This window comes from Borostomias antarcticus (genome assembly GCF_949987555.1).
Source record: "Borostomias antarcticus genome assembly, chromosome: 5".
Classification (NCBI taxonomy): Eukaryota; Metazoa; Chordata; class Actinopteri; order Stomiiformes; family Stomiidae; genus Borostomias; species Borostomias antarcticus.
In genome coordinates this window covers 24,818,370-24,890,014 of record NC_140238.1, presented here as the reverse complement: position 1 = coordinate 24,890,014, position 71,645 = coordinate 24,818,370, and the positions used below count along the sequence as shown (strand labels likewise).

At 48.3% G+C, this 71,645-nt stretch overlaps 5 protein-coding genes across 5 annotated transcripts; 1 reads left to right on the top strand and 4 right to left on the bottom strand.

The window, feature by feature from the left end:
- Positions 1-14,503: 14,503 nt before the first annotated feature.
- On the bottom strand, positions 14,504-21,936 carry tspan34b (tetraspanin 34b; the record flags this gene model as incomplete). The annotated part of the gene is made up of 7 exons (XM_084439024.1): positions 14,504-14,563; positions 14,861-14,953; positions 15,195-15,314; positions 19,283-19,390; positions 19,505-19,579; positions 19,864-20,079; positions 21,880-21,936. 7 exons carry the CDS (start codon positions 21,934-21,936, stop codon positions 14,504-14,506), a joined length of 729 nt encoding a protein of 242 aa, XP_084295150.1.
- A 6,964-nt stretch (positions 21,937-28,900) lies between these two features.
- Positions 28,901-37,795, bottom strand: znf653 (zinc finger protein 653; the record flags this gene model as incomplete). Its single annotated transcript, XM_084439023.1, has 11 exons — positions 28,901-29,943; positions 30,449-30,548; positions 32,293-32,407; positions 32,524-32,641; positions 34,339-34,462; positions 35,072-35,246; positions 35,427-35,614; positions 35,753-35,959; positions 36,495-36,803; positions 37,106-37,146; positions 37,500-37,795. 11 exons carry the CDS (start codon positions 37,793-37,795, stop codon positions 29,766-29,768), a joined length of 1,851 nt encoding a protein of 616 aa, XP_084295149.1. The 3' UTR covers positions 28,901-29,765.
- Positions 37,796-38,680: 885 nt separating this feature from the next.
- On the top strand, positions 38,681-39,642 carry swsap1 (SWIM-type zinc finger 7 associated protein 1; the record flags this gene model as incomplete). The annotated part of the gene is made up of 2 exons (XM_084439022.1): positions 38,681-38,812; positions 39,106-39,642. The coding sequence occupies 2 exons, from the start codon at positions 38,681-38,683 to the stop codon at positions 39,640-39,642; spliced, it is 669 nt and encodes a 222-aa protein (XP_084295148.1).
- A 1,988-nt stretch (positions 39,643-41,630) lies between these two features.
- epor (erythropoietin receptor) lies at positions 41,631-50,178 on the bottom strand (the record flags this gene model as incomplete). Its single annotated transcript, XM_084439021.1, has 8 exons — positions 41,631-42,371; positions 42,474-42,561; positions 42,757-42,844; positions 42,939-43,098; positions 43,665-43,816; positions 48,005-48,171; positions 48,548-48,711; positions 50,155-50,178. The coding sequence occupies 8 exons, from the start codon at positions 50,176-50,178 to the stop codon at positions 41,631-41,633; spliced, it is 1,584 nt and encodes a 527-aa protein (XP_084295147.1).
- Positions 50,179-54,306: 4,128 nt separating this feature from the next.
- On the bottom strand, positions 54,307-67,817 carry rab3db (RAB3D, member RAS oncogene family, b; the record flags this gene model as incomplete). The annotated part of the gene is made up of 4 exons (XM_084439020.1): positions 54,307-54,494; positions 54,697-54,821; positions 62,940-63,058; positions 67,578-67,817. 4 exons carry the CDS (start codon positions 67,815-67,817, stop codon positions 54,307-54,309), a joined length of 672 nt encoding a protein of 223 aa, XP_084295146.1.
- Between the last annotated feature and the right edge of the window lie 3,828 nt (positions 67,818-71,645).

The following is a 71,645-nucleotide window of genomic DNA, read 5'->3' as shown; positions in this document are numbered from 1 at the left end:
TAGCTTAGCTAGCTACGTAACTAGAAAATGTAAATAGCTAGCGAACTAGCTATAGCGTCATTTCTACCACGCCCTTAGAGAAAGGCGATTCGCCAAATAGAAAGTGATTGACAACCGTTTCAGGCGAAATGAGTTTTTGATTGACAAGACGATTGTCAGCCTGTGATTGGCCAAAGTAAAAATTGATTGACAGTTGACCCGCCCCCTCCAAGTCTCCGGCCTGCAGAGATACACACTTGAAATCCAGTCGGAAGAACGGCAAAAACGTATTTTCCACCGATAAACTCCACTAGTGCATACTACTGTTCTTGTTTAAGTGTTGTGGTTAAGTCTATTTCTGCAATAACTGCACTTATAGCTGTATTTATTCTTCTAACGTTAACGTTACCACTCTTTGCTTCGGGAGCCGACATGTTTGTTTAGCGAGCGGCAGGGACACGAACCAATCAGGGGCTGCTTTCCACTGTGGGGGCGGGACAGCAGTTAAAACGCAGTCCCTGATTGGCCCGGTATGGTCTGGATTTTGGGATATTCGCTCTGGAGGAGGCGAAGGCCTACGGAAGAGCATTAGGGCCAACAACTGAGTTTATTATTTTTTAAGCTTCTGAGTTTAAAGCCAGAATTTCTGATTTCCAAAAATCGTTTACATGTGCTGCCAGACAGCTCAAGTTTGGATACATTTAGTTGCTGTGTGTATCAGTATCTGCTCTGCTGTTTTAGCTAACGTTTGGTAACGTAACGAATAACATTACAGCTAAAACTTATGAACTATTTGCTAGCCAGCTAGCTAACTGATTTAGCAGGGTGAGTGGGAGACCTCCAACTGACACTCAGATCCGACTTGAGAAGATAACTTTACGCTGCCCGTTTTGTGTTCTCTGCAGGTAGATGGGCAAAAGCTTCCCTTTCTAGGCTAACGGTAAAGCTAGGCTAACGCGAGCTTCTTGTCTTTGAAATTGAGAGTTTAACATGTTTTTGAAAGATTTTTCACGGTGCCCACCCACATCCATTGTATGACCAAAACGGTGGTAGAACAATTATCAGACTTTCTCAAAATTGCTAGTTTTGTCAACTTTTTGATCTGAACCATTGTTACTATGGATGTATTAATAGAACCACAGTTGATCATCCAGGATCACACCCCTGATTCCTCGCTGTCCAAGTTGGCGTCTCCACGGTATCGTCAGTCAGTAAAATGGTGATGGACAGGTCTCGATGCCTAGGCTACCTTCCCCCGGGAAGAACAGTCAGGTTGAGCTTCAAGGTGTGTCGCCATCCACTCCGAGATGTCAGCCAAACACGCAGCAATGCTTATTGTTGTTTCTGCCTCATATGCTAGGCTAGGGGTGTGTAGGGGTGGGTCGTAGCCTATACCCACCTCCCTTGTTCTCTGTAAAGCGCATTGTGTTGCCTCTGGGTATGAAATGCGCTATACAAATAAAACTTTGATTGATTGATTGATTGATTGATAGGCATTAAGAGGATAAGTAAGCTATACAGTAAGTAAGCCATAACCCCAGGGAAACTCAACCTTTTAGTGCTGCTGTCCCTGATGGACCAGCTCTATGCTGCTGTTTCTCAGTAACCATGGAGATGGCATGGATGTCTAGGAGGATAGTACCTGACTGGTTGCTTGACTCCAGATACACACAACACAGACTGACCACAAGCCGCCTGAGAAAACAGTGTGTGGCCATGGAGTAGGTGTACATCACACAGAATCAACCAGATATCTCACAATTCCCTGGTAGAGGAGCACATGGCTGTAACCTATTCAATAATGTTAGATCAAGTTTCATGAAAGGATTTGAGATATCAAACGGGTTCATATCCTTATCGGTGTATGATGTTCTGTCGCCACCTGGTGGAGATTTAGAGGCTGCTAGAAGTATGAATTCAGGCGTTTTGTAGTCAGGATTTATAGATCTAAATCTCAGCTATCAACTTTTGTTCGAAGCTGATATGACGCTGTGGAGGCCCCCCTGAATTTTCATGGTCACTATTGGAGTTGAGTGTTAAACTAATTTGTGTTGTCAGACCACCGTCTTATTTCGACGTTCCACCCAGTTACTAACTTATGTAAATTGGCATTAATATTTCAATAGACTCGATCAAATTTGTAGTAGCTCATCTCTGACTAGGCTACATCTGGCAAATATCACACTGCTAATTCTTTCATGGTTTTCGTGAGCTGGTTGAGTAAGAAAAGGACTGAGCCTGACTATTCGTGAGCTGTGTAACCCCCCCCCCACTCAATAATGAAGTGAAACGAAATGGCGAGTCAGTCTGAGTGTCAGGCTTATTCATGAATTGAATATCAGTTTAGCTGGCTTGTCATGCACAATTGTACAATTGCAGTGATTTGGTTTTAAAAGCTGATGTATAATGCTGACCAGATGTACACTCCAAGAACTACCCCCTGTTGACCACTCACTCATCAGTTGCCTGTTATCATTCCTCTTTCTGAAGTGTTAATTTGTCTCCTCAGGTTGGATCCTGCTCATGCAGGGGCAAGGGGCTCCAGTTAAACTGGAATGCCCCACATCTCCAGCTAACCAGAAGCCCATACCCACCCCTGCTACAGACCCCCCAATGCTCCCACTACCCCCAAGCCTGAGACCACCACCCCCAAGCCTGAGACCACCACCCCGAAGCTGTGGAACAGCCTGCCGCCACAAATTCAGTCTGCCCAGACCCTAGACATGTTTAAATCACAGCTTAAGACTCACCTGTTTTCACTGGCTTTCTAAGGCTAGTTAAGCCGTACATCCCTGGCCCTCGTATGACTGTGTTGTTTTTAAATGGTGCATTGTTTGTATGTATTGTCTGTTTTTATTTTATTTATACTGTAAAGCACTTTGGTGCAACTTCGGTTGATTTTAAATGTGCTATATAAATAAAGTTGACCTTGACCTTGACCTATCTAGCTCTAACTCTAAATCTTTTTTTCACTCAGTTCAGTTCACTGAGCACAGCCGTGGGAGCGGTGCTTATTAGCGCGTCAGTATACAACGGAGACCCAAACACAGGCCAAGAATGTTCACAGACTTTATTCTCAAATTAAATGAACATCCAAAACATACATGTAACAACAATTGTCATCTCAAGAGCCTGAGTTGTCACCGTGGCCTCGACATGAGGTTGGTAGGTAGGAAGGTAGATAGGTGAGTGGGTGGCTAAATCGGTGTTGGTGGATTGGTAATCAAGGGGTTATTTGTTATGTCTTGTGTCTCTTCCGTGGCTAGGGTTGGGTGGAACTGGAATCTGGCTCCTCAGACCTTTCCTGAGGGGCTCAAACGTTGGCCCCACCTGTCTGTCAGAGAGGGCTGGCTGGTCCCGGTCACTTGAGGATGGTGGTTTGGCAGATGGTGCTGCCATCTTCAAAAGAGAATCCGAGCTGGAAGAGGCCATTCCAGGAAAGACTCCTTCCCACTGATCGCGAAAGCGCCTCCGATGGAGAGCCAGCTTCAGGTCCTGCTTCCATTGGTCGTCAGGCGATTGTGGAACCTTCATCTCAGATTTTCCCTTTGAACCTTCACTCTTGTGAGTAGAGGCAGATGCGCTGACACCACTAGACGTCATGCCGGTGGACAGGTGGGTAGACTTTATCGTGGCAGGGCCGTTTCTCCGTGGTGGTTTGGAAGAAAGGGCTGTGCCAGCCGCCCTCTGCATCAGACAGTCCGAGGTAGAAGTGGCCTTTCCAGGAAAGACTCTTTCCCAGTGATCGCGAAAGCGCCTCCGATGGAGTGCCAGCTCCAGGTCCTGCTTCCACTGGGAGTCAGGCGATTGTGGGCGAACCTTCATCTCAGATTGTCCCTTTGGACCTTTACCCTTGTGCGCAGAGGCAGATGCGCCGACACCACTAGATGACACAGCGGTGGAGAGGTGGGTCGATGTTATCGGGGCGCGGTCGTGTCGTCGTGGTGGTTTGGAAGAAGGGTCTGTTTCAGCCGCCTTCTGCACTAGACAGTTCGAGCAGGAATCGGCCTTTCCATGAAAAACTCCTTCCCACTTCTTGCGAAAGAGCCTCCTACCAAGCTTCAGCTTCCAGTCAGCCTCAGGTGACGGTGGAGCGTTCTTCTCAGGTTTTCCCTTTGACCAGACCCCACGTTTAGAGGACGACTCGCCGACACCACCAGACGCCATGGGGCTGTTCCCTCGACTGAACCGAGACCTGGCAGAGACCATGTCGTCTTCACAGTCGTCCCCCGGGTCACAGGGATGATAGTGTGAGCTGCTGGAGTGTGAGCTGCCTTCAGATCGGCTGTCCATCTCCAGCAGCGCTTCCACATGGCCGAAGCACTTGTCGCATGCGGTCACATCAATGTCACACCGTTCCCTTTTGAGAGAATGAAATACAAACTAAGATGACTTGATTACTTCGATAGATTTAAATATTAGGGCTGTCAATTTAACATGTTAATTAGATTAAATAATTATACAAAATTAATACACAAAAATGAACGGAAAGGTCTGTTGAAATATCTTCATTTGGGGGCTTCTGCCAGCAACAAAAATGACATAGGATCAATTTGTGATTAACTGTGATTAATTAATTACAGATCATGTAATTAATTAGAGTAATTTTTTAATCATTTGACAGCCCTAATAATATATAATCGAAATGCATCATATTATGCCACTCATTATACACATAACACACACACACACACATATCTCTCTCTCTCTCACTCACACACACACAAACATTGTTTTGGATGCACTGAAAAAAAAACATAATAAACTTACCGATCAATGTTTGAACAGATTCCATCCTAATTTAGAAAGAAAAGACAAGATGGCTGGTACAGGCTTCACAAAGACAGAACAACTCCTGGAATCGTTTGAATTGTGAATTATTAAATTACAATGAAACTTTGATTACTAACCTCCGTGTATCCTTGATGCTTTCTCCACTGATCTAGTATCCAATTTACTACCACGACCAGGGAGAGCACAAACAGAAGTACCAAGCAGAGCCGTGTTGCATCAAGGCCCTGGACCAGGCTTGTTGGCACATCACCGACTAACTGAGGTTGAATTATCACCCTCTCTCGGCATCTAAAAACATTCTTAGTCTCACTATATAACATATAAAGCCATGTCTTTGACAACATGTTCAGACTGCAAACACCACAGCACTGACGCTTGTCCACTTGTCAAAGCTTTATATACCCTGCCGTTGCTACGTGTATGTTACGTCATAGTGCGAACACCCATGTCACAGACCGGATATTCCAGTGACGGTTCAAGCTAGCCTAGTATGACCATCCCATGAATGACCATCTCGATCTAGCGAGCTCACTGCTTCGCTCCGCAATATCGGGCTGGCCTTCGCCCCATAGAGAGCGATTATGTGGGCGGGGCTACTTGCCTTGACAGACAAACACCTTCAGCCAATAAGCATTCAGCAAACTTTCGTCCAAATCCAGGCTGCAGGCCCGGAGACTTCGAGGGGGCGGGTCAACTGTCAATCAATTTCTACTTTGGCCAATCAGAGGCAGACAATCGTCTTGTCAATCAAAAACTAATTTCGCCTGAAACGGTTGTCAATCACTTTTTATTTGGCGAATCGCCTTTCTCTTAGGAGAAGGGGTGTGAGACGCAAAGCTAATTTGTCATTAATAAGTGTCAGCTGCGGACGATCAAGCGAACATATTGGACGTCTTTCGAGGTAAGGGAGATTGACACAAGTAACATAACAATAAGCAGTTATTTTAACGTATTTTCAATTAGTTATAACATTGACAGCGCCTAAATGCTCACATTTAAGAACGTAGACGAAGATGCTGAGATGCCTAACGTTAGCTAAATAGCTAAGTTAGTGTATACATCCACGATCCTAGCCGTCACAACGTGGCTAGCTAGGTGTAGGCTGTTCTTGACCCAAGTTAACATTAGCAAAGCGGTGTACCTGCGCACATGCACAAACAGCAGTGCTTCTACAAAGAAATCTATCATATTTATTTTCTCATGTAAACACTGGGCGTTTGGTGTTGCCAAGCAATTAAGCTCTTTGCACAAATTCCACTACTTCCTGAAATTCTACAGGCATCCTTATTTCCTGTCCTATACCATTGGATGGAAGTTATTAATCAGGTGTGCCGCTTATATAGATAAACAAATAGACAGGTAGGTGTGTATATATATATACACAGTATGCATGATTATGTTCTGTTAAAAATATATAATTTGTTGACAGGAAACCAAGAGGTACAAGAGAGTGGAAGAGAGGGGACAGGAGGAGAGGATATAGAGATGAGAGGTGAGATACCTGATGTTAGCCAAAGAGACACTACATTAATTAGATCCTGGCAAGTTTAATAAATAATGTGGATGGGTGGGTGTGGGTGTGTGTGTTTATAGCTTATGTTTATGTTTTGTTAATTTGTGGACAGGAGATGAAAATGGACACCACAGTGGAGGAGAGGTGACAGGAGGAGACCAGCATGGACAAAAGACAGGAGGAGAGGTGACAGGAGGAGACCAACATGGACACCACAGTGGAAGAGAGGTGACAGGAGGAGACCAACATGGACACCACAGTGGAAGAGAGGTGACAGGAGGAGACCAACATGGACACCACAGTGGAAGAGAGGTGACAGGAGGAGACCAACATGGACAAGAGTGGAAGAGAGGTGACGGGAGGAGACCAACATGGACACCACAGTGGAAGAGAGGTGACAGGAGGAGACCAACATGGACATCAGAGTGGAGGAGGCCAGGCTGGGAGAGAGGTGACAGGAGGAGCTAGTCTCATGTTTCTAATAGATGGTGTGTTCTCATCAACATTCACTTAAGTTGTGTCCTCTCTGGATGACCTCCACTGCTCTGTTAAAGATGATATTAATCCAATATGATGCGTGTTGTTCTTTATAGATCTAGCCTCTTCATTTTGCTCTCAAAGTGCACCAGATTGAAGCACCACAACTAAATGACCTCGGTATTACAAAAATCCTGCGTACAGCCCTGGTCCTGAATGTTTCAGAGGGCAGATGATAACCTCCTTCTAATCAAGGAGCAGGTGTTAATAACTCTGTCTGCATCACTACACTGGTGACATTTTGGTTGTACCGTCTGATCACAACACTGAGTTCTAATCTAATTTTTTAACCTATCTGTCTACATGTCTGTCTGTCCATCTCTATCTTTCATTGTCTGCCCCTGTTTTATTATTGTATCAGGCTTCATGTTTGGTGATGGGACCTCAGTGGATGAGAACAGACATGCTGAATAGACATAAAGATCTAGGCATGGGCAGCATCTTTCCATCCATTTAAAAATAAATATGTATTATTTTATGCCAACCTACATTGTCTAGCCCTAACCCTAACCTCTTAGAGTGCAGGAAGTGTCGGCCAGCTGTGTCGTGTCTCCATTCTCAGCGTCAGTACATCCAGTTTGATGGTTCACCTGGGCCAGTAGACTAAGCAGAGCCTCGACCCAAACAAGGTGTCCTGAATGGTCTCCCAGGTCCGCCTTGTACAACTGAACTGTCAGCCCAGTGTTTCAGTGTGGTCTACAAGCTATTCAATAAAACCTGGAGAAAATGATCTGTATCTTGTCTTTACACTTACAGCACACATGCTGCACAAATGATAACCTTAATTGTATGACACTTGTTTTGTCAAATGTACAAGGGTATCTCTGACTTGGCTAGACTGTGGATGTGGTGACTAGTCCAGGCCAGTCAGCATGGTATAAGCTGCATACAGGTGAGCGGAAGCTGAAACGCTTGTTCCTTGGCTAGGCCCAAGGCAGCTTGCCAGCAGGGTCAGGCCTGTGCCGGGAGGTCAGTACATTAGAACCCCCTTAGGCGGGCTGTATGTATCCTAGGTTCTCAAACTTATATTTGTGGTATAGAAAGGTAGAACTTGCTTGGTTGATTATGTAAGTGTGTGTGTGTGGGGTGCTGTTGATTTTCCTCCACACATCTCTCAGACATATTATGTTTCCCCTATGTGGATCTGAAAACTGATGGGGATTAAATTAGGTTGCTAAGAGAACTGCTAGTCACCAGAAGCATTCAAGAACATAACCCGTGCTGGAATACTAGTGTATGAACAAAGCAATACAAGTAGAGCACATCTACTGACAGGCTGGCTGAATGACTAGAAGACTGACTTGGGACCTCCACTGAGGACATCCCAGTCCTGGCTATGGATCAGTAGTGATGCTCCCCTGCCCCTGTAGTCCAGGCATTTTATGACATAACCTTGAACAAATTGCAACAGAAATTATTTCAACTGTTGTAGTGTCATACATATGTTCTTTATAACATATCAGTTAGTCCCCCAAAATCCCAGTGCTGGAAAGTAATGAAAAATGCAGATGGAAGGTATGTGACAAATATACCAATTTCCAATTTTCGCCTATGTAAAAGAAAAAGGTTTATGCATGTTTTCTTGTCTGATGTCCACACAACACTGTCCACCAACCAGAAACTATATAGGATGCATCACAGTGCATATACAGAAATATATTTTTAATTCTATTGGCATTTGGTGAAGAGAAAAGGGGTGAATCTCACACATATTGCAACAGAAAATCTGACGTGTATTAATCAAATAGCTCAAGAGTCTAGAACCCTGGAGAGGACAGTCTACAACCCTGGAGAACAGTCTACAGCCCTGTAGAGAACAGTAGAACCCTGGAGAACAGTCTACAGCCCTGTAGAGAACAGTAGAACCCTGGAGAACAGTCTACAGCCCTGGAGAACAGTCTACAGCCCTGTAGAGAACAGTAGAACCCTGGAGAACAGTCTACAGCCCTGTAGAGAACAGTAGAACCCTGGAGAACAGTCTACAGCCCTGGAGAGAACAGTAGAACCCTGGAGAGGACAGTCTGAGACGTAGAACGGTCCATAGCAGAGCAGCCAGGTGCTAGAGGGTCCACTTCAGATACCTGTGGGAGAAAATCACACGCGCGTGCGCGCGCACACACACACACACACGATTAGAGGGTCCACTTCAGGAGAGAAGAGAACATGAGCAGGATGATAATAATAATAGACATAGACGGGATAAACAAATGGGGATATTGATATTGAGTTAATGTTAGCGGTAGACATGTGAGATTCATAAGACGCATCACTGATGCCAGTGACGCCACAATATCAGGGAAATTGAGCAATTGCTTCCCTGTAGTGCAAACTTGCAAGATTCGCTCAGTTATTAACCCTTCTTGCCTTTTTTGTTGTTGGTTTTCTCTCTCCTCCTTCCTCTCTGTGCAGTTCTCCTGTGTGCTGAGCCGCTATCCCATGTATTGCCACTGCTGACAGGGTAGAGCTCAGCCCCATGCAGAAGTGAGTGATGAGGAGAGGGAAGATCATTTTCCCGTTTTTTTCCCTCCAGTTTTAGGAACCGTCTCAAGAATGTGTTCCCCACTTTTATGCCTTTAAATCAGGGTTGGAGTATTCCAGGTGTGTGGCCATGGCCATGAACACCAGTAGAGGAGGGAACCAAGTGTCTCATTCTCTCTCCACAGTTGTGTGGTTGTAACCCCCCACTAGCTACATATTCATTCAATCTTTATTAAACCTCGTGAATCAATTGAGAGTAAGCTCTCATTTACAATGACGTATAATCACTCTATATTTGAACTTGTACTACAGGTGAGATAATCCTTTTTAATGGTCTCTCTCATTCGCTCTCCTAGCTGTGATGTTAGAGTTGTGCAAGACTTGGGTGTTCTCCTGCTCTGAGTGCCCATTCTCCTATACCTCCCAGATCTACCTCCACAAGCACATCAAGAGGAGCCATGACAACCTCTGTCTCTGCTGAGGAACACACAGAGCATTATGAAGTAGCCAGTGCCTTGGCGAAGGTGTTTGAGCAGCAGTCATCAATGGATTAACTCCCAAGACACAAGGAAGAGACAGCGCAACACACGCTATGACTCCAGTGACGAAGGTAATATAATAAAGTGCATTCAACAGTCCCAAAAGAGTACTACTTGAGTTGACTAATCTGAGCTAATTTACCTCTACTATATGTTCCAGTGCCCAGGCAGCCGGTCGGCAGAACTCAGACCAGACCAGCTATGCCAGGTGCCAGAGCCGGAAGGCCTGCTCTGCCAGTTATCAATGCAGGTATCCATGCATGTTTGTGTTGGTGAAATGTCTATGCATATTTGCACACTTACAGTTAACTCAGGACTTTCTGAAGACTCATGTACTCAGTTCACTAATTCGCTCATCTCACATCTTACTACTCGGCAGTAGATGTTCATCGCCCGGGTCCTTTGAGCCAAGGCGCTGTGAGCCCAGGCCCTTCAGCCCTTCAGACGTCCAGGCACGAGCAGCATGCATCAGCGATTAGCACCCCGGCCAGACCAGGTCAGGGTCTGACATGTCTCATGTCGAGTTGATTCTTCCCCTTATGCCAGAATCACTACGCCGCCAGCACCATAGTTTCCTGCTCATCCCTTTATCCTCTGGTTTTCAGGTAGTTCTCTGATGCCATCGCCTGTGAGACCAACAGCTCCAGCAGTGTTGCCATCAAGCTCTGCAGATGCTGGTATGCTGAATTTTGTGAACTACTTCATGCTGCATGTAGGGATATACTTTGAGCTGAATATCCATTATGGGACCGTACAATTACTTATAGCCACATCTGTGTTTAATATCCAGACTTCCAGAGGATGATGTGTCAGCAGTTCTCCAGCGTCATGCAGAGTCTGAGGGAGATGGCACAGACAATGATGAGGCTGGAGCAGAGACTGGAGCAGAGACTGTCCGGCGAGTCTGCAGACAGCTATCGGGGAGCAGTACTGGATGACCTGCACCCTGCTAAAACGGAGGAGGAGCTGCTGGTCTTGGAGGAGCAGCTGAAGGACAAGGATCATCAAAGGAAGATGGTGAGTAACTTCAGGGCAGAACTTTGTTCCTTATTTTTGCAGGGAAGTGTTAAGGAAATGTAAAAGTAAATGATTGTCTTTATGTTTTGCAGACACGATATCTGAGTTCCATTGGCGGCAAAGATCTGCCAGATGTGGTCCGGCGGGTGCTGTCAGCCATTGCCATACACAGAGTGTGGTGTGTCTACAGCGTCCATGGGAAGAGGGGGAAGAAGCCTCTGAAGAATATGACCCTCTACAATGTCATATTACGTAAGGGATTGTTCATATTTTCGCAAAATAATACATTGTCTTTGCTTCATGCCATGTGCATTGAAACCATTCCCTTTTTGGTTAAAAGGTGCAGTTATGGCCTGTAAGCCAAGCACCACTGTGACGGAGGTGTCTGCCCAGCTGCAGGAGATGCTGAAACATGCCCCTGCTCGATGCAAAAAGGTATGTGATGTCAGGCAGTTAATTTTCTCGTATCCAGTGACATGGCACGCTTCCAATGAACGTATGCGACTTGCTTTTACAGCCATTTCATTATGTCCTTAGGCATCTGCTCCAGCCCAGCTGACCTCCCCAGCCCAGCCCCTGACCGCAGCTCCAGCCCTGACCACAGTGGAGTATTCAGATGAGGATGACCTCTTCTGCCCAGACCCTCGATTCAGATGTGGGTGACCCCCAGCCCGTCTCCCTAAACCTGCCTTTCCAGCCTGCCAGGATGGATGCCTTTTTTGTAAATAGTTTTTGTAAATTTTAACCTTTTTTTTGTGGGATACAACGGTCTGTTCCCGGTCTGCCTGCCACAGAATGCGCACTGTTTCATTTTTGTTTTTAGAACTTTTGCAATTGTCAGATAATGGGTTGCTAGCCAGAGCTTGTACATGCTTTTTTTTGCTTTTCTGGCTATGCGTAATGTGACAGACCGTAAACCTCATCCTTGTAAATATGTATACTTTTAATTTGTAATGTACTTTGTGTAATAAAATGTTCTAAACTGTTCAGTCTTATATTGGTTTGTATCATAATGCTTGCTGCTATATCCCCATATAGCATTAATTCGTTTTTGTACTGGTAAATGCTAAATATAGCCAGTGGTACTGCAAATGCTAAATATAGCCAGTGGTACTGCAAATGCTAAATATAGCCAGTGGTCAGTAAGTGACCATATTTGCACCGTGCGAAAAAGACGTGCAGACCAAGTCATATAAATACCTGTAAATCTAGTGTCAGCCAAGTGAGTTTATTACGGAAGTTCCTGCCCACGTTTTTTGCACGCGGCCGCACCATATTTGCACCGTGCGAAAAAGACGTGCAGACCAAGTCATATAAATACCTGTTAATCTAGTGTCAGCCAAGTGAGTTTATAACGGAGGTTCCTGCCCACGTGATCACGTGCGTTCTTTGCACGCGGCCGAAACTTCGGAATGACGTGTCGTTCTAACGTAGCGTCTACTAAACGGCAGATCTCGCGTTTCCGTAAATGGCCGCGTAATTTCCGCACGCGGCGCAGACGAATCGTCACCTATAGCGGCCGTATGTAGAACGTTTGCGCAACCTGCGTGTGTTAGTAGGGCTATTGGCAGCGGATAGTCACCCCCTTCCGTTGAAAAAAAGTCTGCCCATCAGCCAGCTATATCGCCTGCGCAGAAATTGCAGCACGGATGCAGAGTTCGAACGACAGTCTGAACTAATGTTACAACGATTTCGTGACAGGAAATATCCAGAACAGTGGCTCTCAGACGCCTCAGTTCGAGTTAGAGCAACTAAACGAGAAGATCTATTCAAAGGAAAGGAAAAGAGAACCATTCTCCACTAACTATATTTTGACGTTTAATCCGAGTAGTCAGGATATCAAATCAATAGTATTAAAGCACTGGCATATTCCATCATCGGATAAATCCCTCAACAATGTTTTCTAACACCAACCTTTATTTACATATAAACGTTCCACAAACATCAGGGACACACTGGTGAAAGCAGATATCCACTCGTCCCGGAGACTGGCCTTTATCAAGGGCAATTACCCGTGCAGATCTTGTACTTCCTGTAAACATATGATTAAAACAAAAACATTCACATGTCCCACAACTAGCAAGTAGTACGAGATCAAATCCTGCATTACATGCAACACCACTCATGTTGTGTATGTGCTGTTCTGCACCTGCGAAAAAATGTATGTCGGTAAGACAACACGAAAGCTCAAGACCCGTCTAACTGAGCATAGGAGCAGTAGGCTATTAAGCGGGGTGATGTTACATCCCCCTTGGCACGTCACTTTATGGAGATGGGACACCGTCTGGACGAATTAAAATGTGTCGGTTTGGAACAAATTTGGAAAAACAGGAGAGGGGGTGATACTGGAAAAACGCTGTTTAAACGCGAATCCTTCTTGATCTTTGAACTGAATTAATTTGCAGATGGCCTTAATGAAGAATTGGACTTGGTCCCATTTTTGTAGTTTCCACCTTCCAATCTATTGATCTCCTTCTCTGTAGCCTATATAGTAGCCTAGTAGGCCTATAGTTAATAAACAGATCAGCAGGGTGTCTGGCGTATGAACGGTCTAACGACTTGATGTTATCAGCCCCGGTTATTAACTATTTTCTGTACATTTTAAATATGCTATGTAAATATGATGTAAAATTTGCTGTTTCTATGACGTGCTGTTTGCATATGTAATTCCCACGTGAGAATGGGTTGACTGAAATGATCCATGGGTTGGGTTGATTGAAATGGGTTGATTGAAATGGTCCACAGGTGCGACACGACTATAAAAGCCGGAACAAGCACCTGTTCAGTAGGCTAAACACTGAAGAAGGCAGAGCCGAAACCCGTCTGTCAGGTCTGTCCACCATTATGAATTAAAAGAGCATAAACATAGTTTTGAGTGCGGACCCTACATAACTTCTATAACATCCAGTGACAGACACAAATGACGAATCACAATGCTCATATTTATTAAAATGCTTGGAATTACATTAATTATAACTGGATCCACTCAGGAATCTGGGAGTAGGACCGAGAACAGGAGGAGCAGAAAACAAAACGTGTAAAGTGTGAAAATGTATTTTGTTGTGCTGGGACTACTGCCTCTTGTGGTGGCAACATAGAAATGCAGGTCAACAACGGGACGGAGGGAAGGAGGGAGGGAGGAAGTGACTACCCGACAAACACTATCTATGGTGTGTCACATTTCCTATAATATTGCTTTATTATTGCAGACACTGAAAGTAACATATCCTTTGATTTTCCTGAATCTTGACTGCTAATCTGTTGTAATGTGATATGCTATGATGTGTGTTGTAATGTGACAATGTTTATTGTACAGATCAATAGTCATAAGGTACATAGAGTGGATTAATGCAGGTTGTCGTGTTTATCAATCTCCAGGAAAGATGTACATTTGTTGCATATTAGGCCTCAGTAAAAATAAAGCATTTCCCGTATTTTTTCTTGTGGTGATCCCACAGTATTTGTTATCAAAACTATTTCAGTTCAGTGGTGGAGTGTCTCATCACAAGGCTTCATTAAAGTCCATCTGGGCTCTTCAGCTGTCATGGGTTCAGAGAAAGTAGGTGTCCATCTGGGTCCTTGGAAGGGCCCAGATATTATACAGTACTCGTATTGCAGCTTTGATTTGCATAGCTGCAACTTGATCTCAATCTCTCTTTGAACCTATTTTGCAGTAGAGAGTCATGGCCACAATCATTGCTAATATCTGTGAAAAAAGCAAATGCATATTCATATTAGGTAAAAATCCAATATTGAAATTGTTCCCTGGTGTTAATGTGCCACTTGTTTTTTGTGGAATTGCAATGCATTTACAGTATAGTTAGATTTTCATGTCTTAACAAGAATCAAGATGGTGTCCAACAGGCCTATACATATAGTAGCATCCATTTATACTGTATGAGAAAACAAACAATACAATGTAATACTAATGGACAGTGGAAGCAGATAGAGCAAGAGAAAGATGAGGAGAGAGAGATGAGAGAGAGAGGAAAATCAGACATACCTCAAGGGCTGCAATGCCCAATGCCACACCCACAATAACAGTTGAGTTGTCATCAATCAGTTTCATGACCTTTGGGAAACATCCAGTGACTGTCTATATGGGGAAATGAGAATAACTAGTGAGAGGAGTAGGCACAGTTCACAGCAATACCCAGAATACACGGCCAACATCATCAACATGCCGATGGTGTTGCACATGGAGATATCATTTTAAAACACTAATATTACATAGTTATTATGTATGCAGAGGATTAAAAGCCATGCTTGTGAAAGTAACATTTTCAGTTATAGTTTGATTGGATTCACAACTTCTGACTGAAGTTCAGAGCTATTACCACGTTCGCTGCAGTACAGGGGCTGGTGGCCAGGCAGCACTGTGGGGGGTAGAGGTCTGTGTCCAGGTTGAAAGGGGAGTCTGTGAAGTCAGTATAGTTGTAGACTCCACAGCACTTTAGCTGGAGAGTACACACAAACAAAGCTCATATTAGACAAGTATGACAAATCCAGTTTTCAGTTTTAATTACCTCTGCCCCAGCGACAGCACAGGGCGAGGGGTAATGTTTTCAATGGCGTGTGTCCTTCTGTACGTAGACTGTTAGCAGGATTATGCAAAAACCACCTCACCAATTTTCATGAAACTTGGTGGAAGAGTGTAGCATGTGTGACGTATAGAGGAAATAATGGACTTTATTAGCTTTTCCTGTATTCCCATGAGGAACCATGTATTGCTCCTTTGGGACATTGCATTGTTTGACGGACAGTCGCAATAGCCAATCACAACGCGATACCAGGAGCTCAGGAGAACAACACAACGTTATCCTTCTGTCCGTGGAAGTGCTGAAAAGGGAACCTGAGTGTGACTCAACTTATTTTGATTGAAACTCAAGTAAACGTGCAGTTAGCTTGAGAGAACAAGCTGAGTAAATGCATTTAGTGCGTTGTCAAGTCGTGAGCTTAATAAAAGTATTGAAGTGCAGTTTTCGGCGAGCTATCTTGTCAGTTTTTGTTAACTAAAACTAGCTAACTAGCCAACTATAGTCAGCGCGAGCTAAGGAGGCTTGATTGGAGCTACATGCGCAAGCTGCGTGTGATTGAGACGAGGGAGAGAGATACGACGCATGTCGGGGATGATGCATTACATCTTAAAGTCTCTCAACACCATTTAAGATGTAATGCATCATCCCCGACATGGGCGGCAGCAGTGAGTAGGCTAAACAAAGCGGAGAGCGCCGATTCGCCGGTAGAAGAAGACAGTCGATGCGCTGTGGATATAAAACATTTAAGTGTACAAATTTGCCTTTTATTTGAAAGGTGGGGGACTACAAACTGTAGCGCTTTAGGAGAAAAGGCTTTCATCTTTCCAACGATGCGTTTACTTGGTGAGTAACGGCCGACTCACACGCTTGCGTTTGATGCGTCAACTTTGACGGATGCCATTCACTTTCGGGGGGCTCACACGCTTGCGTTTGATGCGTCAACTTTGACGGATGCCATTCACTTTCAATGGCTGCAGCCGAATGGCATTCTGGTTCCGTTGTTGTCCCGGTGCGTTGCGTTGCCTGCGTTGCTAGCGTCGAAAGTTAAAACATTTTCAACTTTCAGATGCGTTGCCGGAGCTGCCGACCAATCAGATGTCTTGCCGGAGAAAGACGTCATCGCAAGGCGGGATTTTCACATTTTTCGATACCAAGATGGAGGACAATCGCTGTTTGAATTGTTTGTTTTCAGGATAGGATGTACCCAATACCTGCGGGCACCACGTTCACGTTGCCTCAACCACAATGCATAAACGATCGCAACACGTTCGACCAGATTAGCATCCATGACAGCACTAAACGAAAAGCCGGGTGGGTTTTCAAAATAGTTCGCGCTAGCAGGTTCGGAGAATATACTCGGCTGTTGCGAGCGCAGTTTTGGACAATGTGATTGGTTGTTGTTGCGTGCGGCAGCGAAAGTGAATGGCATCCGTCAATGTTGACGCATCAAACGCAAGCGTGTGAGCCGGGCGTTTCAATGGCCGCAGCCGAATGGCATTCTGGTTCCGTTGTTGTCCCGGTGCGTTGCGTTGCCTGCGTTGCTAGCGTCGAAAGTTAAAACATTTTCAACTTTCAGATGCGTTGCCGGAGCTGCCGACCAATCAGATGTCTTGACGGAGAAAGACGTCATCGCAAGGCGGGATTTCACATTTTTCGATACCAAGATGGAGGACAATCGCTGTTTGAATTGTTTGTTTTCAGGATAGGATGTACCCAATACCTGCGGGCACCACGTTCACGTTGCCTCAACCACAATGCATAAACGATCGCCACACGTTCGACCAGATTAGCATCCATGACGGCACTAAACGAAAAGCCGGGTGGGTTTTCAAAATAGTTCGCGCTAGCAGGTTCGGAGAATATACTCGGCTGTTGCGAGCGCAGTTTTGGACAATGTGATTGGTTGTTGTTGCGTGCGGCAGACACGCCTTCCGCCATCCGTCAAAGTTGACGCATCAAACGCAAGCGTGTGAGTCCTGCGTAACGAAACGGTTTTGTCTGTACACTCGGACGACCGGGCCGATGAAGCGCTTTCATAGGCAAATTGCATTGAGAGTAACAGGGCGTTATCTGTATAGATATCGCCCTGGACCAGGTCTAACTTAAGGTGTGCTGATTGAAGAAGGGAGTCCACGTAGTGAGACTTTCGCCTGGCAAGAGGGAAGCGGGAGAATACTACGGACATCTCGTCTTTTGGTGTGCAGCGCCATCTTCAGGAGGTTCAGGGTCGTGGCCTTCAGCTCGTGAGAGCACTTTCATTTCCTAGACCTGGTCCAGGGCGATATCCTACGGATGATGCATTACATCTTCAACTTCAACAGTCTCTCAACACCATTTAAGATGTAATGCATCATCCCCGACATGGGCGGCAGCAGTGAGTAGGCTAAACAAAGCGGTGAGCGCCGATTCGCCGGTAGAAGAAGACAGTCGATGCGCTGTGGATATAAAACATTTAAGTGTACAAATTTGCCTTTTATTTGAAAGGTGGGGGACTACAAACTGTAGCGACTTAGGAGAAAAGGCTTTCATCTTTCCAACGATGTGTTTACTTTGGTGAGTAACGAAACGGTTTTGTCTGTAGACTCGGACGACCGGGCGGATGAAGCGCTTTCATAGGCAAATTGCATTGAGAGTAACAGGGCGTTATCTGTATAGATATCGCCCTGGACCAGGTCTATTTAATTTCCCTGCCTACCAGTGACGTTCCAGAGCTCCGGGTTGCTGACGAGGGAAAGACAGTATTGTTATGTTGTCTTAACAGAGACTGAGTATTTCCTTTTTGAACTATAGTTCCATAGTAAGGTTCACTAATCACACTGCCTATGTGATTCCTTTTAGGAACTGTTTACATTTTGCGTGTTCCTTTCTGTTTGAATCACTTAGATATCTTTGAAAGACTAAAGTGCTTCACTGTTTAGTTATAGAGAAGAGTTTTCTTGGCCCTGAATCTGGTAGAACAGAGAGGTTTAGTAATTGAATGTAATATAAAATCACTTCAATGCAAAATCATTAATTGAATGCATAATACACATATATTATTGAGAATCGTGTACTTGAGTGAATATCTTCTCTGGAGTAAGGGCGTCTCTTTTGTTGCTGTAGGGTTCCATGGGGGAGCACGTACACAGTAAGTCACATGTACCCATACATTTCAGGTTAGCCCTGTGATAACTAAATTCTGAAGCTCGCCTTATTTTACCCGTCATTTACTGCAAGGTGTGGGATCCCTTTGTCATCACAGCCGTCCAGAGAACAATGAGATATTTAGTAGCACCCCTACTAGGCGGATATAGCCCTGTCCGCTACACATGGGCCAACTTAGAACCCATTAAAGTGGATCCGAATCATGGGGCAGGTCTACAAGCTGCCCAAACACAGACAGCCATTTACCTCTGTTAATTATTTAGACAAGGTTTATGCTACTGTAAAACTACCAGACTGATTTTCATGAAACTTGGTGGAGGGGTGTAGCATGAGTCAACTAACAACACATTAAATTCTGGAGCAGATCCGAATCATGATTTGGGTCCATGAGCCGGCCAAACATGGCCAGCCATTCACCTTCATTCATTTATTGGACTTGGGGAGTGAATAATTCTCGACATGGGAAGGTCATAGAGACACAGGGTTTGAACTTGAAGCTCTCAGCTTTAGGAATGCAGCAATACCAAACATATCCTGCTTGCACACAGCCACAAAATGCATTCATGGGCAGAGGTCTGTGCTCTCTGAGCACCATTTCTAGTTTAATTTTAAAAGGTTGTTATACTGTACGTTCGTGATCATTTTTTATTTAGATTTGCGGCTAATATCGCTTATCTCCTGTATTAAATTTTCCGACAACCATTTTGAAGAGTATTACTAGACACAGGGAAAAGACACTGTACCGTATCCATGGTAGCATTCCAGAGACCAGTGACATCTGAATTTTTCCCATAATCCTTTCTGATATTGTCTACTGCTTTCATCCCCAGCTTGTTAATCAGCTCATCTGCCTGGAACAGAGATCGTCATTATCAAATGGGCAGCCTGGACACCAGTCAACCAGCTGATATTCTGAGTGTGAATGAATTAGTGTGTGAGTGAGTGAGCTCCCAGTGCTTGCTTACCAGTGGTCTAAAGACCAGGATCACCACGGCTCCAGCTACCTCTGCTATGAAGACCACCAACACTATTATAAAGAACTAGCACAAAGACAGGCAAGGAGACAGGAAAGGACAAAGTTACAGAAAATAAATAGAAACAGACTGATGCCCTGCAATGCAGTAATGGCTTATCAGCTTGTTGTTGACTGTAAACTGACATACTGTGTACAGCATATAGCACATGACGTTAGGCAAGACACCTACTGTACCAGGTATGTACTACTACTACTACTACTACTACTACTACTACTGATAATAAGAAGACGACGACGACAACAACAAAAACAACAACAACGTATTATGACATTAGCCAGGACACATACCAGGAGCAGCATACACCTGCTCTCCTTGACAGCTCCACAGCAGCCCAGGAACCCGATGAGCACTAGGACCGCCCCGACGGCTATGAGCAGATACCCTACGTTGAGGAGCTGGCTGAGCTCTTCAGGCGCCCCCTCGATGCCCTGGATGAGGCCCAGGATGGACCCGCTGTCCACCTTCACCCAGATCCCCACCCCCAGGATGGCGGCCCCGGACAGCTGGAGAGCGGTGAAAACACGGGCGAGAGGGAGACGTGACAGGCAGGGGGAGGAGAGGCGTAGGTTAGTTTGGTCTTACTGCCCTCTCCACACAGAACCAGGCCTGGATTTGCCAAGCCTCCCAGAACAAGAGGGCTGATCTAGAATTATGTCCCCCTTTGTCAACAAAATCTTTTTTTATGTAATATAAAAAACAAAACTGATCCCAGACCAGCACTCATAATGTGGGTGCTTGGTGAATACAGGGGCTGACATGTTTTTCTTCTCAGTGAAAAATACATTAAAATACAGTAATGTCTTAACTGTCATTATCATGTGTTGTTATTTTGTTGCTATGAGGTTGAGGAGCCAGAACCCAAGAATTGTACTCCTCTGTACACATACGAAGGATGTAGAAATACAGGAATCTGAATGTGAAATGTAAATGTCTTTTCTTGGCTGGCGATAGTCTCTCATAAACATAACAGCCTAGTTGGCATTGTCATGTGCATTTACATTGGCTAACTTTGTTATTGTAGCCTGGTAGCCAGTCAGACAGACTTGTCAACTCGTTACACTCCGTCGAGAACTAGCAAGAAGCAGCAAACCTTTAGTGGACCCAGGCTATGGAGCAAATTGCCAGAGTGGTTTAGGGTTAGGATTAGACTGATAGGGTTTAACTCCAAAGGCTGCGAATCAAAAAGGCCTCTGCCCCTGACGGAATCAGCCCCAGGGTGCTCAAGGAGTCTACGGGCAGCTGGCTGGCATATTCCAACCCCTATTCAACCTCTTCCTGAGGCTGAAAAAGGTGCCAGTGCTGTGAAAGACCTCCAGCATCCAAGCTGGTGAAGAGGGCTGGCTCCATCGTGGGGCAACAACTGGACAGCCTGAAGTCTGTGGCAGAGAGGAGGATGAGGGACAAACTGAAGTCTATCCTAGACAACCCCTCCCATCCCCTCTATAGTGAGCTGTGACAGATGGGGAGCACTTTCAGCCACAGGCTCATCTCACCCAGGTGCAATACGGAGCAGTTCAGACGTTCCTTTGTGCCAGCAGCCATCAGAATATACAACAGTGCCTGAGCGTTCCATGTGTCATATGTATACATGTGTATTACTAGATATATCTAGGCCTGGACTAGCTATGGTGTATGTATGTATGTATGTATGTATGTATGTATGTATGTATGTGTGTGTGCGTGCGTGCGTGTGTGTGTATGTATACTCCTTGACTTATCTACCTGTATAGTAATATTCATACTGACGTAGGTACATATATATATTTTATCCTATTGTATTTTATAGCTATATTTATACTGACTGATTAGCTATATTTATACTGACAATATACTGTATGTAGGTACATATATATCTTATCCTATTATATTCTATACTGCTCAGTCACTGTACATATGGATGTATATAATATGATATCCCTCTTTTTTGCTGCTAGCCCCCCCACCTCCCCTTATTTGTTGTCTTTTTTTGATGCTCTGTATTTAGTGTTTATTTTCTTTCCAATCTTTCTGTAAATTTCAACTGCTGAAACACCAAATTTCCCCCTGGGGGGGTCAATAAAGTCTAAAAAATCTATCTCTATATTTAGGGGTCTTTGTTCTCCGCACCTTGGACAACACTCTAAAACCCTCTTCTCTAACATCCACTCTTCTTAACTGTCTAACACATTACATTCAAACTATAAAACACACCACTAACTTGCATGTTTGTTCCATAGAGTCATAAACCAAGGTCAGATGACGTCATGTCCCTCCAGTATATGTCCTGCTAGTTGTTACATGGTGAGAAAACACTTCCTACTTACAAAGATGAGGCCGTTGAAAGCAAACATCATGAACTTGAGACATCCAAAGCACCCCATGGTTGAAGCAGGTTCTCTCCCTGGAATGAGAGAGAGAGAGAGGGGTGTAACCGTCAGTTATGTAGATATGATGATCATGAGCCAACTGAATCACTGAGGTCTGAAGAATGAGGAGTATAAACATAGTTTTGGTTCTATTTGAGTAAGCACCACTGAGACAACATAGTAATGATTCACATTCCATTACTTTTGTTTTTTGTTTTTGTTTTGTTTTTTTGAGGGGTGGGTAGTAGGCAGGTAGGGTAGGTAGGTAGGTATAGGTAGCTATGTAAGCAGGTAGGTTAGGTAGGTAGGTATAGGTAGCTAGGTAAGCAGGTAGGGTAGGTAGGTATAGGTAGCTAGGTAAGCAGGTAGTGTAGGTAGGTAGTTATAGGCAGCTAGGTAAGCAGGTAGTGTAGGTAGGTAGGTAGGTAGGTAGGTATAGGTAGCTAGGTAAGCAGGTAGGGTAGGTAGGTAGGTAGAGGTAGCTAGGTAAGCAGGTAGTGTAGGTAGGTAGGTATAGGTAGCTAGTAGGCAGGTAGTGTAGGTAGGTAGGTATAGGTAGCTAGTAGGCAGGTAGTGTAGGTAGGTAGGTATAGGTAGCTAGTATGCAGGTAGTGTAGGTAGGTAGGTATAGGTAGCTAGGTAAGCAGGTAGGGTAGGTAGGTAGGTAGGTATAGGTAGCTAGGTCAGCAGGTAGGTATGTAGGTAGTGAGGGAGGAAGGAAGGGCTCGACACATTTAAAGGAAATATCTGAATCTATATACAGATGGCAGTTGGGGCTTTGCTGTCAGTTGAGTTATGTCAAGCTGTTGGAATTTCTGTCACAAGCGTTTTTCTAATTCTTTAACTCACAGTCGTCACATTCTGGTGATTATGGCCAGTGACAAATTAACAGAGTTTCTATGCTTTAAGATGTTTGACATCACTCTCACCTGTACTGTAACTATAGAAACCCGAGCCTCTGCCAGGCAGAGAGAGGGTGGGACAAGGAGTGGCAGTTCACAATGTCTGCCTCTTTCACAAGAACCGTTCCCTCTCATCTTATCATACTCAAACACTTAGAGTGCCCTTGCTTTTGTTTCCTCCTCTGTGACATTTACAGTTTACCTGACGACCTCAGTGGAACTGGAGTGAGGGATACATACTGAGGGTTCCTAGTGAGGGTTAGGGTTCGTAGTGAGGGTTCCTAGTGAGGTGAGGGTTTGTAGTGAGGGTTCGTAGTGGGGCTTGAGTGAGGGAAAGCTTCAACTAACAATCTCTGAAATCGGCATCTTGTCTTGGTGGGTGTTTGTTTAATAATTACAGGACCGGGAGGGGGGGGTTATTCGGCCACACATTGACACATTGCACACATACTATAGTTAGAGGCAACATGGCACACAACACATACAATTTTTGGGTGTCGCCAGTGGAAATTTTTCTGTGCGTTTATTCCATCCCAGCTGTCCTCCTCCAGGGGCAGCCAGGAGCAGTGGGCAGCCACCGTTCGTGGCGCCCAAGGACCAAGTCCAAGTGCTCAGTCCAAGTCTTGGTCAGGGACCGGACTAAAGAGTATCTGTTCTTCTGCATGTTTTTCATATCGGGTTCTTTGGGAGGAAACCCTTACGAACACGGGGAGAACATGCAAACTCCGCACACTGTTCAGTGTCTTGCTCAAGAACACTTCGGCACACTCCGGAAGCTGGGCATTCAGTCCACATAGGTAAATGGAACAGGGTTAGGTTTCGTGTCGGTGAAGACTCTGGCCAGCCAGCCAGTCTATCTGTGGAGACTCTGGCCAGCCAGTCAGTCTATCTGTGGAGACTCTGGCCAGCCAGCCAGTCTATCTGTGGAGACTCTGGCCAGCCAGTCAGTCTATCTGTGGAGACTCTGGCCAGCCAGTCAGTCTATCTGTGAAGACTCTGGCCAACCAGCCAGTCTATCTGTGGAGACTCTGGCCAGCCAGTCAGTCTATCTGTGAAGACTCTGGCCAGCCAGTCAGTCTATCTGTGGAGACTCTGGCCAACCAGCCAGTCTATCTGTGGAGACTCTGGCCAGCCAGTCAGTCTATTTGTGAAGACTCTGGCCAGCCAGTCAGTCTATCTGTGGAGACTCTGGCCAGCCAGTCAGTCTATTTGTGAAGACTCTGGCCAGCCAGTCAGTCTATCTGTGGAGACTCTGGCCAGCCAGTCAGTCTATCTGTGAAGACTCTGGCCAGCCAGTCAGTCTATCTGTGGAGACTCTGGCCAACCAGCCAGTCTATCGCCTTCAGCAAGACATGGAGGTGCCAAGGAAGTAGTCAGGAATTTTACGGTTCTAGCAGTAAGTGGCAATCAGGGGCACATTGGAATACAGTAGCCCATAAAACACCTCCACACACACACACACACACACACACACACACACACACACACACACACACACACACACACACATACACACTCACACCACAGGTTTATGACCTGTGCTGTTCTGGTAGCATGTAGCTACTATCAGGACCATCTCATCCTGCTCCATTTATGACCCCTGCGGTGACCTGGCCTTCACCATGTGTGTGTCTAGGACTATCTGTCCCCAGACAGAGAGAGAGAGAGAGAGAGAGAGAGAGAGAGAGAGAGAGAGAGAGTGTGTGTGTGTGTGTGTGTGTGTGTGTTTTATGGGCTACTGTATTCTAATGTGACCCTGATTGCGACAGGTTTATTTGCAGATCTGAACGACTACGACATGACAGGGGCCTCTAGATATAACGGAATATATACTATTTATAACTGACACATATCTGCACTTCTCTGTTTATAACTGAATATATACCGTTTATAACTGACCCATATCTTCAGTTCTCAGTTTGGTGTGATTTGTTGGATAAAAAATTCATTATAGTCACTGTCCTGGGTTAACGGCCACTGTCCGTTAACCCTAGTCAAATTTGTAGTATGTGTGAACCATATACATGGCTAATAAACATATCTTGAATCGTGAATATCCTCATACAATATCCTATAGTTTAAAAAGTGTTTGTGGAAAAAAAGCATGGATTCTAACTAAGACACAAGCAGAGGCCTTGGGAGTGACATGATGAGCTGGTAAACCGCCTGTGTGAATGTTTAGCTAGCGCTGGGTTAATGATGCTGGGGCGGTCGTGGGTTAGGGTATAGGGCTAGGGTTAGGGTATAGGGTTAGGATATAGGGTATAGGGCAAGGGTTAGGGTATAGGGCTAGGGTATAGGGTTAGGGTTAGGGTATAGGGCAAGGGTTAGGGTATAGGGTATAGGGTTAGGGTATAGGGTATAGGGTATAGGGCAAGGGTTAGGGTATAGGGTATAGGGTATAGGGTTAGGGTATGGGGCTAGGGTTAGGGTATAGGGCTAGGGTTAGGGTATAGGGCTAGGGTTAGGGTTAGGGACGGACGGACATAGCAAAGTAGAACCAGCTCAGGGTATTTCCTCATCATCCTGCTCCTGCTGGGCCCTGGTCAGGGCTGAGTTAGCCCAGTGATTCATTAACAACTGCAGTCACATGCAAATGATAAACAAACCTCCTGGGAGCTGGGGCCGTCCACCTGCAGACACCCCGGGAGAGACGACCACCATTTTGAGCATGTGTGTAGCCTTTAGTCATGACACCGACAGGCTCCTGAATGGCATTGATCTCAATAGTTTTCACACACCTGCATCTGGACACTTAAGTCCAAGTGAAACGTTTTTTAAATATTTGATGAAGAATAGGAATGTACCTGCTCCGTATATTCAAATGATACAATGAACACAAAAGTTAAAACTCCCATAGTTGTTATACACTGTACACTGAAAGGCGAAAGTTTAGGGAGTTTGATTGGCAGGTTGTTGATATCCTGCTGTGCTGAGGGCGGTGGTGTCACGCTTCCTGGAGTGATCAGGATAGCGAAGACCCTACCGAGGGACACGCTGACAATTAGTGGAAAGCAAGAACATACGGAATGTTCCTTTAAGTAGGCTTACCAACACAGTCTGCCTCAGACAGCTGGTGGGGAAGTGAAGAAGATCAGGCAACCTGATCAGAGCTGGCTCCACTTCTGTGCGAGGCTTCGAGGGGGCGAAATGAATAATTATTTCTTGGGGACAGATCTCAACAATGAAAGAGACAAGGTAAAGGCAGTAAAAGACGACCCCTTAACCAGCCAGATGAGTCGCAGTGTGACCAGCTTCCATCAAAACGGGGGGGCAGATCTCAGATCTCTAAGGATGCCATTGAGAGCAGTAATTGCAGGCTGGAGTCGAGGTCTCAGGAGACGAACAAAGGATCATTGTTGGCTTCCCACCTGAAAGTTGTCACGGCATCTACTCGTCTATAGCAGAGAACATCAAGACCACGGAAAAGCACGGAAACTACCGTCTGCGTTGAGAGAACCAGTTGTAGTCACACACTAGTCAGTTCCTACCCAAGGTACGCAACCTTCCAGCGGAGGGGCGGCAGGTTTCTGTGAGATGGAGGGTGCAGCAGAGAGAGAGAGAGAGGGAGAGCCTCTTACCTTCACTCAGATGATGGAGTCCGTGGCTGAGGGAGCAGAGTGTGAGGTTACAGGACGGTAGGAGAGCTGGCTGAATCTGAGTGCCTCTTTCTCTCACTGGTTTGTGTTTCTGTCTTCCTGTGCTCTTATGTCACTGCAGGTTGGTTAAACAGCGAGAGAGGGAGGGGGAGAGAGAGAGAGGGAGGGAGAGAGAGAGAGGGAGGGAGAGAGAGAGGGAGGGAGAGAGGGGGGGTGAGAGCACTGAGGCCCACAGGTGGAGTGATTGGAGAAGGCAGTCAGTCCCTACAGAGAACTCACCTGTAGCCACGGCAATGTAACAGCGACACACAAACATGGTGGTAATATTTGTGGTCTGTCCTCTGTGAGACCCACCTCTGTATTCTGGAGTAAGGTGATTAAGACCTATTGTTTAGACTTTACCACCACCAATGTGTCCTTGGCTACAGAGAGTTGGTGTATCTTGGTATATTTGTTAGGGTCCAGGCCGGGGGTGAGACCTCACCTTTCAGACAATGTTTTCACGGGCAACACTGTTGTCTTGCTTGTAAACTCCCTCTCTTCTCCCTCTGCAGAAGTTTAAGAACACATTTATGCTGATGGAGAAACAAGGCTAAATCTTTCTTAGTTTATTAGAATAATTTTCACAACACGCACACACGCACGCACGCACGGCATATAGGACAATGATCAGCATTAGGGAAAAAGAGGAACCTGAAAACTAAAACCACATGCAAAAAGATCTGCTCACCTGTTGGAGGAGCAGCCGTAATCCTCACATGGTGGCATTGATAAAACTCAGAGCTCGCTGTCACCTGATGACTCATCACTTCTTCAGAATAGACTTTCACACATCCCATATTTCCTGGTACATCACTAGTCTACATGAACTGGGAGGAAGGCAGGAGAGAGATGAGTCACAGACATCTGACACATGGAGGACCAACTTCAAAAGAGCATGTATTATTCTGTACATGTATCAACGACACGGTGACACAGTACTTAGCACTGTCGCCTTGCAGCAAGAAGGTCCTGGGTTCGATTCCCACTTGGGACGATGTCGGCACTGGAGATGTTCTCCCCAGGGTTGTCAGGTACTCAGGTGGGGTATCTCCCGGACCTTTCTGTGCGTTTCGGTGAGTTTGCATGTTCTCCACATGTTCGCAAGGGTTTCCTCCCACAGAACCCAATATGAAAAACATGCAGAAGAACAGATGCTCTTCAGTCCTGTCCCTGTCCAAAACCTGGACTGAGCACCACTGCTCACTGACTGCCCCAGGAGGACAGGAGATGAGGACAGCTTAGATGGGGGAAATGCAGAGGACAGATTCCACCAGCGATCGCTGAGATACATGTGTGTGTGTGTGTGTGTGTGTGTGTGTGTGTGTGTGTGTGTGTGTGTGTGTGTGTGTGTTCCGTGTCGCCACTTTCTCCCGTGTTTGTGTGTAATTGCCATGTTTCTTTGTTACTAGAAATTACACAAGGTCCTCAGTCTCCAAGGTTCACTCCCTTTTATAGCAAACAAAACACACCAGAAAAAGTCCAACCAGTATCTCAGTCTTTTTGCAGATCAGGGGAAAGTAGCCTACGTGAGTCGGTTGTGACCGACCTTACCTGGTGGGACAGAACCTGGCTTTGCTCAACACCAATAGAACAGTTGCAGTATGACATGGTGTCCTGTCAGTGACAAGCCTTCATCACCCAGCTCTCCGAAAGGCCTGATATTTACAGGAGTGTATGTTACGTAACACCCCAACGCCTTTTAATACCACTTGTACCCCACTGCCCGGAAACATTCAAGTCAGGAGTTTAACTTCTTTTTATTTGTCTCAAATAAATATCTCTCTGAGAAGTATGTACATAATCCATTTGCATCATATTCACATATCTTACAGACATCAGTTCATTGTGCACAGAAAAATAACAATAACCTAACAGTAACTTAGTGCATATGCTTTTATCGGTAGAAAAAGCTTTCACAGAAACTCAATTTGATGGGAAAAAGAACAAGGAGAAAGGAACCATAGGCGCCAGACCCATAGAGATCAATATGACCTGATCTCTATGGCCAGAAAGCGTTCCCCGTTAGTTGTGGATCTACTGTGTGTCATGGCAGTGCTCTTCAGTGTGTTCGGAGAAGCTAAGACCAGGCCAACGGAAAGATTCCTGACTAATTACACATGACGTTCACTGAACAGCCTCTGTAAACGACAGCCGATATCTTAACTTACAACACATTATGGTCATATTGCAACCTCACTGACAGCCTTGTAAACAAAACTGTGCATCCAGAAACACAGATAGCAGACAAGTAATAGCATCACTATGTTAAGTGTTTCAAGAACACAGCTTTGCGTGTACACCGACCCCAAACTAAACTCCATCACAACCACCAGGAGGGGGTGAAGGTTCAACCATATTATTGCCAAAAAAACATCAACTCATTCATCAAAAACATCAACTCATTCATGAAAACAATCAACTCATTCACTAAATCAATCAACTCATTCACTAAAACAATCAACTCATTCATGAAAACAATCAACAACATGGAGATGAACAGTGAACAACTAAAGGGAAGTCTATGGATATGATGTCACGCTACGGTACAGAAACAGTAACGGATATGTCATGTGAACTTCTCTGTTCTAAAACATAATGCCTGACATCAACGCCAACGTCCACAGGTACGGGGCAGTATGAACAGGAGGGGTTGGAGCCTCTGAGATCCTACAGGCCGGTAATCAGGCGGTAACCAGGTCCGTAACCAGGCTGTGTCCAGCACAGTGGCAGGGGGAGCAGCCTACCCCCATGGAGAAACCACGACTTCATCAACAGCCAAACTTTATTCATTATCACACGTCCTTTGAGTGGCCCCTCCAGAAACCTCCTCCTTCCAAGACGGCCGGACTGACTGACTTGACTGGCTGACTGACTTGACTGGCTGACTGACTTGACTGGCTGGCTGGCTGGCTGGCTGGCTGGCTGGCTGGCTGGCTGGCTGACTGACTGTCTGACTGTCTGACTGTCTGACTGTCTGCACCTGTCTGTCTGTCTGTCTGACTGACTGACTGACTGTCTGACTGCCTCACTGTCTGTCTGTCTGTCTGCCTGCACCTGTCTGTCTGTCTGTCTGTCTGAACCCGTCTGTCTGTTTGTCTGTCTGTCTGAACCCGTCTTTCTCCTCTTGTCTAATGCCTGGTGGGTCAGCCCTCCCTCCAGGTGTGTGGAAGACGCTCCTCCAGCAGTAGCGTTGTCTCTCTCCTCCTGGTCTCTCAGGGGGCGTGGCTGTCTGGGTCTCTGTTCTCCTGGTCTCTCAGAGGGCCTGGCTGTCAGGAGGCGCAGCTGTCTGGGTCTCCCTCTCTCAGGGGGCGTGACTGTCTGGGTGGCTCTTCAGCTTGTGGAACTTGACGCTGTCCAGCTTCTCGAAGCGCTTGCCGCAATGTTCACAGGTGAAGTTGTAGTGGGCCTCTGGGGTGTGCTTCTTCATGTGCCAGTTCAGAGAAGCACGCTGGCGACACTGGTAACCACAGATCTCACACCTGAGAGAGAGAGAGAGAGAGAGAGAAGAGGGAGGGGGAGAGAGAGGGAGAGAGAGAGAGAGAGGGGTGTTCAGGCATGAAGGAAGTAACAGTGATTCCTCTGGCAATGTAATGTTCCAGAACTGTAAGTGTATGTGTGTGACCTGACCACTGAGAGCTCTTGGGCCGGGGTAGGGGGGTCAGGCTGGGGTAGGGGGATCAGGCTGGGGTAGGGGGATCAGGCCGGGGTAGGGGGGATCAGGCCGGGGTAGGGGGGTCAGGCTGGGGTATGGGTATTAGGCCGGAGTAGGGGGGTCAGGCCGGGGTAGGCGTAGGGGGTCAGATCGCGGTAGGGGGTCAGGCCTGGGTAGGGGTCCAGGTCAGGGTAGGGGGGTCAGGTCAGGGTAGGGGGGTCAGGTCGGGGTAGGGGGGTCAGGTCAGGGTAGGGGGGTCAGGTCGGGGTAGGGGGGTCAGGTCAGGGTAGGGGGTCAGGTCGGGGTAGGGGGGTCAGGGTAGGGGGACTCACTGTAAGGGCGTCTCTCCTGTGTGGGTGCGTCTGTGAACCTCCAGGTGGTTCTTGCGTTTGAATGACTTTCCACATGTCTCACAAATGAAGTCGCGGACACCTGCATATGGAGGAAATATAAGTCTGGTGAAATCTAGCGTTGGTGCTTTAGGATTGTGTCGTACATTGGATCTCACTGCACACACAACACAAGGCACACATATTGGCCCTCATTTATCCAAGGAGCGCAGATCCGAAAGCAGGAATGATGGTACGACAGCGTCCACGTGTGATCTATCAAACATTCATATGCCGCCAATCCCATCGTACGAATGATCGGGCTGTGCGGATGAAAACAATCGTCATTTAAATATCACACCCCTACATATGCTGGCCTCGCCCCTGTAGTTTATAGCATGGAGATACAAAACACGGCCAAAACGAGAAGTTTCTCAGATTCTCGTCTGATGGCAAGCTCTTCACTCTCCATGGAAGATTCTGTAAAACCATCTCGCAGACAGTAACGGATATGTCATGTGAACTTCTCTGTCCTAAAACTTAATGCCTGACATCAACGCCACCGTCCACAGGTACGGGGTAGTATGAACAGGAGGGGGCAGAGCCTCTGAGATCCTACAGGCCCAGTAATTCACACAACCAGACAGCGTGCAAGCTGGGCCGTTTCATGTTTAATTGTGTAGACTATCCAAAAACCATTGCACATTGCTGTCAATTTGAGGATTTATAATAATAATAATAATACTAATAATACAATACCATTTTATTTTACCTTCCAGACAAATGTATTATTGTGACAATAAATTACGAAGTAACAAAATCTGAAATTAGAGCCAACACCTGTGTGAATGTAAAATATCCTATTTCAACCAGTAGGCCTATACTGTAGAAACAGTTGTGTCAGGTTAATAGCCTACCTTGCTCGCCCACTCCTCTCACCTTGGCTGAATGATAGGATGTGCATAGGTCTTCTAGAGCATTGCATTACCGATATGATGACTGTCAAAGCTCTTATTCAAATAAGTGACTGAAGCCTACCCATTGCTTCTCATTTGTTAATTTTGATAATTGTTAGAATAGAAGAGGCCTTTACAAAATATATTTTGCCATAGGGTAGGCTACATATTTTGAAGTGATGAATAAGTGTGAAGTGATGAATGGGTGTCAGAATCAGTCTCATGGCAACTCCAAACTTGCGTACCCGAGCTGAGACGTGACGAGAGATCTGGTCAGTCTACACTCACGTCCAAATTGATAAATGCCGAACTTGGAGTGGAAATGACTGTACGCCCAGTTTTCTGTTGTACGATCGCTCAGTAAATGAAGGCCCACATACTGTATATATACACACTGCACATCATTTTGTATTTGCTCTTTGCTCCCTGCATTACTACATATTATGCACTGTCCTGTCTGGTCCTGCACCCGGTCTAATGTTGTCTATCCATCAGTGTTGTGCACCAACTGACCAGAACAAACTCCTAGTGTGTGTAAAAACCTACCTGGCAATAAAACTGATTCGGGTGTGTGTGTGTATGTGTGTCTTGTTGGTGTCTGTGTGTGTGTGTTGCCCCTCCAGATTAGATCTGCCCAGACTCTTGAGGTTTTTAAATCTTTATTGAAGACCCACTTTTTCTCCCTGGCCTTCAATTCTAGTTGAGCTAGGCTGTGTGGCAGGCTAGTGTGTGTATTGTTGTCTTTGTGGGTATTGTTGTGTTTGTGTGTATGGTTTTGTCTTGCTGTGATTTATTTCACCTACCTGTACAGCACTTTGGTCGACCACAGTCGTTTTTAAATGTGCTCTATAAATAAAGCTTGAGTTGAGCTGTGTGTGTGTGTACACCCACCAGAGTGGATGATCATGTGTCTGTGAAGGTGGTTGGACAGGTAGAACTTCTTTCCACAGCCGGGGTGGGAGCACACCTTGGTCCTCCCCTTCCTGTGGACCAGATTCACATGGTTCTACAGAGAGGAACACACACCAGAGAACCGGGGGGGGGTGGGGGGAGAGAGATTAAAGATGAGGCATTGTAGAACCTGGTCAAGGCTGGTTATATCCAAGTCACAGTGTTCCCTACCTGGAAGCTGCTGATGGCTACGTAGACCTGACTGCAGCCTTCGTAGGGACAGTGGAACATCTTCAGCATGCCGTCTGCGTCAATCACAGGCCCTCGACGACTCCTCCTGGACCTGACACTGCACAGGGGCACACGGCCAGAGGGCCAGATCACAGAGTCAGACTACAGAGGGTTAGGCTAGAGGTTCAGATTACAGAGGGTTATCAATCAATCAATCAATCAATCAATCAAAGCTTAGGGGGGTTAGACTACAGAGGGGTTAGACTACAGAGGGGCTAGACTACAGAGGGCCAGATTACAGAGGGGGTAGATTATAGAGGGGTCAGATTACAGAGGGTCAGACTACTGATGGTCAGACTATAGAGCATCAGACTACAGAGCAGTTAGACTACAGAGGGTCAGACTACAAATAATCATACAAAAATGTTTCAATCCGTAGGAATATGTTTTAATATAGATGCAAAGGAATATGTAAATGGCTGGTTAAAAAATACATTTCTGAACAAGTGCAATATCTGCAACCACGTGTCACATGCATCAATACAGTAACAACCTCACAAACATGCCATGACAATCGTCCAATCGTCAAAAATGGACTTTGCTGTTTTATTTCCTCTCAAAAACAAATAGTTCATCACAGTCAGAGAAATAAGGTGCTTCTTGCTCCAGTAAGAGATCATGTGTGTGAATCTGTGTGTGATCTAGCAGACAACCCTCCAGGTGAGTGGGATGTTTCACAAGTTGCCTGAATCCCATTATCTTTAGCTCTCTGACACACTGAACACAGCAATCACTGATAGTAGCCTATAATACACTAGGATATCATGCTGTGCCCTGCCCCCCATCCTGTGGACAACAGCAACATTGGACTTCTACATTTACGTGGCTGGTCACAACTACAAATCGCTATTCACAATGTCATCTGCATTTCATTCGAACTGCATTTCGTTGTCCCAGTTGCTACTCTGTGCAATGACAATAGAGTTTAAAATAATCTAATCTCATCAATAGAATGTTGTGTAAACGATGATTTGTGAGTGACAGCACAGTAGTTTCCATGTCCCGTGTATGAAGTCTGAAAAATAATCCAGCAGCCAATGTTCTGCACCTCCCCGCTCATCTGGTCTCAGAGCAGGGCAGACATTTCTAAGGGCAGGACAATGCTGAATTAGCTGATGTGTAAAAATGCTTCCTGGATATTCTATAGATTAATCTGGCTTGTTCTGTCCTGCAAATTCTGTCCGATTTATTGATTTGTTGAAAGATTGTAGTGACCTATAATCATTGATAATGGTAGCAAGCATTAGGGTTTAATATAAAATGTGTAGGACTATAATGTTATAACCATGTTGTAATATTCCAGGGACTCCTGAGCAAATCAGGCAACTAATACAATTCAGAGCAGAATACGAGGAACAATTTACCCAAAAGCAGCTACTGATGACGTAGCGAGTGGTGTCCTGTTTCCTAGATAGAGATTTCAACCCCTTCCCCCTGTGGCTCCGTTCTGAAGGGCCGCTACCCGGTGGAGAGCTCCAGAACTAGGGGCAGATTGGTCTCTACTTCTGCTCTGCTCCTACAGTGCTGTTTCTGCCCAGCAGACCTGGTTCCCCCGGTGGCCTATGAGGCCCTCTCACCTGCTCAGGCCACGCTCCAGCTTCACCCTCTCACCTGCTCAGGCCACGCTCCAGCTTCACCCTCTCACCTGCTCACCTGCTCAGGCCACGCTCCACCTTCACCCTCTCACCTGCTCAGGCCACGCTCCAGCTTCACCCTCTCACCTGCTCAGACCACGCTCCAGCTTCACCCTCTCACCTGTTAAGGCCACGCTCCAGCTTCACCCGCTCACAAGACGCCGCCAGGTCGGGGGCCTCCAGGTCAGGGGCCTCCAGGTCAGGGGCCTCCACACCGGGCTGCAGAAACTGCCTCTCATTCAGGTCTGAGGGGAGAGAGAACAGCACACACAACTGTTTGGAATAGCTGGGACAGAACACAGAACCACTGGACCAACTTAGCTAGGACAGAACACAGAACCACTGGGCCAACATAGCTAGTACAGCACACAGAACCACTGAACCAACACACAGAACCACCAGACCAACTTAGCTAGGACAGCACACAGAACCACTGAACCAACACACAGAACCACTGAACCAACTTAGCTAGGACAGCACACAGAACCACTGGGCCAACTTGGCTAGGACAGCACACAGAACCACTGAACCAACACACAGAATCACTGGGCCAACTTAGCTAGGACAGCACACAAAACCACTGAATCAACACAGAGAATCACTGGACCAACTTAGCTAGGACAGCACACAAAACCACTGAATCAACACAGAGAATCACTGAACCAACTTAGCTAGGACAGCACACAGAACCACTGGACCAACTTGTGTTTGTTTGTAACAACAAAGCAACATATTCATAAATGTTCAGTGCCCCTGAATGTGGGCTATAATACACATTTAGACACATTCATCACGGTAATCATTACACTGAGACACACTCATCACATTAATCAAATGAATCACATTAATCGTACCCGCGATGGCGTCCTCCTCCATCGACCCGAGGCCTGCTCCTGACTGGCACACTTGGTTGTAGGCCACGCCCTCGATGACGGTGCAGGTGACCTCCTCCACGTCTCCGCCCCCCATGTTGAGCTGGAGGCCCTCGGGGGCCAGAGCCTCGTAGCCGGGTCCCGTGATGATGATCAGCTGGGGGCCAGACACACACAGGTCAGAGGCCTACAGGCCTGGTACACATGCTGGGGGTTCGGGGGTCACAGAGCACAGCTTCAATGAACTTGGCCTAAAAAATAAAATAAAAAAACGCCCTACGAGTAGCAGCTGATTCTGAAGCTGTCATGTAGCATCCGTGGGTGTAGCCATGGTTACCTGGGAGCCCTCCAGAGCCCCCCGCTGGTCTGGGATCTCGCAGCTCGCCACCACCGTCTGCAGGGCATGAGGGTCGAACAGCGGCCCCTGCCCGGGCGCCGGGAGGGCGTGAAGGTCGGCTCGAGGGCCATCTCCCCCGGGGTCCCTCGTCATCCCCGCGTGGTCAGCGTCGCCTCTGTCCAGCGCGTCTGCCAGGGCGGCCGTCACCACCATGCACTCGTATCCCTCCGCCGCCGCCTCCATCCCTCCGCCTCCGTCTCTCCTCAGGTCCTCCTCCTCGGCCTCCTCCTCCTCCTCCTCGGGGTGGAGGGCCTCTCTCGCCTCGCCGTGGAAGGCCCTCCCCTCGCCGGGCCGGTCCGGGCGTCTCTCCAGCTCCGCCTCCATCTCCCAGACGGGCTCCGGCTGGCCACCGCAGACCGGCTCTGTCAGCGGGGCCTCCCTGGGGGGGTCGTCTGTCCCCGGGCGGGGGTCGAGGGCGCTGGGCAGGGAGGTCACCTGAGCCCCCCCTGACGCGTCCAGCTCCTCTCTGGCGTCTGGGTGAGGTGGGGAAGGGAGGGGTGGGGTGGGGGGAGTCAAACACAGCAGCTCAGTGCTGTTCTCTGACTCATCACAGCAACTCTAGCTTTCTGATGTCATGTGTTTCTTTCTGCACTAAAACTAGTAAAAACAAAACAGCCACTGTTGTTGGTGTCTCTGTCTGTGAGTTGCCTGGGTGTGCCGGGCTCTCTCTCTGTCTTTAAGCTGCCTGGGTGTGCTGGTCTCTCTCTCTGTGAGCTGCCTAGGTGTGTTGGTTTCTCTGTCTGAGCTGCCTGGGTGTGTTGGTCTCCCTGTGAGCTGCCTGGGTGTGTTGGTCTCTCTACCTGTGAGCTGCCTGAATGTGATGGTCTCTCTCTCTACCTGTGAGCTGCCTGAATGTGTTGGTCTCTCTCTCTCTGTCTGTGAGCTGCCCGGGTGTGCTGGTCTCTCTACCTGTGAGCTGCCCGGGTGTGCTGGTCTCTCTACCTGTGAGCTCCCTGGGTGTACTGGTCTCTACACCTGTGAGCTGCCCGAGTGTGCTGGTCTCTCTACCTGTGAGCTGCCCAGGTGTGTCGGTCTCTCTCCTCCTCCTGGTCATGACGCCCCCTGCGGTCTCCTCCGTCCCCAGCTCCCCTTCGCCTCCCCCCGGCGTCTCCGCCTCCGACTCGCTGGAGCCCGCCCTCGGTGGCGACGAGAGGTACTGCACAAACGAGTGGTCGGCGTGGCACTGCCAGATGGCCAGCATGGAGAAGCCTGGCTGGGGCTCCAGGGCTTGGAGCTCGGGCTCGTGGTGACAGCTCAGAGAGTGGTCCTGGTACCACGTCACCAGGCTGCACAGGCTGGACACCCTCTCCCTCTTCCCTGAGAGAGAGAGGGGGGGGGGGGGAGAGAGGGAGAGAGAAAAAGAGAGAGGAGAGAGAGAGAGAGGAGAGAGAGATTGTGTGTGATAGAGAGAGGACAGCTTCACAAACCAACAGCACAACATCCTCCATGTCAGGCTTCAACCCCTCCAGGCATGGGCGGGTGCACACACACACACACGCATGCACACACATGCATGAACACAAGCACACGCGCACACGCACGCACACACATGCATGCAAACAAGCACGCATGCACACATGCACGCACACAGCTGTTCTGTTGTACTGTCCATCACTCACCTCTTTTCTGTCTCTCACAAGCTTCAGGAGGGATCTTCTTCCTGACAGGAGAGCAGAGAAACACGACAGCGTTATAGTGTTATGAGGGTTGCCTGCTGCTGCTACACTGTCTGTCTGTCTGTCTGTCTGTCTGTCTGTCTGTCTGACTGACTGACTGACTGACTGACTGACTGACTGACTGACTGACTGACTGACTTGACTGTTGCTTTGACTTGGTTGTTGGCAATCGAAGCTTCTGGCGGCGGGGTGAAATTAAAAGTAATCTGAGCGCTACTAGTGCCACTACAGTGTTAGCCTTGGGGACCGAGGTCGGTCGGCTGAGGATCACCTAGTCAGTCCAGCAGCAGGGCCTTCTAACATGGAGACAAAGATGAACGTGGAATATGATATCTACCCGCCGTATCGCTGCTGGTACCGCTCCCCGTAGGTTGAGTTGAGCAGGATAAGGTACTCTGCCAGTCCGGCGTCGCTCAGGCTGGTCCTCCGGCGCAGCTCCGTCCAGACCCGGTGAGACTCCCCCAGATACACCCGCCGCACGTCGTACTTCTTCCTGGACTCCAGGCGTCTCTGTGCTCGGTCCTGGTCTGTGAGCCGGGGTCGGCCTCTACAGCGCCGCAGCATCGCCTTCATCTGCTCCCCGGCTGCTTTGGTGTCCAGGGGACCTTCGCTTTCTGCATAACCAGCCGACATCTTGGACCAGCTGAGCTGTCTGTTGTGATCCCCAGGGCGGATGTACCAAGACCTTTTTATTTTCTTTCTTTTTTTACTTTTATTTTTATTACAAATATTAAGTGCATAAAATAAGTTGAACGTATACACAGAATAAATAAAGACACAATGCAATAAAAATATAAAGTGAATAAAAAATAAAATAGTACCTGCGATCTCAAAGGAAGGAAGTTGAGCGAGGATTGCTCTTTTCTTCGTCACGACAAGGCGCTCCACTAGAGGGCGGTAATGCAACATATTGGATGCGAGCCCCCGTTAAACCCCAGTGCAGAAGAAGATGAGGATTGCTGAGAGTCCCTGATGCGCTTTCGTATAGCTTATGTTCAACGACATGCACACGGTATTTGCCAAAGTAATCCCTAAATTTTTACATTGCTAAAGTTTTTATTGCGGCAAAGATCTCCCTTGTTGATCTACACGAACAGCTACTATTCGCTTAGGCTATGGACAAAACTCTACAGGGTAGCCCGAGTGGGTGGAGTATTGCATTTGGACCATGATTTGGACCAATGGTGTAGTACAGAAAGTTGATTTTTCTCGAATAAAGCGGATGGTTTATGGTGTATCGGCTGCAGACAGAAACCGAAATCACAAACCCCGTCCATTAACGTTACTCCGGTGTTGATGTCAACCAACTCGTGCGGTAGACTAACTGCAAACGTGCCCAACTTTGGCCATAATAACGAGCTCGCAAAACAGGAACAACAGCACCACATGTTTGTGATGGCCGATATTTTGACACATGTGTTTAGGTCATTCATTGCACAGAGATCTTTATATGTGAAAGTCGCGCTGCCGCGGAGCCGCAGCGTGTTGGTGGTGGGGGAGAGGCGGGTCAGCCAGGCCATGCTGCTCCTAGCCTCCCTGACAGCAGCTGATCTGGGCATCCGAGTCCTGTTCCTCACCCAGACCCCCTTACAGAGGCTCCCCGCGGCTCTGCAAGCACGCATGGCCAACCTGACTCCAGACAGTCTGAAGGTAACTTAACATTTCACCACACAGACCAGGCCCCTTGGTTTCTAGCCAACTTTTTTCATCAGCTAACTGCTAACTTAGCCATTTGATGAGGCACTGAGGTCTATCATTTGGCCAATGAGGGAAAGAGGACCGGTGAACATTTTGTTGTCCTGTTATTATCGAGTTCCCTCAGGGATGGGGAGGGAGGGGTAGGCCAGTATCAGGCTCTGTTAGCAGCTGAACATTAGGATGGTTAGGGCCTGTTTGAGTCAGCCTACTGAGTGACCATACATCTGGATCCATTTGCCTGCCAGAAGATCAGGTTTGTGTACCCCAGGACAGAGGAGGAGCTGCTGCAGGAGGTGGCCTGCCTACACGAGTGCTGTGCCGGGGCGGCGCTCCCTCCAGCCCTGCTGGTGGTGGAGGGCCTGGAGGGCTACCTGCGCTGCGGAGGCCACCAGGGGGAGCAGTCCTCAGCCGCCCACATCTCCGCGCTGCTGCTCGACACGGCCGCCTTCCTCACGCAGGCCCTGGAGGAGACGTCGTCCGGCCACGCCCCCTGCCGGGTGCTCGCCTCCTTCCAGCCCGACCCGGAGGGCCGCACCGCGGGGGGGGAGTCCTCGGCCCCAGACCCCCTCCTCCTGGTGCTGGACCGCTACTTCCCGCTGCACTGCACCCTGGAACGGGCCGCGAACCCCGGGTCGTCTGCAGACACGTGGCACGTCTACCTGTCGGGGTCGGGCGTCCCAGATGGCGCCGGTGCTGGGGGTGAGGAGGAGGGCCAGGCCGTAGCGCGGGAGTGGAGGCTGGACATTCAACCCAACGGCTCAATGGAGTTTTCAGTGGTTTGAAAATCGGTCCAGCCGGCCTGGTGACTTACTAGTCCAGTAAAGCAGGGGAAGAAGATTCAGTCATGACGATCAGAGAGATCCGTACCACTGTGTTGTTTTCTACTGGTTAATATGTTGTTTTCTACTGGTTACTATTAACCAACTTCTCATCAGAGACGTTGTTTTGGTTCATTGAAGCAGCTCTTCATGTCTCTGGCATGTTGACTAACATTCAGGTCTGTGCTCTTGGCATAACCGTCAGAGGCTGCATTCTGTTCTACCTCCTTGTTCACTTGTACAGCTTTATAAAACACAAGAAACAATGGTTATGGATACTGTTTAATACGATTCTGTTTATAAAATACATGTTTGAAAAATCAAAACATACACATACTGTACATGTTCATTGATGCAGATATTACAGAACTTAGACACTGGTTAGACTTGGTTTTAAAATGCGTTTTGGACGATCTGATCACAAGTGTACATAAGAGATGCATCATCGTTTACACTTGTCTTATCATGCATCTTCAAATGTGTCCAGCTGACCACTTGTGTTCGTATGTAGTAACCATAGTAACTCACTCCTGCCTGCGTGCATGTCGCACAGCTGTTCCATGTAAACAAATCAATTATCAGTTGGTTAGACTTCGAGCAGATTGAAAAAAGTGTGCATGAATGAAAGCAACCGAAGATGTTTGAAGAACTAATGAACATAGACTTTTTCCAACTGTTTCGATTGATTGGACAAGTCATTTGCGACTTGAAAAAGAGCGCAGGATAAGGCGAAAAAGGAGAAACATTATCCTACATTGATGAAGTGTCTTCCTGTTACGTCTTTGTCGGGGATGCGTCAGGATGCATTAGCGTTTAGACTAGGCTTATTAAAGATACGTGGTCAAATGCGTCCCAGACCACCTCGGTAACTGGTTTGAGGAAACGTTTCACAAAACGTTTTGGTGGCCGTTTACACTTGTATTTAGCGCTGTCCACTTTGAATCTGATTGTTCAAAACGCATTCTAAAACCAAGTCTAAACAGGGTTTTATATGTAATAAGTTATTTGTTGATTTTTAGGCATGCTATTGACATTCTTTGTTGATTTAGCTGGAATATAATGCCAGAGATTACCTACAGTATATAGGCTACTGTAAATGGAGGTTATTGGGACAGTAGCATCGTAACATTTTTATGCAAACTATGTCCGCCCCCTTTGTATTGTCTGACATTTTTGGAAAAAGTTTGAGAGAGAAAGTTGAAAGAATAAATGAGAATCTGTCTATATAGTGACAACTGAGAAATAAGGTTCAATAGAAAAAAAATACAAATAGTTGATAATCACTATTGAATTGAGTGTACATTATTACATTACTTGTATGGACAAATTTCTACAAATGATCATTTTCGGTTTTCCTAGATATCAGTATCTAAGGCATTTAACTCAGTATAATCACAAACCTAGCCAAATGTTGTTTATGGAGATAAAAAATATATTTCTAACAAGATTCAGATACGATTAACATTATTTACAGTTTTCACAAAATGTGTCTCTTACAAATGTGTAAAAATACTGTACATTTTAGACACGAGGGGACAAATCAACAGACAGATGGTACCAAACCTTCATCGCATGTAAAGTCTTCCAACCTTGTGCATTGCAAACTGGAGCAGAGAACTAATCCGAGATATACTGTACATTCCACGGGTGTGAGGAGAGAGAGCTCCCTGTGTACGCTAGCTTCAGCCTGAGCCACACATCCAAGCCTCGGTTTGTCACTGTCCCTCAGCACAGCCACCAGACCTGAGGACAGGCTCCTGAATAGGCCTTAGACCGTCACATGTAGACTGTCTAGTTTTCCCTGTATGATCCAGTAGTCATGAAGAGCATCAGTAAGTAAGTTAGTCTGTCCAGTCAGTGCCAGGAGTGGACTGCTGTCCTCCCAGTATGTCAGGAGTGGACGGGCTGTCCTCTCAGTATGTCAGGAGTGGACGGGCTGTCGTCCCAGTATGTCAGGAGTGGACGGGCTGTCCTCTCAGTATGTCAGGTCTCCTGTGTGCTCCTGGGACCTCGTTCTTGTACTCGTTGGCGTAGGCCGGCCTCTTCCCCAGGTCTGTCTGACTGGAGCTCATGGGGCTGTAGTCCATGGAGACGCCCGAGTCCGCCACCGCCATGTAGATGTATCCCGGGCCCCGGGACGGCCAGGTGTGGTGGGGGTACTCAAAGCTGGACTGTGAGGAGAGGCGTCCGGACCCGGAGCTCTGCTGCAGGGAGCCCAGGTCGGAGCGGGACTCGGAGGTGCTCCTCCCGGAGGCGAAGAGGACCTGCAGCGGGAGGGTCTCCTCCAGGATGTCGTCCAGGGGCTCCTCGGCAGTCCCGCCGGGGCGTCCGGCGTCCAGGGTGACGTAGGCGTCGTGGGACTCCAGCAGGGAGGACTGGGAGCGGGGTGGCGCCGGGTGCCGGTGGAGCGCCTGCAGCTGCTCCATCAGCCAGAGGTCGTGGCCGGACTCCCCCCACCGCTTCTCGTCCTCCTCTCCCTGCCGCTCGTCCGCCCCGCGCCTCCTCTCGTCTTCCCCCTCGGCCTCGTGGGCCGGTGCGGCGGAGGTCTTGGGGGGCAGGGCGGCGGGGGCGGAGCTGGCGAGGGGAGGCCCCAGGCTGACCTCGGAGAGCACCTCCAGCGGAGCGGGGACTTCGTCGGGGTAGAAAAACGCCGGCGTCAGCCACAGGCCGCCGCTGCTGTTGCCCAACCACTCCTACCGAGGAAGAATGAGAGTCAGAAATACTGCATTCCTCTATAATACATAGTCCAGGGTGTGCATGAGGGACTTCCTTTTCATGTGTAGTATTTTCCTCACCTGAAAGTCACCGCCGTAAACTGTGAAGAGGTCTTGGAACTTGCTATCAGGAGTGGGGATGACCGGCCAGATCTTCTTCAACAGAAACCTGGGGAGGAGATTGTACCGATAAATATTCCATCCTTAATTCTGATACTGTGCTCTGTTGGATGTTGGTTAGTTACAGTGTAGTTTTCAGTATTGATAGTCTGGAGTGTAGTCACAGTTGGTAAGGGCCTGAGAGAGGGTGTGTGTGTGTGTGTGTGTGTGTGTGTGTGTGTGTGTGTGTGAGAGAGAGAGAGACCTGCGGTGGGACAGGAGCGCAGCGAGAGACAGCAGGGTGAGGATGACGCCGATTATGAGACTCAGGGACACGATCAAAGGATCCAGGTCTGGAACAGACAAAGTAGACCCACAGTGAAAACTGTCCCTCTCTACAGTACTTAACCTCTACTGTACCCTACTGTACTGGGTCTAGGAGCTGACCTGGTGGCCGGGTGTCCATGAACGAAGGCTTGGTCCAGGCGCTCCAGTAGCCGTTGTAGCTGATGCCGTCCAGCTTGACACGGACCTGAACCTTGTACCTGGTCCCCGGCTGCAGCCCCCTCAGGACCAGCTCCGAGCCGGCCTTCACCTTCTCCACCTGCAGACAGCAGACGTACTGTATGACTTCACTAGACAGCAAGCGTATGACATCACTAGACAGCAAGCGTATGACATCACTAGACAGCAGTACAGTACGGATGACATAGCTAGACAGCAGTACAGTATGGATGACATCACTAGACAGCAGTACAGTACGTTTGACATCACTAGGCAGCAGTACGGATGACATCTCTAGACAGCAGGCAGCACAGGACATGATACAGACGTATGACATCACTATAGCAGGCAGTACAATACAGATGTGTGATATCACTAGACAGCAGTACGTATGACATCATTCGAGCAGGCAGTACAGGACTAATGCAGACATATGACATCACTACCAACACACCTTTTACCTTTTTAAAAATTCAGTGATATTGTTCGGCCTGTCAACTTCATTCAAATGTGATCTGCTTGAATCCACACAAACATCACTTTTATTTACACATACTGTAGATAAATATATAGCCACCCGCTATCCAAGACTGGTCTATTTTGTTTAACATGAACAAAGGACAACTGACAGCTCTGACAGGAGTGTGTTGTTGAGGCGACGTTACACACCTGACCCGTCCGTCTGCCGGCCGCGGTGTAGCTGACCTCGTACATCATGCTGTTGTCCATGTACTTCAGCGAGGGAGGACGCCAGCGCACCCTCAGCTGACCCTGCTGCTCCGCTCTGACCACCGTCACATTGGTGGGTGGGTCCAGCAGGTCTGGTACACACACACACACACACACACGTTAATGCCCTTGTGTATGCCTTATGTCTTTTTACTGTTTTTATCAAATCAAATTTATTTGATTTCTTTTTTTATTGTGCTTCATGTCTTATGTTGTTCATGTGCTACAATAAGGGAATTTCCCCATTGGGGATTATTAAAGTAATAAGAATCCTTGTCTTAAAACGTGTCATGTGCTGAACCACACCAGTGTTAAATTCATTGACAAAAATTATTTGTCAAGGACCTTTATTTAGTTATTGTCATGAGATATTCTATTTTAAATTCTTTTAATTTTTAATTGTATTGTTTCTTTTAAATCTGTTTTCACTGCGTTTACATGATTTATGTTTATTGATCTCTTATGTATGAATGATGCTAATATAAATAAAATGTCATTGACATTGACTAAATAAAAAAGAATTGATGATGACAAAAACAGTGGCAGTGGCTAGTTGCAAAACTAGAATGGAGAAGTAAGACGCCTCCTTCCCTCCACTAGTATGGGGGTCCACCTTGGGCAAGTGGTAGTACCCCCTAGCCCCCCTACCTGGGGTTACAGGAAAAAACCCTGATGACAGAACACCAAAAAGGAAGAGAGACCCGGCCCGGAGGAAGCCCGGGGCCCGCCTGGTGGCCGGGCTTACCACGGAGCCCGGCCGGGCCCAGCCCGAATAAGCAACGTGGAAGCACCATCTCCTCCTCCATCGTCCCGTGGACCCACCACCCGCGGGAGGAATTGTCGGGGTCGGGTGCGCTGCCAACTAGGTGGCGGTGAAGGCGGGGGGCACCGACGGACCGGACCCGGGCGGCAAAGGCTGGCTCTGGGGACATGGAACGTGACCTTGCTGGGGGGGAAGGAGCCGGAGCTTGTGAGGGAGGTGGAGCGATACCAATTACACCTGGTGGGGCTAACCTCCACGCACAGCACCGGCGCTGGAACCAAACTCCTGGATAGGGGTTGGACCCTGTTCTTCTCCGGAGTTGCTCACGGTATGAGGCGTAAGGCAGGTGTGGCTATACTAGCTAGCCCCCAGCTGAGCGCCTCTGTGCTGGAGTTCACCCCAGTGGACAAGAGGGTCGCCTCCCTGCGCCTTAGGACTGTGGGGGGGGGGACTCTGACTGTGGTTTGTGCTTATGCACCGAACAGCAGTTCAGAGTACTCAGCCTTCCTGCAGACCCTGAGTGGAGTCCTTTTGGGGGCTCCTGCAGGGGACCCAAGTGTCCTACTGGGGGACTTCAATGCACACGTAGGCAATGATGGAGAAACTTGGAGGGGCGTGATTGGGAGGCATGGCCACCACGATCTGAACCCGAGTGGTGTTTTGTTGTTGGACTTCTGTGCTAGTCACGGTTTGTCCATAACAAACACCATGTTCGAACACAAGGATGCCCACAAGTACACCTGGCATCAGAACACCTTAGGCCGAAGGTCGATGATCGACTTCGTTATCGTATCATCTGATCTGAGGCCATGCGTTTTGGACACTCGGGTAAAGAGAGGGGCAGAGCTGTCCACTGATCACCATCTGGTGGTGAGCTGGTTTCGATGGCGGGGGAAACTTCTGGACAGACCTGGAAAACCCAAGCGTGTAGTGAGGGTGAACTGGGAACGTCTGGAGGAAGAGCCTGTCCGGAGAGATTTCAATTGCCACCTCCGGCGGAGCTTCTCAGGCATCCCTGTGGAGGTTGGGGACATCGAGCATGAGTGGTCGGTGTTCAAAGCCTCCATTGCTGAAGCTGCGGCTGGGAGCTGTGGCCTGAGGGCCATAGGTACCTCAAGGGGCGGTAACCCTCGGACACCGTGGTGGACAGCGGTGGTCAGGGAAGCCGTCCGACTGAAGAAGGAGGCCTTCCGGGATATGTTAGCCTGGGAGACCCCAGAAACAGTTGCAGGGTATCGACTGGCCCGGAGGGCTGCGGCTTCGGCCGTGACCAAGGCAAAGCAGCGGGTGTGGGAGGAGTTCGGATAAACCATGGAGAAGGACTTTCGGTCGGCACCAAAGTGTTTCTGGAAGACCATCAGACACCTCAGGAAGGGAAAGCGGGGGACCATCCAAGCTGTATACAACAAGGAGGGGACACTGCTGACCTCAACTGAGGAGGTTGTTGAGCGTTGGAAGGAGCACTTTGAGGAACTCCTGAACCCGACTAATCCACCCTCTACGATCGAGGCAGAGCCGGAAGATGATGGGGGGTCGTCAATGTCCTTGGAGGAGGTCACTGAGGTAGTCAAACAACTCCACAGTGGCAGAGCCCCAGGAACTGATGAGATCCGTCCAGAAATGCTGAAGGCGCTGGGTGTAGAGGGGCTGTCTTGGTTGACACGCCTCTGTAACATTGCGTGGAAGTCTGGGTCAGTGCCGAAGGAGTGGCAGACTGGGGTGGTGGTCCCAATATTCAAAAAAGGGGACCAGAGGGTGTGTGCGAATTATAGAGGCATCACATTACTCAGCCTCCCAGGGAAAGTTTACTCCAAGGTGCTGGAAAGGAGGGTCCGGCCGATAGTCGAACCTCAGATCGAAGAGGAACAATGCGGATTTCGTCCTGGTCGTGGAACTACCGACCAGCTCTTCACTCTCGCAAGGATCTTGGAGGGGGCTTGGGAGTTTGCCCAACCTGTCTACATGTGTTTTGTGGACTTGGAGAAGGCTTACGACCGGGTCCCTCGAGAGGTCTTGTGGAGGGTTATGCGGGAGTATGGGGTGAGGGGGTCCCTACTGAGGGCCATCCAATCCCTGTACACCCAGAGCGAGAGCTGTGTCCGGGTCCTCGGCAGTAAGTCGTCTTCCTTTCCGGTGGGTGTTGGCCTCCGCCAGGGCTGCGCTTTGTCACCAATCCTGTTTGTGATTTTCATGGACAGGATATCGAGGCGTAGCGGTGGGGAGGTGGGTTTGCAGTTCGGTGAGCTGGGTATCACGTCACTGCTTTTTGCAGATGATGTGGTCCTGATGGCATCAGCTGCCTGCGACCTCCAGCACTCTCTGGATAGGTTCGCAACTGAGTGTGAAGCGGCTGGGATGAGAATAAGCACTTCTAAATCTGAGGCCATGGTTCTCAGCAGGAAACCGGTGGCCTGTCCGCTCCGAGTAGGAAATGAGTCCTTACCCCAAGTGAAGGAGTTCAAGTATCTGGGGGTCTTGTTCACGAGTGAGGGAACCATGGAGAGGGAGTTTGGCCGGAGAATCGGAGCAGCTGGTGCGGTTCTGCAGTCGCTTTACCGCACTGTTGTGACGAAAAGAGAGCTGAGCCAAAAGGCAAAGCTCTCGATCTACCGGTCCATCTTCGTCCCCACCCTCACCTATGGTCATGAAGGATGTGTCATGACCGAAAGAACGAGATCATGGATACAAGCGGCCAAAATGAGTTTTCTCCGGAGGGTGGCTGGGGTCTCCCTGAGAGATCGGGTGAGAAGTTCAGTCATCCGGGAGAGACTCGGAGTAGAGCCGCTGCTCCTTTGCGTCGAAAGGAGCCAGTTGAGGTGGTTCGGGCATCTAGTGAGGATGCCTCCTGGGCGCCTCCCTAGGGAGGTGTTCCAGGCGTGTCCGGCTGGGAGGAGGCCGCGGGGTAGACCCAGGACTAGGTGGCGGGACTACATCTCCGCACTGGCCTGTGAGCGGCTAAAGATTCCCCAGGCAGAGCTGGTTGATGCTGCTAGGGAAAGGGATGTCTGGGGCCCCCTGCTGGAGCTGCTGCCTCCGCGACCCGACCCTGGATAAGCGGATGAAGATGGATGGATGGATGGAAAAACAGATGAAATCTACTGACAACAAATTAGGGAAGGACAATTTGGGAAGAGATACAATCAGAATACTGAGATTACAGTACCATGAAAGTTCTGGCTCACTGAAAAAAACTCCAACACAGGCAGGAAGAGCGCATAGAAATGTAATTTAGTAGCTTTGTTCATCAGTCTAATAGATGTTTCCTCCAGGAGTATGAGTTTGGAAATTCTAGAGAAGTGGTTAAATAATGCCTTACAATTTAACTAAACCCATTCGACTTTAGTCTACTGCTATTTAGTCAACTAAAGCAAGACAAAAACAAACAATTCAGATGACTAAAATATTACTAAAACTAAATAGCATTTTAGTCAAAAGACTATGACTAAAACTAAATCAAAATTTGCTGTCAAAATGAACATTGATTCTGTGGAATAGTGACCAGAGTGCTGTGACTCACAGACGAGCTCGACCAGGAGGGTGCGGTTGTGGATGAGCAGGCCGTCCCGGTGAACCTTGATGTCCAGAGGAGCAAAGAACTGGGTCTGGGACAGCCGGCAGAAATACAGCCTCTTACCGCCCACTGCTGGGCGGGCGGTCACAGCACACCTACTGCTGTTCATACTCCTACACAGAGAGATGAGGGACACATTTGGAATGTTTAACACACTCTTGGTGTCAAGTTTCACGGCCATGATTGGCAGGTTACACCCCATCCTTCTTGTTGCTGTCTCTGGGAACAGTCTCATTCCACCAGAGCGTATCAGACCCCATGACCAGAGGCCTGATGGCCCTCAACACACATGCCCAGATATCATGTGAGCTGTGGACAGACTCACTGGTATGTGTAGGTGAAGGAGTACTGGTCAGACAGACTCACTGGTATGTGTAGGTGAAGGTGTACTGGTCAGACAGACTCACTGGTATGTGTAGGTGAAGGTGTACTGGTCAGGTGATCTCACTGGTATGTGTAGGTGAAGGTGTACTGGTCAGATAGACTCACTGGTATGTGTAGGTGAAGGAGTACTGGTCAGGTGATCGGACCTGCTCCTCGTCCTCTTCCCAGAAGCAGGTCAGGTCCCGCCTGCCCTCTGCAAAGCATTTAGGGTCTTCAGGCTCCACATGAAGCATCAGAGCCACTGGAGGAGTAGAGGACAGAGTTATAGCCTGGACAAGCGCAGAGACTCTGGGAGAGGACAGAGTTATAACCTGGACCAGCGCAGAGACACTGGGAGAGGACAGAGTTATAGCCTGGACCAGCGCAGAGACACTGGGAGAGGACAGAGTTATAGCCTGGACCAGCGCAGAGACACTGGGAGAGGACAGAGTTATAGCCTGGACCAGCGCAGAGACACTGGGAGAGGACAGAGTTATAGCCTGGACCAGCGCAGAGACACTGGGAGAGGACAGAGTTATAGCCTGGACCAGCGCAGAGACACTGGGAGAGGACAGGGTTATAGCCTGGACCAGCGCAGAGATACTGGGAGAGGACAGAGTTATTGCCTGGACCAACTCAGTTCACAGATAGCTACAGGGTGGACCCCTCCCTTTTGGGGGGCCCTTTGTGGTTAACATAGATCTTTGTTGAATTTCGGCATGTGTATTTGAGTGTTTAAGTTGAAAATGACAGAAATAAACTAAACTAAACTACATTTTCTGCTAGAGTACTCATGTAGCCTAAGTCTTATGGTTCTAACAGTTTAATTTATTCTATTGATCTTTGACTATTTAATTATGATCACATCAGTGGATATAAAACATTAAGTGCAGGTGGATGGTTATGAATAGGAGAATATGTCTCAAATGTGTAGAAATGTGTGTCAGAAGCTATTGCTATATTCTTGAAAGTTAAACTGACTAATACTTTTGGGCAAAAACATGATGCTCAGAATGGTAGGAAGTGACAGGTCATGTGAGTGCATGTGACTTGCCGAGGAAAACAAGTTATTAACAAGTTATTAGGCCTAATTAAACAACAAAAAAAAGACAAGAAGAAAACTCCTACCTTTTGTCGTCAGATCGTTCGCGCCCTGCGCAGTACACAATCTGTGCAAAAGAATGCACAAAATACAGAATAGCAGTAGCCTGTTCAGATTGTCATTAGACATGTTTCTGCTCTGTGAACAATGCAATCTTCGCTTCTGTTGTCCTCCTACATCACTGGTGCGCGACCCGCTCCAAACGTTGTCTCTCTCGCGTGCAGTGACAGCTTGTTGCAGAGATACGAGCATGGAGCAGCACAACGCGCGTGCATTTCGGGAGATAAGGTGAGAGAGAGAGCTGTTTACCTCCTTTGCAAATTCAGGTTTTTAGAGGTGGAGCATGTTCAGTTCACAACTTCTTGCCTCGTGTTTTTTGGGGCGGGGAGGACACGTGAGTAGGCTACACTGAGTACACGTGCTCATTGATAGTTACAATCCTGCATGAGCCGGTGCGCTTTAGGTACAAATGTCCCGCCAAACCCAAGCCACGATGGGCCACCAGGTCAGGGAAATGCATGCAGTTGATAATGGCCATATAGGCCGACCTAAGTGTAACCCATCTGTTTCGACATGCCCAGGGTGGGGGATTAGAACCCGGGTCCCTCGCTTGGGAGGCGGACTCACTGACAGTTGCGCCAATAGGGACGTCCATCTTGGAGAGACTGTCAGCGCTCCTTTGAGGAGTGCGTTTCACCAGCAGCTACGTTTCACACGGCTACACACGCATACTTGCCAACCCTTCCTTCCGGCTTTCCTGGTAGAAACACGATTTTCCTTGCTCTCCCAGTTTCCCCCCGGGGTGTCCTGTAGTGCGATTTTGACAAATTGTCACACCTTTTTCCCTTTTCGTTATCACAACCTGTCCGGATGACAGTTAAACCAAATGTGTGAAGCCTAATGACTTCTATGGAGAGAAGAAAAAAACATGTACATTTCAGACTTTCTCCTTCTTACGGAACGTTTTAAAGGAAAGGGACTTAATGTAGGATTGCACCGAAATGATGTCCAGGCAGAGAACCATAAGAAGGCAGTAGGCCCTGCAGGGCGCCAAGGCTTAGTAGGCCTGCCTGCTGCTGCTGTCGGATTTGGATTCAGATGTCAGCCTACTTGTTTACTGTTTGTGGGGGACGAGTCAACCCCAGACCCCTGCTTTGGTTTGGAAATTCTCCTGACTTTTTAGGTTGGCAAATAGGTCTATGGCTTTAGGATGTCATATTTATACATTTGACATACGTACAGTACTGTTTGTTAAGTAGTGTCTTACAAGAATGCTGTGTGTCACAGTGTCCAGGCAGGCGTTAAGTGAACTGATCAAGTGAACTGCTCAGGGTCTGCCGGGTTCAGGACTCCTCAACCCAGGAGTGAACGGTTTCTTATCTGGGACCTACACCCATGTATTTTTTGTGCTAACCGTTATCAGTACTGCAGGCAGTCCTGTCACTTGTCCTGTGATAAGTGTGGGGGCGTGAAGGCCCACCAGATCCGCCCCTAACCTACCAGATCCACCCATAACCCACCAGATTCACCCCTAACACCAAGTAAATAGAGTTGGCCTTGCATCTCTTGAGGACAAGGAACTTATGCAGATAATCTTGTCAGCTACTGATGTAATGAAACAAAGTATTGGGCCACATCAATCCTGTATAGACCTACAGTAGGCCTATTTTCAACAACACACACACTCTCTCTCTCTCTCTCACACACACACACACACACACACGGCCAATGTTGTGGGGTACTGTTATATAGTAGGTGACAGGAGGAGTAGACCAGGAAGCCTTTACTTCACAGAGAGGCACGAAGGCAGAATGTGGTTTTCTGTGTCGTTAGATAAAAACAAGGCCAAACCCTGTCCAGCGAGGCGGGAGCTGTATGCCTGTAAATTACAGATGTTATCAGCAAACTAACCACGCTGCTGTCAGAAGCTCTTTGTACAGGCTGCCATGCATTGCGATCAGAGGCTCCCAAGATTTGGGCTGCTGTGGCTCAGGAGGTAGAGCGGGTCGTCCAATGACTGCAGTCGGCGGTTCGAATCCCGGCTCCTCCTGTCCACATAGGTCAAGGTCAACTTTATTTATATAGCACATTTAAAATCAACCGAAGTTGCACCAAAGTGCTTTACAGTATAAATAAAATAAAAACAGACAATACATACAAACAATACTGAATATAAAAGTGCACCATTTAAAACTACAGTCGTACCAGGGCCAGGGATGTATGGCTTAACTAGCCTCAGAAAGCCAGTGAAAACAGGTGAGTCTTAAGCTGTAATTTAAAAATGTCTATGGTCTGGGCAGACCCAATTTGTGGCAGCAGGCTGTTCCACATCTTCGAGGCAGCCACTGCAAAAGCTCGGTCGCCTTTAGTCCTTAGCCTAGACCTTGGGACATCCAATTTAAGCTCCTTTGATGTCCTCAGTGCTCTAGCTGGGGTGTGAACATGGAGAAGTTCAGCTAATGATGTCAAACAATGACAGTAACATGTCAAAGTGTCCTTGGGCACGACACTCAAATTGCTCCCAATGAGCAGCTGCCACCATTGGTGTGTGAATGTGTGTGTGAAAGTGTGAATGAGAGGCCATGGTAAAGAGCGTTGTCCGTTAAGGTAGAAAGGCGCTATATAGTGCAGTCCATTTACCATTTACTGTAGCTCTATAGGCTGTTTACATTTCAGTACATTTAGCCTACCCTAACCCGAGCATGGCAGTGGAAATTATTATTCTCAGGGTTTCTCTTTCGCAAGGAAGATATTCTTTATTTTCATATATATATTTCAATGTACAGTATACACCTTTCCTATATATTACATGGATACGCATTTCCTAACACACTTTTTCTATCTAATTCAGGGTCTAAAGTAGAAAAGAGAAACACAATATGGAGACACTACAGTACGATTTCCCCTCTGTTAACAATACTACATCTGGAGTGCAAGACAACACAATAACAAATCAATACCAACAAAGGACAGCATGAGTCACAGGAGTATACAGGAGTCTGGAGTACAGGAGTATGGCAGGGTTCTGCAGTATACAGTAGGAGTATGGGAGGGTTCTGCAGCATACAGTAGTAGTATGGGAGGGTTCTGCAGTATACAGGAGTATGGGAGGGTTCTGCAGCATACAGTAGTAGTATGGGAGGGTTCTGCAGTATACAGTAGGAGTATGGGAGGGTTCTGCAGTATACAGTAGGAGTATGGGAGGGTTCTGCTCTATACAGTAGGAGTATGGGAGGGTTCTGCAGTATACAGTAGGAGTATGGGAGGGTTCTGCAGTATACAGTAGTAGTATGGGAGGGTTCTGCGGTATACAGTAGGAGTATGGGAGGGTTCTGCGGTATACAGTAGTAGTATGGGAGGGTTCTGGAGCATACAGTAGGAGTATGGGAGGGTTCTGCAGCATACAGCAGTAGTATGGGAGGGTTCTGGTCCCACACCTGTAGTACTGTACATTACACACAGCTACACCCTCCCATGATGTCACCACAGGATAGACCTTTCCACCAGTGTGTGGTGCAGCTGGGCTGCTGCCTGTCTGTCTGGCTCCACACCCAGGGTTCCTCCAGAGAGAACCTGCCTCCACGCCAGCATCCTCCTCCTGGTTAGAGACCGCTCAGGTTGCCAGAGCAGAGCCAGGAACACGCCCAGACCAGCGCCAGGAACACGCCCAGACCAGCGCCAGGAACACGCCCAGACCAGCACCAGGAACACGCCCAGACCTGCGCCGTGCGCCGTACGGTAAAGAGACACTCAAGGCAGAAAAGGAGATACGATCAGCCGGCTACCGGCTTGCTGGGTGTCGGCGGTAAACAGTGCACACAGACGGGAGACATAAACAACCATCAGCCAGAGAGAGAGAGTAGTGGTCACGAGTGTCTTTCTGGGGGAGGTGTGTGTGTGTGTGTGTGGGTGGGTGGGGGGGGGGGGGGGGGTTGACCAGACACTCAGACAGCCAGCTCTGGTGGAGGGGAGAGCTTTGGCATGGCAGCATGAGGCTATCAGTGGACAGACGGGGCTCTGACGCTAACAGACGGCTAGTAGCCGTTGTGGAGGCGGTGATAGCGGCACAGTGGGGGGTGAGCAGAGTTCACGCGATACTCGGCATGTCATCCTTCGACTGTGTGATCACGGGACCGCTGCCAGGGTCAGAGGTGCTGCAAAAACTTCCTCCTAGAGATCCTGTCTGGAATGTAACTCTGGCGACATACAATATTGCTTTAATATTACAGGACGCTCTAGCTCTAACATTATTGGATGCTCTCGTATTACAGGATTCTCACTCTGGAACTGAAGCCCACTAGGGCCCGTCTGTCTGACCTGTGTGGAAAACGATTGTCGCCAGAATAGCTACAGTCAAGAGGACTTAGTGTTAAAGGCACAGAGAGAGAGAGAGAGAGAGAAGCAGCCAGGTCTCGTCCGAGGTGGGAGAGGGGACAGTCAGGATCCTACAAGGTTGGGGTTGCGTTGATCTTTGACATGGTGATTGAAACTATGTCATCATGACATATCTGACTCACAGATCAGCCTTTCTTCAAGCTGCTCGAACAAGCTTTAAGCTTTAACTGTGAAGACTTTATGATTTAAAGGCTTATCACAATAAATACTGTAAAAACCCAAACAAGGAGAGCAGGGGGAGGAGGGGAGTGGAGAAGGAGGGGTGCAGCAGAGGAGGGGGGGGCTGGGGTGAGGCTGGGGTGAGAGGCTTGTGGGTGAGGCTGGGGTGGGAAGGGGGGGGCGGAGAGAGAGAGAGAGAATGGGGGTGGGGTCACGGCGGTGTGTTTGTTTAGCAGGCACAGCCCCTCCCTCTTTCTGGGGGCGTGTCCTGCAGGCCGTTAGCCCTGTGATTGGACATCATGTTGGGGTCTCCGTCCATGCTCTCGTTCATCTTGTCACAGATGACGTCGACCAGCCGCTCAAACACCTGCTTCACGTTAACGTTGTCCTTAGCACTGGCCTCAAAGAACTGGAACCCTAGGGAGGGAGACAGAGAGAGAGAGGGAGGTAGGGAGAGAGAGAGAGAGAGGGAGAGAGAGAGAGAGAGGGAGGGAGAGAGAGATATACTATTAACAATAGAGAGTCTAGAAGAAGACAGTTTGAAAGTGTCTTTGTCAATGTGTGTGTGTGTGTGTGTGTGTGTGTGTGTGTGTGTGTGTGTGTGTGTGTGTTCTCTCACCGAGGTCCTCTGCCAGTCTCTGACTGTCCTCTGTAGGGACCAGCCTCTCATCCTCCAGGTCACACTTGTTCCCCACCAGGATGACCTGGGCGTTGTCCCACGAGTACGTCTTGATCTGGGTGGCCCTGGGAAGGAGGAGAGATCAGTCTGGGGGGAGGAGAGATCAGACTAGGGGAGAGGAGAAGAGATCAGTCTGTGGGGAGGAGGAGAGGAGGAGGAGAGATCAGTCTGGGGGGGAGGATGAGAGATCAGTCTGGTGGGGGGGGGGATCAGTATGGGGAGGAGGATGAGAGATCAGTCTGGGGAGGAGGAGGAGAGATCAGTCTGGTGGGGGGGGGGGGGGATCAGTATGGGGAGGAGGAGGAGAGATCAGTCTGGGGAGGAGGATGAGAGATCAGTCTGGGGAGGAGGAAAGATCAGTCTGGGGGGAGGAGGAGAGATCAGTCTGGTGGTCACTTCTCAACCTCCTTTAGTGACTGCTAGCAGTAATGCAAATAGAGTGTCACTCCGAGGCCCCTGCTACGGTCAGGGTTCTTCTCTTCTCTGTCCTGGTCCCACAGTGGTGGAATGAACTGCCCACCGTGTCAGGACAGCAGAGTCGATGCCCATCTTTCACTGCAGGCTTAAAACTCACCTCTTCAAGAAGTACTACCAGAATCCTCCCTCTTAAACACCTCAATCTGATCAATTGTTGTTGAGAATTGGGGGTTCAGGTGATGTCGCTACCATCCACACAATGAATGCACAGGAGTCGGAAGGGCTGTTCAGTTCCTTTAGTTCTTAATCTGTAGATTTCTCACATCATTGAATATGGATATGGATATGGTATTTCTTCACGAACGCATATTGATGTCTACAGGATTTCTTTGATCTTGCGAGGCACTGTATCTCGCGCGCATCTGACTGGGGTCCTAACTAGGTAAACCAGGTGTCCAGAGTGCGCCGGTAGTAAATGAAAATAATACTAGGGAATTTGTAACAGCCGCCCCCAGATTAGCTAAGCTAAGATGAAAGAAAAGAAAAGAAAATTCCCTATATAGGAGCTGTATATCAGTCCTCATCTGGAATGGCTGGCAGGGGGATGAGGCGGGCCACTGGACGTAAGTAGGTACGGTCTTTCACTTTCACTTCTGCAGACCTGATGTGACCATACGTACTCGGAACCAGCTTCACCACTTTTCCAACAGGCCAGTGAGCACGTGGCAGCTGTTGGTCCACTATCATGACCACTGTGCCCTGGGTCAAGTCCTTGGTGGGTCGCTGCCACTTCTGACGTGCTTGAAGGTTGGGAAGATAGTGGCGGAGGAATTGAGCCCAGAAGTGGTCTACCATGGTTTGACTGTGGCGCCATCGCCTATTGGAAAGTCGATCTGGAAGGTAGGCTACCTGGGGCAAAGAGGCGTCCCGCCGCCCCATGAGTAGCATGTTGGGTGTCACTGGGTCCGGATCCGCGATGTCCGATGAGACGTATCGTAAGGGCTTGGAATTCAGGATGCCTTCGACTTCTATTAAGACTGTGAGCAATACATCCCCAGACACAGACTGGGTTCCAATGACGACTTGCAAGCCTGTTTTCACCGATCGGATTTCCCGCTCCCAAGCACCACTGAAGTGTGGTGCATTGGGGGGATTGAACTTGAATGTGATCTGATGACCTGCTAGGCGCTCCTTCAAGTCTGGCTCCAGAGCAGTGAATGCCTCCTTCAGTTCCCTCTCGGCACCGCAGAAATTTGTTCCGTTATCTGACAGAATCTCTGACGGCGTTCCTCTCCGGGCAATGAACCGGCGTAGGGACAGGAGGAATGCATCGGCATCCAGACTGTTGAGTAGGTCCAAGTGAATGCAGCGGGTGGTGAGAAATGGACTGAAGCAGTCCACACCAGTGGAGAAGAATGGGGGCTGGAACAACCGCAGACGGGCTGGAGGTAGGTCTGCCATAATCGGGATAATAGGCTTTTCCCTCCATTTCCGGCATCCCACGCAGCTCCCTTGGTGTGATCGGATGGCCTGTCTCCCCCGTAAGACCCAGTACCGGCGGCGAAGTTCGGCAAAGACACGGTCTGGTCCAGGATGAAGGAGACGCTCATCGAAGTCCCTAATCAGAAGCTTGGTGACGGCATGGGATGAGTCCAGGACGATGGGGTGGATGTCAGATGAGCTTGGGCCTTCCATCCGTCGTAGTCGACCTCCCACGCGCATCAGTCCTGAAGCCTGATCAAGTTCTGGTGCAAGGGTGATGAGACGGCTGCTGGATGACACTGACCCTGTGGCTTTGAGGGCCTTGATCTCATCTGGGAAGCAGTCCTGTTGACAGCTTCTCAGGATAAGAGCCTCTGCTTCCTGGTAATCTGGTGTGTGAAGACTTGGGTCTGCGGCTGCCGCCCCGTGAAGAGACTGGTACGTTGCTTCCACCAGTGCTTTCCAGGAGGTGAATAGGCTGACATTAGGTAGGTATTGGTTCTGAGTCATGGAGAGGCCACAGAAGACTGGTTTCTTTACCTCTGCCGGGTCCTCCACTTTCTCCAGGGAAGGGACTGCTGGCCATTGATCTGACGGTAGTCGAAGGAATGGTGGGCCGTTACTCCAGCGGCTGGGCTTGGACAGATCAGCCAATGTCTTCCCCCTGGTAAGATCATCAGCAGGGTTATTCAGGGTGTCCACATACCTCCAGGCCTGGAGACTGGTCATTTCCTGAATCTCTGCGATCCTGGTCCCGACAAACACCTTGTATCTGCATGACTCAGAATGCAGCCATGTCAGGACTGTGGTAGAGTCAGACCAAAGGGTGGTTTGAGTGATGTTCAGAGTGAGCTCTTTCTGAAGGAGTACGGCCAGCTGAGCTCCTGTCAGCACTGCACAGAGTTCTAGGCGTGGCATGGACAGCTGGCGTTTCCGGGCCACTCTGGATCTGGCCATGACAAAGGAGGTGTGAGCTGCCCCATCTTTGGTAGTAGCAAGGTAGGCCACTGAGCCGTACACTTGTTCAGAGGCATCACAGAAGATGTGGAGGTGGTATTCGGCAGCTTCAGTGTTGACCTCTGTAGGGGTGTAGCATCGTGGTAATGTGATGTTGGTTAGATCAGGCAGCTCTGTCTCCCATGCATTCCACGCTTCAAGGAGGTCAGTCGATAGATTCGGGTCGTCCCAGCTTCTCTTCTTGGCCCAGAGCTTCTGAACCAGCACCTTAGCCCGAGTGGTGAAAGGGACGATGAAGCCCAACGGGTCATACTGACTTGCCAGGACTTTATATATGTTCCTCATAGTTGGAGGGCCAGTCTCCATGGGCCGGTGCCTGTATCTGAGCATGTCCGTTGGGTAGTGCCACCGAAGGCCCAAAGCTGGCTCCTGAGGGTCAGTGTGGTCCTGTGCAAGCCAGAGCTCAGTGCTCTCTGAGCGTGCTGTTGCAGGCAGATGTTCGATGATGGAGGGGTGGTTGCTGGCCCACTGCCTAATCTCAAACCCTCCAGAGGCTAGAAGTGAGTGCATTTTGTCTATCAGAAGCTTAGCAGACTGGCCTGTCGGTAAACTCTGCAGGCAGTTGTCTATGTAGAAGCATTGGTCAAGCGACTGCAGCACCTCCTCGTTGCCCTGTTGATGGTCCCGCACATGCTTTTGTAAGGCGAATGTTGCACAACAAGGACTGCAAGTTGTGCCGAAACATCTGGTTGCTCACCTCTCCGCATGCTTCTCCAGAGGAACCTCAGCAAGGGCCGATCTTCTGGCAGTAGCCGGACCTGATGGAACATGGCCCGAATGTCCCCGCTAATGGCAACTGGATGTTGGCGGAATCGAAGAAGAACCAACCAACCCAACCAATGAAGAACTAAGGGTAGGCCCTGGGAGAAGCTGCTCATTCAGAGAGAGACCTTGGTAAGAGAAGGAACAATTGAAGACCAGCCGGTCCTTACCGTTATGATGTACAAGGTGGTGTGGTATGAACCACGATTCGTCTGACTGGTCTACAGCTTTCTGATTGAGCTTGATGACACATCCTGCTTCAACGAGCTTCTGGATCTCACCGTGGTATACCTTTGCTCGATCAGGATGCATAGCCAAGCGCTTCTCTGTGCTCTTGAGGTTCGGCAGCATGGCCTCCTTTGTGGCCTTGAGGCGGGGTGCATTCGGTCTGCGGAGTAAAGGAGTTGCGTAGCGTAAGGTATCTCCAACACTCACCCGTTCTGTCTTGGTCTCCAAGATGTCTATGGCTTCGGTGTCCTGACGGGACCGAGTGACAAGCTTCTCGTTTCGGTATGGCAGCACATCCAGTTGCCATAGTCGTTCCACCTGTTGGTAGATGTCACTGGGTGTCGGGCCAAGGGTCATCAGGTAGCATTGCGATGTTGACACCCGGTGAGGCAACAGTCCATCTGGTCCCTGAAGGGCCCAACCGAGCTGGGTATGCACAGCCGCTGGTCCACCTGCATGGCTGAGTCTGACTGGCTCTGTTGCGGTGATCAGACTTGTGTAGTCTGAGCCGATCAGGATGAGTGGACTAGCTCTTTTGAAGGGTATCAGTGGAATCCCTCTCAGATGGCGATAGCGCCTTTGCAACGCCTCCACTGGGTATGACTGCTCAGCAAGAGCCAGGCGGGTTGCTGTGAATGCTCCTTGAATGATATGGCGCTCATCTGGTCTGGTGATGGCGGATCGTCCTTAAGGCCAATGACTCTTCCCTTCCTTGCAATTCGAGATGCTGGGCTGCAGCAGACAAGAGGATAGTCCGCTCCGCACCATCGTCCAGGATGGCATATGTTTTGAGTGATCTTCTGCCATTGTGTAGCAGCACCGGTACAATCTTCAGGTAAACTCGACCTGTTGGGTTGGAGTTGGTGAGGTAGACCATGTCAGATGATGCGGTGTGTAGGATGTTGGGGCCCTGTTGAGCGACCCTATGAAGAACCTGAAGATGCACCTCGCTGCAGTCTCCACAAGGTTTCTTCAGTGTACACGCTTGATAGTTGTGATTGGTGCGTCCACATTTCCAGCAGCGCTTCCCATCCTTTATCCACCTGGCTATTTGCTCGGGCAGGCACTTGACGATCTCTGGACACTGTGACAAATAATGTTCTCCACTGCGGCAGTAGATACAGAGACGTTTGAAGGTCCTTTTGTCCTTCGGTTTCTGAGAGGGATCACTTGCCTTTGGTTGCTCTGCATGGTCTTTGAGCTGTTCTGCACCATGGTAGACAGTTGTGGACTGACGTCTTGCGTTAGTAGCAGATCGATAGTCTTTCTGTGAGCCTTGCGGTCTCTCTGTGTGGTAGCGTTGGGCCATCTTGGAGGACAGGCGCTGAGTCTCTGCTTTTGCCTTTAGCCATTCTGACAGGTCTCTGAGGTTGTAGGGGTTAAGGTAGTTGGTTTTGAGTCTACCTTGGCGCTGCAGATGTTCAACAAAGCTGTCCCTGTAGTGCTGCGGAAGCTTACCGAGCAGCCGGTCCACATGACCTGTACAGGTCAGTTCCATGCCTTGGGGGCCCTCGAGGGAGGTCAGCATACCTACCAGGAGATCGATGCTTAGGGCAAAGTTCTGGAAGGCCTTTGAATCACCGGCTCTGACATTTGGCATATTTAAGATAGTGGCTATTTCACTCTGAGCCAGCTGATGTGGTTGGCCGTATTGCCTCTGCAACGCCTGCATGGCTTCGGTGTATGGCTCGGGATAATGGCGGCAGGCCTGTGCTATGAGTCGGGCTTCGTCCAGACGCAAGTGCTCCATCAGCACTCTGTATTTGTAGTGCTCAGAAAGTTCAGTGTGTGGGTTTAGAAGACTGTCCAAAGCCATTTTCAAATCTGCAAATTCTCGCTCACTGTCAGTCACCAAGTCGGGGAGTGCTGGCACAGGCACTGGCTGAACACGTGACAGGGCCATGAGCTGTTGATAGTCCAGCATGGTGGCTGCAGATGGCAGGGACTGGTAACGTGTCGTTTCAGGCTCTGCAGGAGGCTGGTACTGCAGAGTGGATAATGGTTGAGGGTGTGCGTCCCGCAAGGTGTGATACACTGGCGGAATGGGTGCTGCCATGCTAGGCTGTTGTATGTGGTGCATGGTGGGTGCAGGTAGAACCTGGTATGCCGGCGGTGCTGGGGTTGCTGACTGTAGCTGCCGATATTCCGGTTGCTGCTGATAAGCTGGCAGCGCAGAAACCGCTGGCAGGTGCTGCTGGTAGGCTGACGGTGGTGAGACCGCTGGCAGGTGCTGCTGGTAGGCTGATGGCGGTGAGACCGCTGGCAGGTGCTGCTGGTAGGCTGATGGCGGTGAGACCGCTGGCAGGTGCTGCTGGTAGGCTGATGGCGGTGAGACCGCTGGCAGGTGCTGCTGGTATGCTGGTTGATGCGCTGAGGCTACTGGTCGATGCAGCTGATAGGCTGGCTGCTTCTGTGCCACTGGTAGATGCGCTGAGACTACTGGTCAATGCAGCTGGTATGCTGGCTGCACTGAGCTAACCGGCAAGTGCTGCTGGTATGCTGGTTGATGCGCTGAGGCTACTGGTCGATGCAGCTGATAGGCTGGCTGCACTGAGCTAACCGGCAAGTGCTGCTGGTATACTGATTGTGCTGGGGGTATATGCACTGCAGGCAATATCTGATATGCTGGGAACACAGCACTGACAGTTGGTGGCTGGTATGAATTCCTGGGCACAGGGGGTGGAGGTTGGTAGGCTGCTGATGTGATTGGGAGAGTAGAAGGCCTTGTGCTTAGGATTGAGGATGGCAGTGCTGTGGTGAGGTTGCAACTATGCTGATCGACCGTTCTGGTCACCGGTGTTTGCAACGGTTGGTGCGTATCCACAAATAGAGCATAGGTGGAGAACTGGCTGGCAGGTTGAGATGTGACGGGAGTCATCCCTGCAGCGGTCAGCGACAGATGTACCTGAGTGACACTCCTGTATGTAGTATCGATGAAAGGGGCTTGCACCACCCTTGGTGTGGCGGTAGTACAGGTGACTGAAGTTTTCCGTCTGACCACTGGAAGTGAGTGATAAGGGCTGTTATGACTTGTCAGCTCATCCTGATATTGCTGGTCGTGGAGGGGAGTAATAGCCCCGCTAACTTGGGATTCGCACTCTGAGTCATCCAACTCCTCTTCATCTTGTGTGCTGGCAGGTGAGTTGTAGTCAGCATGAAGCCCCAATGTGTTGTCCATGTGGTAAGTGAGACTTGTGACTTCTGTCTGGGAGCTAACTCTGTCTGTACCGTGACTCAGGGGGTCCTGTCCATACTGCTGCACCATTGGAGACCCAAACATAGCTGAATACTGGTCCACAGTCGGGGCAGGCTCGGCTTGCCCACTGGGAAACCACATCTGTGCTGTGCTAAGAGTCTGAGTGTCCCTCTGCACTCTCTGTTGAATGACGGGAGGGACTGTAGGTGGCAGTAGTGACTGAGGAAGATCCACCTGATAAGGTAGCAGATGGGATGGGATCTGACGTATCCGTCTTGCTTCTCTCTCATGTGACATTTGCAGTGGTGGGTGGAGCTATCCGGCTCGAAGGACCATTGTTGAGAATTGGGGGTTCAGGTGATGTCGCTACCATCCACACAATGAATGCACAGGAGTCGGAAGGGCCGTTCAGTTCCTTTAGTTCTTAATCTGTAGATTTCTCACATCATTGAATATGGATATGGATATGGTATTTCTTCACGAACGCATATTGATGTCTACAGGATTTCTTTGATCTTGCGAGGCGCTGTATCTCGCGCGCATCTGACTGGGGTCCTAACTAGGTAAACCAGGTGTCCAGAGTGCGCCGGTAGTAAATGAAAATAATACTAGGGAATTTGTAACAACTGTTAAATGGCCGATATGGGAATGGACCAAATTGAAAGGTAGTTCAACTTTGCGAGTGACAAGCTTCTTCCACTGAAATAGAGGGGGGTAACTATTTGGGATCTATCTGTTCCAAATGACATTTATTTTGTGATGATGTGATCTCTGATCTCTTTCTCTCTCTCTCTGTCTTTCTCCCTCTCCGTCTCCCCCTCCCTCTCTCTTTCTGTCTGTCTCTCTCCCTCCCTTTCTCTCTGTCTTTCTGTCTCTCTCTCTCTCCCTCTCTTTCTTTCTGTCTGTCTGTCTCTCTCTTTCTCTGACAGTCTGTCTGTCTGTCTGTCTGTCTGTCTGTCTGTCTGTCTGTCTGTCTGTCTGTCTGTCTGTCTGTCTGTCTGTCTGTCTGTCTCTGTCTCTGTCTCTGTCTCTGTCTCTGTCTCTGTCTCTCTCTGTCTGTCTCCCTCCCTCCCAGACTCACCAGTCCTGCACGGCACTGAAGGAATCCTGGTTGGTGATGTCATACATGAGCAGGAAGCCCATGGCTCCTCTGTAATAAGCTGTGGTGATGGTCCGGTAACGTTCCTGTCCTGCTGTGTCCTGGAGGTTCACGCACCAAACACACCAAACACACACACACACACACGCACACTTTAGTTGTGTCATATTATGTTTACATCATAATGCCAAGGTTTGTGAACATTTAGTTGTGCCAGAAGAGGGCAGTATTGACCAGACTACAGCCTGTCCTCACTCCTATAGCCCTCCGCAGAACAGGGTTTTAACAAGGGCTGTGACTACACCAGCGACCAACTGACTATGTAAATGATCCAGAAATTATAAAAAGGTCATATAAATGTCCTGATAATAAGACATTATCACAGATAACACACACATATATATATATATATATATCCCTCTGAAACCTTGCTAGAGCCTCTCTCAACCTCATACATTCAAATGTCAGTTGATACGTAATCACAGAATGTCAGTTGATTTGACCACACAACAGACGGCATCTAGAGATGACGTCCATCAAAATAACTTCCTTCCTTCCTGCTAATTTTCAACAATTTAATATAAGTCTTTGGGGTCCCCAAAACATGTCTGAGTATTTTTGCTGAACGTGACGTAGAGTGACACGGGAGATTTGAATGGCTTGCAGGGACCGACTTTTTTTTTACCACAACAAAATGACTGGGTTGTTTCACTTCATACCTTCTGTGTTAGAAGGCCCATCAGAGACTCAAATGTCCATGCAAAAACAATGAAAAAGTTAGTTTTGCAAACGTGGACACTGATGCTGCCAAAACTGATGGAAAGACACCCACACACACGCGCACACACACAGTCCAGCAGGTGAGGGAGGGGATAGAGTTGTCCCCTCTGGCGGTCAATGTTGCCTCGTAGGTCTGGTCTGGTCTGGTCTGTGCTAGCAGGAAGGTTAGTAGGTCTGGAGTGTGTGTGTGTGTGTGTGTGTTTGTCCTCTGGCGGTCGCCTGGTAACCTGGCCTGCTCCCTCATTAGCATACAAGACGTTTCATCAGACCGCTGATAGGGAGGGGGCGGGGCGGAGGTTGCCCTGGCAACCGAGGGGTCATTCTGAGGTTTATGAATGTTCCATTATGGTGATGCAGTCTGCCTCTCTGCTCTCTAAACAACAATACCCATAGCTGCTAGGGCAACAGGCAGGGAAAAGAGATGAGTACTGTATAAGTGTGTGTGTATAAGTGTGTGTGTGTGTGTGTGTGTGTGGGTCTGCTCAGTGACTTTTGGCCAGAGCGAGAGCATCTGTTGCAACTCAAAGATCTTTATCCCTGCGTTAGCGTGATACAAAGACAGCAGATGCATGCTTCTTATCTGATGAACACAGACCTAATCAAATATTTGTCAGAGCGATGTGGTTTTGTGTTAGCGCTAACCAAACAGGCTGCTCCTCTGGGCTCCTATAAACATGTATACCTGCAAATAGACCACACACGCACGCGCACACACACACAAACACACACACACCAGCTCCTCCTGTCTGGAACATGTGCAGCAGGGGGGCAGGCAGGGCTCTGAGGCGCTGACGTCATGAAGACGCATGCATCACCTGCCGCCCACACACAGCAGCAGCAACACACACACACGGACACACTGACACATTTGACCCAGAAGTTCTCAGAGACCAAGTGTGTGTGTTTGTGTGTGTGTGTGTGTGTGTGTGTGACACAGTGCCATTTGCTAATTCAGAACAAAAACATGTTTTGATGTTGTCACCCAAAGGCAGGCTGGCAGCTGACACGATGGGATATGATCACTCACACACACACACACACACACACACACACACACACACACACACACACACACACACACACACACACACACACACACACACACACACACACACACACACACACACACACACACACACAGGCAGGTGTTGTGGATTAATGCCCCCCCCCCACAGAGTTAACCATTAACCATTAATTTAGCTTCGTACTGGTGCTCTGAGTAAAGGCTCTCAGGATGGACACGCCTGCTTCCCCCCCCCCCCCCCCCCGACTGCACAGAGACGGCCTGGCAGGGACACTGAGGAGGAGACTGCATTGAACAGACTCTGTAGTTCAGCGTTGATACTGGTCCCGCTGCTACTACCAGCACCACTGAACACAGTCGGATGTGTCTGTGCTGGACAAGAGGGTTAGTACGTCTAGTCTGGTCTGGTCTGATCAAATCAAACTTTATTTTTATAGCGCATTTCATACACAGAGGCAACACAATGTGCTTTTCAGAGAACAGTGGGTGGATGGACACAGATCCTATCATGACATTTTCCAGAGGGAAGGAAAAAAAAAACAGTTCACCCAGGGGCCGAATAAGTGAGCTGTAAAAATTCTTCTGTAACCTCTCAACGAGATGATCGAGCAAGCGCCTGGAAAACATTTAAGTCTATTGGCTAAGAACATTTACAGAGCAATAAACATGGGCTAAATACTTCAGGAGATAGTCACGTCTATCAGTAGAGAAGATAAATAGTTACAGAAATGTTGCCTACATGGTAGGCCATTATGTATTAACTATCCCTGTAGTCCATAATAGAATATTTAAGTGTATCACATAATAAGCACTTGGCAGACAGGCTCCTTAAGAATATAGAGTAAACTAGGTATAGTGGCTAAGCAGAAGTGGGGAGACAGAAAGCAAAGAGCCAAGAATAAAACATCTGGTCTGTGCTGGTCAAGATGGTTAGTAGGTCTGGTCTGGTGTGTGTGTGTGTGTGTGTGTGTGTGTGTGTGTGTGCTTTGGTGTGGACACCTGGATGCACAGCTTCTGATTCATCTAGATATATAATAGGCTGTTTGTCCATGTGATCATATGTTTAAACAGTCTTTATTGTGGATGGAGGTATGACCTGGGTGAGATCCGGGACTGTTAGCCCAAGACTGCCTACAGCAGATCTATATCCACCCTGTCTGATCCATAGACATGGATATACAGACCTATATCCACCCTGTCTGATCCATAGACATGGATATACAGACCTATATCCACCCTGTCTGATCCATAGACATGGATATACAGACCTATATCCACCCTGTCTGATCCATAGACATGGATATACAGACCTATATCCACCCTGTCTGATCCATAGACATGGATATACAGACCTATATCCACACTGTCTGATCCATAGACATGGATATGCAGATCTATATCCACTCTCTCTGATCCATAGACATGGAGATCTGTATCCACCCTGTCTGATCCATATGATCTACAGATCTATATCCACCCTGTCTGATCCATAGACATAGATATACAGATCTAGATCCACTCTGTCTGATCTATAGACATGGAGATCTGGATCCACCCTGTCGGATCCATATGATATACAGATCTATATCCACCATGTCTGATCCATAGACATAGATATACAGATCTATATCCATCCTGTCTGATCCATATGATATACAGACCTATATCCACCCCGTCTGATCCATAGACATAGATCTGTATCATCATCATCATCAAGTTGTCCACAGATGGGCCTCCCATCAGTTATCCCAGTCCTCTATACACCTGGTGACCTCATGGGTGGTTTTGACTCCCGCATCCATCTTGATTATGTCCACAAATGTTTTAGTAGGACATCCTCGTGACATGTGTCTGCGCCATGGAGATGGCTCCATCCACCCTGTCTGATTCATATGATATACAGATCTATATCCACCCTGTCTGATCCATATGATATACTGTACAGATCTATATCCACCCTGTCAGATCCATAGACATAGAGATTTGTATCCACGCTGTCTGATCCATATGATATACAGATCTATATTCACCCGACGTGGATAAAGAAGAGTGATTAAACTGAAGAGTATGAGTCTCAGAGTCTTGTAATTAAAGAGTCATTTAAACCACTGAAAACCACCTGTAAACGGTCAGAGATGGGTTAGGGTGAGTCTGGTCAGAGATGGGTTAGGGTGAGTCTGGTCAGAGATGGGTTAGGGTGAGTCCAGGCAGAGATGGGTTAGGGTGAGTCCAGGCAGAGATGGGTTAGGGTGAGTCTGGTCAGAGATGGGTTAGGGTGAGTCTGGTTAGAAATGGGTTAGGGTGAGTCCAGGCAGAGATGGGTTAGGGTGAGTCCGGTAAGAGATGGGTTAGGGTGAGTCCAGGCAGAGATGGGTTAGGGTGAGTCTGGTCAGAGATGGGTTAGGGCGAGTCTGGTCAGAGATGGGTTAGGGCGAGTCTGGTCAGAGATGGGTTAGGGTGAGTCCAGGCAGAGATGGGTTAGGGTGAGTCTGGTCAGAGATGGGTTAGGGTGAGTCTGGTTAGAAATGGGTTAGGGTGAGTCCAGGCAGAGATGGGTTAGGGTGAGTCCGGTAAGAGATGGGTTAGGGTGAGTCCAGGCAGAGATGGGTTAGGGTGAATCCGGGCAGAGATGGGTTATGGTGAGTCTGGTCAGAGATGGGTTAGGGTGAGTCTGATCAGAGATGGATTAGGGTGAGTCTGGTCAGAGATGGGTTAGGGTGAGTCTGGTCAGAGATGGGTTAGGGTGAGTCTGGTCAGAGATGGGTTAGGGTGAGTCTGATCAGAGATGGGTTAGGGTGAGTCTGGTCTAAACTCACCCAGATCTGCAGCTTGATCCTCTTGTTGTTGCGGAAGACGGTCTTGACCTTGAAGTCGATGCCGACGGTGCTGACGAAGGCGGAGGTGAAGGAGTCGTCTGCATAGCGGAACAGGAAGCTGGTCTTCCCCACGCTGCTGTTGCCGATGATCAGCAGCTTAAACATGTAGTCAAAGTTCTGGTCAGCCGCGTCCTTCTGGGCTGGCTGCTGTTGTAACTTCGACTCGCTCACTGTCGCCATCTAGAGGAGAGGAGGGAATGTCATGTGAAATAAGATGAGAAGATGAATTTTAATAGGGAGGGGAGTGTTGGGAATAATCTGAAAGGTTGGTAGCAAAATGTATAATGAGGAATAATAATAAGTAAGTGATAAGTAGCAGTAACTTCTGCAGACTTTGCCTAAGGGAATTACCCACAGTTCATATCGTTGTGACGTGAAACACGGGTTACCTGAAGAACGACCAATAAACAAGCACGGACAGATCAACCAACCCTAACGTTCATGTTACAAAACAAAATATGTTTTCATGTTTTCAACTGGACTTGCTTATCTGCACAAGTAGCCTTATTATTAATTATTTTGGTTTCAATATTTTGACGTACAGTATAGGTTATCAGCCCCATGGGTGTGTATAATTTGATTTGTTTGAAAATATTTAGGTTATGGATATAAATTACATGGATTTCTGTTGCCATAAATAATATGATTCCCCAGTTAAAAGTTGCATGACAATCAACCATCTCTGTGCAGGGTTCTTTAAATTGAGATTTCCAATATGAATATAGAATGAGTTGTGAGGTGCAGAAATGCGTTTGTCATTCTTGTGTAAACACTTTTGGACTCATCACAAACAAGAATCACAGTAATGTAATTAGCTTATGACCACATAATGAAATGATTTCAACAAGTTGAACAGAAATGTTTTGAGGGTAAAACACAGAGGGTTGTGATAATGTAAAGGGGATTTGACTCAGACCAAAATTAATTAACATGTAGGCCTACAAGAAAAACATAACATAAAATTGAACCGTAAAATGAAAAGTCTCAAACCCACGATAGGAAGAAATGTTTTGCCGTCAATGTAACGTGATGTCGAAGGTGCTGTCCCATTCCTTTTTTATAGCATTGCAGCCTCTCACACTCACACACCATTTTACCAGGTGACGTCAATAAGTCTGTAAGGGTTCAGGGCTTGAGGGTTTAGGGGAACATTGGGACTGGGCCTTAGTCTTTCTAAATGATGAGACAGTATTACAGAAGAGGCCCCTCCCCTCCTCCCTCTCCTTCCCCCTCTCCCTCCCTCTCCTTCATCTCTCTCCTTCCTCTTCCCCCATCCTCCCCACTCCTCTCTCTTCCCTTGTCTCTCCTCTAATCGCATCCCATCATACCTCTACATCATACCCAACCCCCCTCCCCCTCCTCCTAGTCTGTAGAGTACAGTTTCCCTCTGATGAGCTGCGTCTCCTTGGATACGGACCCAGAACAAAGAAGCCTGAGCAGACCCATTACCTACTGTAGCTCCCTCTGCCCTGCACATCCACAAAGCTGTCTGTCTGTCTGTCTGTCTGTCTGGCTGGCTGTCTGTCCATCCTGACCTAGCCTAGCTCTAGGCTACCTCAGAACACACCCACCTAGCTATCTGTCTGTCCAAACCTAGCCTAGCACCCCCCCCTAGCTGTCTGTCTGTCTGTCTGTCCAAACCTAGCCTAGCACCCCCACCTAGCTGCCTGTCTGTCTGTTCAGACCTAGCCTAGAACACCCACCTGTGGGAGGGAGAGAGAAGGAGGGAGGGAGGAAGAGAGAGAGAGAGGGGGGGGGTGGGGGGGGGGGGGGGGGATTTTTAACAAACCTTTAATTAACAATATTCAACAAATCACATGCTCATGGATGTCACAATCCAAATACAATCACACCAACAAAATATAACTCACATACACTAAAAAAAAAGAAAAAAAAAAAGAAAATGCAAAGATAGTATTAAAAACCAGCCCCCCCTCAATAACCGAACAGACCACTTCATTAAAACACCACTGCAATACGAACTTGTCCACATTGCTCATCAAGGAGAAAAACCTAAAATCAACCCGGACTCTCGCTTTCACCAGAGCAATAAACAACGAGAGTAAGACTTGCCCCCGACCCCCCTCAATTTTGCATTTCCTAGTCTTGTAAATAGACAACTTTGCTTGCCCCACCACAAAATTCAACAGTTGCCACTTGGCCGCATTGACTTTCCAGTACCCAGCCCCAAAAATAAACCCCCTCTCTGTCCACGTCTCCTCACAGTGCAAGAAAAGGTGTTTTAAGGGCAAGAGAGAGAGAGAGAGGGAGAGAGAGAGAGGGATGGAGAGAGAGAGAGAGAGGGATGGAGAGTATATAGCATGTCTGAGCCTCGTCTGTGTCTATGCAGTATATAGCATGTATGAACCAATGCAAAACAATGCAATAGATCACTCAAGAAAGTGCCATGTACTCTTTTAAATCTTCACTTTTAGGAAGCTGATTCTGCCAGTGAGCTGTAGCAAGATAACAGGTGTTGAAACAAGTTATTTAAAGATGTGTGGGTTTCCTCACTACCAAGAGGAACAACACACGAATAACTGCAGCATTCTCAAGACATTTTATATTAATTCACAGAGAAATCCACACCAGTTCACCAACCAAGTCACAAATCCACCTGCCTAATCCCCCCAAATAGTATAATCTCAAAAAAACGGTCGGATTTCAGATCAGACCACAGACTTATACTCTTCTTCTATGTCTTTTAAATCAATAAACTCTCACAGAGGGAGAAGGGAGGCACACAGAGTGGACATTATAGACACCCTTCCCACTAAGATGTGAAACTGTCCGATAACAGCTAAGACCAGTTCTGCAGTCACTGACTGTGCCTCTGAGGTTGTGCTGTGTTTGAGCCCCATGAGGAAAACAGGAGTGGATCATATGTTGTTTTCGCCTCGTGCCAAGCAGGCCTTAAGCCTGGGGTAAAACCGGTCACATGTCCCCCACGTTGACAGACCGACCCACAGGCCCGAGGACAGGCAGTACGCATACAGCTGCATGGGGCGCGGGGTGTCCTCAGATGGGCTCAACTATACTACATCTCTTTATAGCCTAAAACTGAAGGGAAATCCTCAGAACCTTGATAGCGCATAATGTAGCAGCAGTGCAGAGCAGACTACCTCCGTCATGCTGAAACAAGCCATGTCTAATAAATCAGAGACAAGCAGAAACAAAGAGATAGTGTAACTCAACACTGGAGCAGCTGGGAGAGTGTTCAAACCAGGGAGGCTCTCTGTTGCTGGTCATATCTTGATGATGGAGACCAGACGTTCAGGCACGGTGTTGGTGAACATCTCTGAGCCTTAATGGGCCTGTTCAGAACACAGGAGTGGTAGTGAGCCTTAATGGGCCTGTGTTCAGAACAGAGGAGTGTTAGTGAGCCTGTGTGGGCCTGTGTTCAGAACACAGGAGTGGTAGTGAGCCTTAGTGGGCCTGTGTTCAGAACACAGGAGTGGTAGTGAGCTTTAATGGGCCTGTGTTCAGAACACAGGAGTGGTGGTGAGCCTTAACAGGCCTGTGTGTGGAGCACAGCATCTCTGGGCCTTAATGGGTGAGTGGTGGTGAGCAGCATTGTGTTCAGAATCAGGTTACAGAAAGACCATCTGCTAGTATTCTATGGTATCTAGTGAGTTTGATCTCTCAGCTGGGGTCCCTCTGTTGTAGGAAATTAACATTATTGATTGGTTGTCAGCTGTCACATCTGTTCTCTGTATAGGCATATAGAAGGCTTTATGCTTGTAAACAAAGAACGTTGAATGGCAATATTTAAAGACTTATTGGTAGAATCGCTTGAATTCGTCTTGCAACATACTTTGCAGCATACTTGATTTGGCCGACCCAAAAATAATAAGCACAACTTTAGGAGAACCATGTAACCTGTCAGAGCACCTGGGGCGAAACTAACGCGATTACGTAGTCGCCCACACATAAGTAGCCTAGCCTACGCTACGCAAGTAGTCTACGTTTTTGTACGGAAACTTTGAGCATAGTTTACAATGTATCTTC